The following is a 72,089-nucleotide window of genomic DNA, read 5'->3' as shown; positions in this document are numbered from 1 at the left end:
CCCATGAGTTTTCCCACAGATTGTCCTTGGGAGGAAGAGGAGAAATGGTGTGTGCAGATTGCTTGGAGATTGTTTTGCCTGCTCTTTCTAGACTTCATGTGAATGTTGCCTTACTGCGAAACACTCATACAACACAGGTTCTGGAGCCAGACAAGCCTCAGTACAAGGCCAGGTCTGCCACTTCCCAGCTGTATGACCATAGGCACATTGCATAAAAGACTTTACGGCTTTGTTTCTTTAAGAATGGGATACTAATATCTAACTTATAGTATTGTTATGAGGACTAAATAAAATAACATTTATAAAATATTTTATATTCAGAGGATGCTCTGTGAAAGTTTTTTGAACGAATTAGTAATATAATTAATTTTACTTTTCATATTCTTCTCAAAGGTATAATGACAACTTTAGACACTTATTTAGATCTTGTTATAAATGATTAGTTGATGCTCATTTTCTTCAAATACTTCTGTATTAGTTTGTTTTTGCACTGCTATAAAAAACTATCTGAAACTGGGTAATTTATAAAGAAAAAAGTTTAATTGACTCAGTTCCACATGTCTGGGGAAACCTCAGGAAACTTGCAATCATGACAGAAGGCAGCGGGGAAGCAGGAACACCCCACATGGCTGGAGCAGGAGGAAGAGAGTGAAGGGGGAGATGCAACACATTTTTAAACCAGATCTCATGAGAACTCACTATTATGAGAACAGCAAGGTACAAATCTGCCCCCGAGAGCTGATCACTTCCTTGCAGACCCCTCCTCCAACACTGGGGATTACAGTTTGTCATGAGATTTGGGCAAGGACACAAATCCAAACCACATCAACTTCCTATGGTTTTAAATGTTTATTTCAATTCAAACAAATAGTGTTTTCAACAAGAAATGACATTATTTCAAATGTTATTAGCATTAGTCTTGATAATGATTTCCTTCCTAACAGAAAGAATAATCTTTATTTGTTTATTTATTTATGTATTTATTTTAAAGGTAGGGTTTCATCATGTTGGTCAGGCTGGTCTTGAACTCCCAACTTCAGGTGATCCGCCCACCTTGGCCTCCAAAGTGCTTGGATTACAGGCGTGAGCCACCACGCCCGGCAAGAATAATCTTTAATTAACAAAAATAGAAGTATAATTAAGGACTCAGTTATGTGTGCTAATTAGCAGGCATATGTCACTGTACATAGACTGGTCACTTGTTACTGTCCCACTGCTCTTTAATACTGATGCCTCTGTTTGCTTGCTTGATCCTGTCATTAGGCAAGTCAAATTGTCCAAAAGTATATACCTTGACATTACTCTTCCACCCCTCCTAGACTTCCTTATTTTAGATCATAGCTGCTCATGTGATGACTTTTTGTAGTGCTGTCTACTACCTGGATCTATGGGTTTGTATTAGGCAGACCTGGGCTCTCTCCCTAGGCCTGTCACTTATATTGTGTCCTTAGGTAAGTGTATTAGTCCATTTTCATACTGCTGTAAATAACTGTCCAAGACTGGGTAATTTGTAAAAGAAAGAGGTTTAATTGACTTACGTTTCAGCAGGGCTGGGGAGGTCTTGGAAAACTTACAATCATGGTGGAAGGAGAAGCAAGGCACCTTCTTCACAGGGTGGCAGGAAGGAGAAGTGCTGAACAAAGGGAAAAGAGTGCCTTAAAAAACTATCAGATCTCCTGAGAACTCACTCACTATCATGAGACCAGCATGAGGGAACCACCTTCATAATTCAATTACCTCCTGGTCTCTCCCTTTACACATGGGGATTATGGGGATTACAATTCAAGATGGAATTTTGGTGGGGACATAAAGCCTAACCATATCAGTAAGTTACACATCCTATCTAGGCTTAGATTCTTTACCCATAAGAAGAAAATAATAATAGTTTTTACTTTTAGTTGTGATTTTAAGGATTTGTTTATGTAATGCTATTAAAACAGCACAAAGCTTGCCACATTTTAAGTACTCAATTGCAACTATTTTATTATCATTATAATTTAGAAGGTCATAGTAAATATGTTTATTACAATATAAATGAACAAGATCAAACATGGGACAAATTCTGAGGTTTGCAACAAATGAATTAATTTCTTATGAATTGAAATGATGCAAAGTTCCATATAAAAGTTTAATCTACATCTAATTTGTGCAGAAATCATTCAATTGCTTTTTCAAAAGATGTAAATAAGAAACACATATGGAGCAACAATGTTTTAATTGTCCAGATAAAGGGAGATGCATTACATGATAGAAATGGCTAATCTATTATCCTGAGTCTTTTTCTTCAATACAACTAAGTGAAGAGGATGAACACAGGGAATCTTTGAACTTGAGATTAGCATGTAAAACACATAACAGAAGTGGTGTGGCAAAGAGATAAATAGATTTGTTACAAGAAAAGCTTGAAAAAAACGAAATTTGTTTACAAGGGAGGGAATATGTATGTGAGAATTTATGTAACATAAAAGGAAATTATTAAGATTTCTGGAAACACTGGAACTGAAAGATGTACCTTATTTCCCTTTTCTCCTCCCAATCTGCCAATCAGTTGCATTTTTAAAAATTACTGTTGGTTCCTATCATTACTGATGAATTTCACAGTGTTGGTTCAGTGGGAAGCAGACGCTGAGACACATTTTTGTGTTTGGGAGGAGCTATTTGGTCAACACCCATAGCAGAAGGGGAATAAAGCAGGGCTGGGGAATGGGGTTGGATAAATCAAGCTGTTACACAAATCTAACAGCCTCAAATCACCACAGAGGGAGCTCTTGAGCTAAAACAGCCCATCAGAATTCCCGTTCCTTGAGCTAAAATGTCTGGGCCTTTATAACCCTGCTTCAATTTGTCACTGCATGGTAACCACCCCTAGAAGTGTATGACCTTGGATGCAGCAGCTCTCTGCAATTGACACAATCCCTGCGGAAGCTAACAGGTAAAGGTTGCCCACTGAGTACTGGCAGCAGATGGAGCAAAAAGTTCTTGCAGTTGGATCTGAATGGATCTCTGTATCAACCAAAATGGCCCATTAAAGTCCTACACTCAGAACACCTCCACAGCCATGCATTGGAGGTTTACACCTACTTTATCTCTGATATTTGAGGAAAAGTGAATGACTCTCAAACGTTATTAATGACAGTATCTTTACCTGACAAATGCCCAATTTTCTTGTACCTTTTGGAAATGCTTTCCCACAGATCTTCTTTAACAAAGTCTTAGCTGTGCCAGTCAAGGCTGCTAACCATATCAGTCTCTCTATGACATTCTCAAAGGCACCTTAGACTCCCACACCCATCTATCACCTTCTCCTTATCTACAATACCAATTCTCAGCCTGGTAGCATTCCTTCTTCCACATTCTACCTGCTTTGAGTTTACAAAGTTTAACCTTCATAGTTGTTTTTTTACTAAAAAACAAAAATAAAAGAAAAAACCTTTCTTCCTAAAGCTCTATTATATATTTTACACATGATTGGCCACTGCTTTCTCATACATGAAACTTAATTTTTTTCCAGTTTCTCTTTCCCTTTCCTCTCTAATCAGCTATATGTTGCAAATAACAACACATTCACTTTCACTGTCTTTTGTTTTCTCTTCTCTTAACAAATAACCTGGATCCTATGAAACAAAAGTCACTGTAGGTGGCTGATCAAAAAAGCAAAAATTCTTTACCCTTTGCACTCTGTGGATTGATACTGAAGGAACTATATATGCTCACTTATCTAAGAAAACTAATCATTTCATGTATATGCTCGTTCTCTTGTGAATGTTTTCTACTATGTAGTGATTATTTCATTCTGTTCTAATGGATTCCATCTAGCTCACCCTTTCTCTTCAGTCTTCTCAAGTTATCTCTTGCTTACTGATCCACAGCGAATAAAGGTAGTAGATATGATGCCGTAACTTAATTTATAATTTAAATTTATTTTTCAGTGCTTTCTACCTCCTTAGAGGAAGTGTTTTTTATTAGTCTGTTCTCACACTGCTATGAAGGAATACCTGAGACTGGGCACTTTATAAAGGAATGAGATTTAATTGACTCACAGTTCTGCATTGCTGGGGAGGCCCCAGGAAAGTTACAATCATGACAGAAGGCAAAGAAGAAGCAGGTACCTTCTTCACAGGGCAGCAGGACAGAGTGAGTGCCAGCAGAAGATATGCCAGATGCTTATAAAACCATCAGATCTCATGAGAACTCACTCACTGTCATGAGAACAGCATGGAGGAGATCACCCCCATGATCCAAATACCTCTACCTCATCCAGCCCCTGATACCTAGGGATTATGGAGATTACAATTTGAGGTGAGATTTGGGTGGGGACACAGAGCTAAACCATATCATGTATTTTATTTAATCTTACATTGTCTTTTGAACAGGTTCTCAGACTTGAACTAAGCAAATATGATCAAGAAACAAAGAATTCGCAGGTTGTTTAATTTTCTCCCCCTGCAGATTGACGTCAAAAAAATATTTTTATGACAAGGTTTCTTTATTCACTTCTTATATCCCCCAAATACAATATAATTTATTTTTAAAACTATAGGCAATACTTTACAGTCCCAGATATTTTCAGCACCATAGTGGCATTAAGTAACTGGTGCTGAGGACCCCAGTGTTTCCGTTTGATACCAAGATTATATAAGAAATTACACAGCCTGCATGTCCAACTTAATTAACATTTACTGGTGATATAATGTATTTACATGCATCAACATTGATTGGTTCAAATACCCTCATAATCAAGAATAAAGTCTAATTATAGCTAAAATTTGAAAATTTTCAAATATTTGGTTTTGAAAGATTTAGTTTGCCATTAAGCAATCTTCTACTCCTCAAGCAGCATAACTTGCTCATTTGTACTTCGCATTACTAAACTCAGAAGTGATGAGGATCACTATGACAAAATGAAAGATCATTTTAGTATTGTTTGGAGCAGGTGAAGAGTATCCTTAAAATGTCTTAAAAAATACAATGATCCTAGGCAAGATCAGTCTTATATTAAGATTATAAACCACAGTCTAAACCTTAGTGTTTCAGTACCTGTTGCCCTTGGTAGAAGCTACTTCAGTTCCTTAATTTCCATAACCTCCCATTAGTGCCAGTCCCAACCTAGTAGAACCCAATGGTTTTGCCATTGGTTTAACTTTTACATTTTAAAGATTTAAAAATCTAACATCTCAAAATACGAGAACATGCAGTATTTGTTTTTCTATTTCTGTGTTATTTTGCTTAGAATTATGGTCTTTACCTGCACCACATGTTTTTATAACTGTGTAGTGCTCCACAGTGTGTATTTACTACATATTCTTTATCTAATCCACCATTGATAGGTACCTGGGTCGTTCCATGTCAATGCTATTGTGAATAGTACTGGGATGAACACACAGGAGCACGTGTCTTTTTGGTAGAATGATTTATTTCCCTTTGAGTACATACCCAGTAATGGAATTGTTGTGTCAAATGGTAGTTCAATTCTTAGTTCTTTGAGAAATCTCCATTTTAACGTTCTGAAATGTTTTACCATATATTTGCCTGCTTCCTCTATTGTTCATGATAGAACCCTTTACATGTCCTACAATTTCCTGCACAGTCTGGCCCCTGCTTTCTTATCCAGTGTTTCACTCACCTCGCTTTTTACCCTAAAGCCTCCCTGATTTTCATTTGGTCACCTAAAAGCAGTAGAATATTAGGGCAAACAAAGATCAGGGATCACAAGATAATATTACACTGAACTGTTAAAAAATATTAAAATTTATTTTAATGTTCACCTACAAAATTATAAAAGATTTCATTGAGATTTCTAATAAGAATTCCTTCCTTGATACCCCATCAGAGGTGAGCCCTCATAGAAAGTAGAGGAGTTCTTCTGAGAAGCATGTAGGCACTTACAAACCTGTACTTCTAGATGAGTTCATCCTTTGTAATAGTCAAGGTTTCAGAGATAAACAGAATCAAATGAATATCTTTATATATTTCTATATCTATCTACCTATCAATCATTTATTATAAGGAATTGGCTCAAGTTATTATGGAGCCTAAGAAGTCCCATGATCTTGAACTTGATTAAAGACATAAGTTAATATCTGAAATTATAAAATTCCTAGGAAAAAACATTGGTGAAAAGCTCCTTGACATTAGTCATAGCAATAATTTTTAGGATATGACATCAAAGGTATAGGCAAAAAAAAAGCAAACATAAACAAGTGGAGCTACATCAAACTAAAAAGCTTTTCCGTGGCAAAGGAAATGATAAAATGAAGAACAATTAACAGTATGGGACAAAATATTGGCAATATTTTCATATATCTGGTTAGGTGTTACTATCTAAGATATATTTTAAAAATGTACAACTCAGCAGTCAAACGAAAATAAATAATCCAATTTTAAGTGAGCAAAGGACCTGAATAGACAGTTTCCAAAGAAGACATACATATGGACAACAGGTACATGAAAAGGTGCTCAACATCTCTAATGATCAGGGAAATGCAAATCAAAATCACAATGAGTTTGACCTGTTAGAAGGACTACTTTCAAAAAGACAAGTAATAACAAGTGTCATTGAGGATGTTGAGAAAAGGAAAACCTGTACACTGTTGGTGAGAATGTAAATTAGTGCAAATAGTATGGAGTTTCTTCACAAGCTTAAACTTAGTTTTACGTATGACCCAGCAATCTCACTTCTGTGTATATATCCAAAGGAAATAAAATCAGTATGTTGAAGAGATACCTGCACTCTTGTTCCAGCATTATGCACAATCGCCAAGATGTGAAAACAACCTGAAGTGTTTGTTGACGGATGAACAAGTTAAATGTGTGTGTATGTGTGTGTGCCTGTGTGTGTGTACACAAATGACTGGGAATATTATTCAGCTATAAACAAGAAGGAAATCCTGCCATCTGCACCATCACGGATAGATGTGAAGGACATTTTGCTAAGTGAAATGTCAGAGAAAGACAAAGTATGATCCCATTTATATGTGGAATCTAAAAGATTCAGACTTGGAAACGATTAGTTGAATGGTGGTTGTCAAAGTCTGGGGGTGGGGGAAATGGGGAAATGTTGGTAAAAATGGGACAGATTTCCAGTCATAAGATGAATAAGCTTTGAAAATCTAACATACAGTATGGTGACTATACTTAATTATATAATATTATATACTTGTTTACTGGAAATTTGTTATGAGAGTAGCTCTTAGGTGTCCCTATATGGACACACAGACACACACACACACACACACACACCCCCCAAATAGTAAAATAACATAGTGATTGATAAGTTAATTTGTTTGTGGTAATCATTTCACAGTATATGTGTATGATAAATCACTACATTGTACATCTTGAATATAAACAATTTTTATTGGTCAATTATATCTCAATAAAGCTGAAAAAACATTTAAAAAGTGAAACAAATCTTGATTAGTTTGCTAGAAAATGATAATTTACTAGGAAATTTTTAACAAAACCTTTGCCTACTGGATAGATGGGTTGAAAACACAATCATAATTTTGTAAGTTTAAGCATTCAATTTTGTTATTTAAATTTGCTTCTTTTGTGGACTATTTTTTTAAGACTTATGAATACATTTTTTTTTAATTGCAGAAAAGGCCTGCGACTCCTGGTATTTGAAGGCACGCATAGGATAAATAGGCTTCACCTGTTTTCTTTGAGAGGTTAACAATATTTAATCCAGAACTTTTTGGAATACATACAGGTGTTGTTTTAAAAAGAGTTTAGCAGTCAAATGAATTTAGAAGACTCAAACTCATTGTGGTTTAAGCAAAGCTAAACATTATTGCAGGGCCTTTCAGAGTCTTTAATCTGCTAAATGCTTGTGACATTCCAAGTGGGGCTGTTAAGTAAAGGCTGCCTTCAAAACTTTCACACAGAGCCCTACAAGGTAAGGGCTCTAGGAAGGGGTGAGGAGGCAAAAGGACAAGGAGGCTGGATAGGGACCTGGATAGGGGCCTGCTTATGGGACTGTATTTCCCCAAAACACTGAACTATAGAATGCTTTTTGATGGAAATAGTAATAACATAACAGAACACACAGGCACAAGTGAAAAATGAAAAGCAACATTTCTCCCAAAGGGAAAGGGAAAATTCCCATGCCCTCATGGGTAGAGGAGAGGAATCAATGTTTTGAGCTCTTTTTAAGCATCACATTAACTTTTTTACAACCACTGGGCTTCAAACAATAGAGATTTGGGATACAAAGGGGTCCAACACTTGGCTTTCTAGGAGTGTGATCCAAGAATGTCAGGTCACCTGCAACACCTGTGCAGGTAACCCAGAGAGAGAGAGAGAGAGAGAGAGAGAGAGCCGCCTTTGCAGAAGGCCAGGATGTCCCTTGGAAGTGGTATGAGGAGTCATTACAGGGTCCACAAATCCATACGTGCTTCAAGCATCATCCATGACCCTCATACATGGTCTGTCTCATAGTAATTTGCACCACTCTATCTCAAACAGATAAATGCTGCTGTGATTGGTAAAGTACAATTAACGTAAACATCTTGCTGAATTCACAGTAACAGTCCCTCTTATCGATGGATAAGAGTACAGCTAATATTATGTGTAGGTCCTCAAGCTTCGAATTTTAAATGAGCAGTGTAAACATGGTTCATAAAATAGAAAATATCAAAAGATATAAAATAAAATGATCTATCATTTATATCTGTAAAATTATTTCCCTTCTTGACCTATACTAAGACTCTGGATAATCCTTGTTCTTAGTTTCTTCTGTAATCATTCAAGTTTTTTTCAGCATACACAAGACATTCAAACGTAGATTTTTACTTTTCCATTTCTTACAAAATAGATAGCATATTTTATATGCTATCCTACATTTTTTGAGAGGTCAGATATGACTGTACTACTGTATCTCCTCTCTGTTGAAAAGACTTCTTCACACTCATACAGCTCATAAACACTGTCAAAAGCTACCTGAACCTTGAACCACTCATAGAGCAGTTGGTCTTATGTCCCATACCTCACTTTTCCTCCCCACCTTCATGGATGCCCTTAGAATGCTTCTAGTGTCATATGGGACTGAGCCTTTATCATAGCTTTGTGATTGATCACATCCATCTGCCTGCAAGGTTAGACTGTCTCTTGCAGAACAGTCTTACCATCCGGAATCCCAGGACCTACAGAGGAGCTCCCCTCTTAATGTGTGGACTATTAGTTTTTAAAGCTATAATAGTCATCACAATTTGGCATCCAAATAAATTGCCTTAGAGTCAGAATTATAATCACTGCAGCATAAAGTATTAAGCTAAGATTTTCAACAATAAAAATCCATAATCTAGTCACAGTTAACAGTGCTATTTTTTGTGAGAGTGAAAATGTTTCTGTACCATTCAAATAATGTTTAAACATTTATACTTTTATTTTGTATTATACACATAATAATACAATAATACATGCATACTGTTTATGAATGAAAAATACATAAATACACAGGTATATTAACAGTATGGCAAATGTTTAAACTGACTGTAGTACATAATTAAAATAAAATTTAGATATTACTGCTCCCATTAGCTGTGTTTCCTCCCACTTCAGGATAGTGTTCAGGTTTTGCCTCCTGCCTGAAAGGCTCTCAGGTTTATCCTTTCATCCCTCATTTTCATTACTTAACTCTTGCTCATTCAATCTCAAGTCAAATGACACTTTCTTGGAAGAATTTATCTGATCTCCTCCAGAAGTTACTTATTATACTCTCCTGTGGCTGTTTTTACGTTATCTTCATAGTGCTTTAACTGTGTAAGCAGTATGTAATTTGTATTCACTTCTATGATTATTTGTTTAATGTCTTCCTCCCACTCCACTTTCAAACTAGGCTCTCAGCTTCAGGAAGGCAGGGTCCTTGTATCTCCAGTGCCCAGTAGCCTCTGTGGCAAACACAGTAGTAGACATACGTGAATGAATTAATTGCCCTTAAAAACTTTATTGTGAATGAGCAACAATTCAAGGACTGGTGTATGGGTATCATAAGTTGGATTAACCTTTTCATTTTTACAGATAATATAACTGCCACCAAAATTGCTGAAATTATAATCTCTAGATTCATACAGTTCAGAGACTGGGAACTAGGTATCCAGTTTCCCAACCCATAGTTATTAATACTGTCATGTTGTATCACTTTTTACACTATATTGATTCTTTGGATATATTCTCTATCTACAAATCACTTATCAACTTCTCCATTCCAGACATATGGAAAATGTTTTATCCCATGGTTTTATGGGGCATAAGCTTATACAAATTGGTGAGTGGAAAGAGCTCCTTTTAAAACAAAAAACCTACAAATATAAAATTTGATACAGTAAGTGGTTTTATATTCTGGATGTAATTACAACACCAAGAAGGCTAGAAATACTTATTTCTAGAATTATTATTCTACAGAGAAGTAACTAAAAATTATGGACACTATATCCCCCTTAAAAAAATTGGCTGGGCACAGTGACTCACTCCTGTAATCCCAGCACTTTGGCAGGCTGAGGCAAGCAGATCACTGAAGGTCAGTTGTTCAAGACCAGTCTGGCCAATGTGGTGAAACCTCTCTTTAGTAAACATACCAAAAAAAGAAAAAAAAATTAGCTAGATGTTGTGGTGGGCACCTGTAATCCCAGCTACTCAGGAGGCTGAGGCAGGAGAATTGCTTGTGCCTGGGAGGCAGAGGTTGCAGTCAACTGAGATCATGCCACTGCACTCCAGCCTGGGTGACAAAACGAAATTCCATCTCAAAAAAGAAAGAAAAAATCTACAATTAAACCTCTCTCTAGTTAGATGATTCCAACAATGATAAGAGTATTGCACAGTTTTGACAGGAGTGGTCATGTGATACAGCAAATTGGAGAGGAAAATGACAGTGATTTTTAATCATTTTGGTTAAATAACTTACTTTTGAAAATTTTGCAAGATGTATGATCACATTGTTGCGGCCCCTTCCAGGGCCTTGGAAGAAAACAGTAGAAATGAGGAGGTTGTGAAATGAAGCTCCATTAACATTAAAATAAACACTTCTGTGTTGATATATTTTGTGTAACAGCTCTTCAAATTTGCTCTCCTTGACCTGCTCCATTTGTTCGTATTATGTATTATGTATGTCCCGTAAATTGAATTTATCAAATTGCCAAGTTCCTAACACAATCTTACTAGCTGCCCTACTATTTTCTCCACCCCCATCTATTTATTTATTTTGGTTTACCTCCTTTGAGATTTTGTTCACTTTCAGAGGAGAAAAAAAGTAAAGCCTGAATGTTGAACATTTAAAAGCTTCTCCAGAGCGCCTTTTCACCTATGAGACAAGTTCAAAACATTTATTGCTCTTTCAGCTTAAAATGGCAAAGTAGGGTATTATCAGTGCTCAAATACTGCGTATATGTACACTCAAGGTATAACATGTAATCTAAAGGAGGCACAATTCCTTTCAGTGGGGAAGGGAATTGGAAGTTAGAAATAGCCAAATTGTCCAGCAGTCAGCAGGCAAACCTCTCATTTTCTAATGTTTTTCAGTCTTCAGCCTCTACATCCATACTTAACATATTTCTCTACCCACTTCTATGTTTTGCATTTCTGCCTGTTGCATTTTGACCATTGTAAAATATGAACTCTTGACTCATTTCTTCCCCTGTGTTCACTTTCATAAAACAAAGCGATAACGTGAAATTTGTAAATAAATAGACTTGAGATTAAGTATAAAATCCACCCGTTATTAACTGGGAAAACTTTAGCAAATTAACTAAACTTTCTGAGCCTCCACTTCTTCATCTGTAAATGGAGAAAATAATTCCTTCTTCAAAATGCAGTTTTGAGAATTAAACGAGTTTTTCCATGTCATGAAGGATTAGTACTCTCTACCAAGTAGGAACTCCATGTAATATTCTCTTATTTTCTTCAGTCCTTTTATGTCTTCTTAGTATTTATTGTTTAGTTCACTAAACACTTATTATATTCTTCCTTTAAAAATTATACTGTGGCCTGGGCGCCATGGCTCATGCTTGTAATTCCAGCACTTTGGGAGGCTGAGGCGGGCAGATTACAAGGTCTGGAGTTCGAGAGCAGCCTGGCCAACACATTGAAACCCCGGCTCTATTAAAAATACAAAAATTAGCCAGGCACGGTGGCGGGCACCTGTAATCCCAGCTACTTGGAGGCTGAGGCAGAAGAATTACTTGAACCCAGGAGGCAGAGGTTGCAGTGAGCTGAGATCACACCACTGTACCCCAGCCTAGGCAACAGAGCCAGACTCTGTCTCAAAAAAGAAAAAAAAAAAAATTATATTGTGGCCGGTGGCTAATGCCTGTAAACCGAGCACTTTGGGAGGCCGAGGTGGCCAGATTATGAGGTCAGGAGTTCGAGACTAGCCTGGCCAACATAGTGAAACCCCATCTCTACTAAAAATACAAAAATTAGTCAGGCATGGTGATGGGTACCTGCAGTCCCAGCTACTCGGGAGGCTGAAGCAGAAGAATCGCTTGAACCGAGGAGGTGGAGTTTGTGGTGAGCCGAGACTGCGCCATTGCACTCCAGCCTGGAGCAAGAGTCCATCTAAAAAAAAAAAAAATTAGATTGTGTATTCAGCTCTTTGACCTTGACTTTATACTCCATGTGCTCAAGAGCTACTTCCTTTCTTCTTTGTATCCTTCATAGTACCTAGCACAGTGGCTTGCCATGTATGAGGCAGTTATTAAATGTATGCAATTTTAACTAATTTAGATAGTCATTACTTTAATAGCAAAATTTGAAATGACAGTGGTCTAGTGTTAAAAGAAGGGATTATTAAGGCCATATATAACAATAATAATAACAATTTCAACTATTATTTCAAATTTATAGTAGGCCTGGGAAATAGAAGCTTCATTTTCAAACTTCAGAGGTAGTGCCCCATCCCCACTCACATGCCCAAAAAATACAGAAAAAAAAAAAAAGGAGGAGGAGAGGGAAGTAGGAGAGAGAGGGTTCTTTTTATTCTTCCTTGTATATGATCATTTGATCCTCACTTTCTGTCTTAGAGATGGACCTCTTTAGGAGTAGTTACTCTGTAAGAAATATTCCATATGATGTTAGTCCTCCTTAACATCATATAGAAGGCTAATATTGTTATATGTAAAGAGGCATTTTTCACATTAATCAAGGATTATATATTATCTTCTGATTTTCTGAAACATTTTTACTACAACTTTATATTTTGTATAAAATTTTGTGCTAACGCAAGTTGTACTTTAGATGAGTCTTTTATTATATAATTGAGTGAATTCTAACTCATGTATAATGATTTCTTTTTGCCAGCTCAATTTTCTAGTTATTATTGATTGCCCACATTTTATACATATTGCTCATAACAAAGAATGCTTGCTCTGATAATTATTGTGCTAGTGTTGGTAAAGATGGCAACACAATTAGCTTCAGAGAAAATTAATGCAATACCCTACCTCAATTCATTACAAACCCTATTGGATTACCTATGGAAATATGAAGGGTCAGTCAGGCTCTGCAGGCATAAGAATAATCTAACATCATAATTGCTTTTCTATTAGTTGTCATCACTACAGAAAAGTGGTTGAGAATTAAGTGCTCTCTTCATCAAAATGATTAGGCTATTAACTGTACAATCTCTTTTTAGAGACTGTTTTTATGATTATCTGATTATTCAAAGCTTTTTCTGCTTCTTGGACATTTTGGAGACTGTTTTTATGATTATCCGATAAATTCAAAGCTTTTTCTGCTTCTTTTAATTTAAAAGCCTTCTTCCACCAATACAAACTGAGCAAAGTAATTTCAACCTTCAACTTAATTAATTAAAAATAAACAGCTTTGTTGATTTTTTCTTGCATTTCAGATGCAGTGAAATGCATTTTTTTTTAACTGAATTCATTTATTAGTTCCAACAGTTTTTTGGTGGAGTCTGTAGGATTTTCTACACAGAAGATCATGTCACCTGGAAACAGAGACAATTTAACTTCTTTCCAATTTGGATGACTTTTTTTTTCTTGCCTAATTGCTCTGGGTAGGACTTCCAGCAGTACGGTAAAAACAAACGTCAAGAAGGGGCACTTAATCTTGACAAGGGTACCAAGAATAAACAATGGGGAAAAGACAGTCTATTCAATAAATGATGCTGAGAAAGTTGAATATCCACAAGCAAAAGAATGAAATTAGACACTTGGCTTACACCATATACAAAAATTAACTCAAAATAGATTAAAGGCTTAAATGTGAGGTATGAAACCATAAAATTCAAAGAAGAAAACAGGGAAAAAGCTCCTTGATGTTGGTATGGGCAATTATTTTTTAGATAAGACACCAGAAACACAGGCAACAAAAACAAAAATAACCAAGTGGAACTACACCACTCTAAAAAGGTTTTGTACAGCAGAGGAGATGATTTTAAAAATGGAAAGGCAACCTATGGAATAGGAGAAAATATTTGCAAACCATATATTTGATAAGGGTTACTACCTAAAGTATATAAGGAATTCATGTAACTCAATAGCAAAAAAAAAAAAAACAAACAAAAGAAAATCATGTCATAACCTGATTTAAAAACGGGCAAAGGATCTGAATAAATGTTTTCCTGAAGAAGACATATAAATAACCAACGGGTTATAAGAAAGCACTCAACATCACTGGTCATGAGAGAAATGTAACTTAAAACCATAATGAAATACCACCTCACACCTATTGGGATAGCTATTATCAAAAAGTCAAGAGATAAGTATCGGTGAGAGTGTAGAGAAAAGGAACCCTTGTATGCTGTAAGTGGGAATCTAAATTGGTACAGCCATTATGGAAAACAGTATGGAGGTTCCTCAAAAAATTAAAATAAAAAAACATACCATCCAGAAATCTCACTTTGGGGTATGTATCCAAAGGAAATGAAACCAGTATCTCAAAGAAATATCTATACCCCCATGTTCATTGTAGCATAATTCACAGTAGTTAAGACAAAGAAATTAATACTTTGTAAAAACAAAGTATTTTCCAGAAATCATTATAATTTTAATTTTCATAAATGTTGCGTTAATCACATTGTTGTTGCCACATGTCAATGATCTTTAAAAATATCATTAAATAGTAAAAATATCAATGTAATGCTTCCAGGAGACACACTATTGAAAAGTCATCTAAAATCCAAAAAATCATATTTAGTTTGAAAAAATTTAGGTAACTAGATTTTTATTATAATTACCTGTTTTTTATAAATAATTTATTGTATTATATACTTCCTCCATTCAAAGACATAATAGTGACTTGAGTCTTTCTCCTCTTTTCACATTATTTCAACACTGATATGTGTTCCACTTAAAAGAAAAACTGCTATTTCTGTATTAATTGAAAACGATTTTGCATTGGCTTTATCTGTGCACATAATCAAAATAAAATTATTTTCCTGTGGGCTTCAGTGCCTTTTCTACTGAGTGAATAAGCTCAAAGTCAGTTGCTATATTTGATAAGATTCCACGTTTGCTCTTGGTGTCTTCTGTCTTATGTTGGGTTAAAACAAAGCCTATTACACTTCCCACTTGTTCAGTGGTTCTTCTGAAGATAAATGCCATGCATATCTGTTTAACATATTACATCTGTAAGAGTGCTTTTTCCCCTTTCTTTTTTTTTTTTGTAGGATTATTTCTGTTTTGTGTGATATTAAACACAGGCTCTTGATTTATGTTTCCTGTGATGAGAAAGTTTTCAAGGTTTTAGAGTACAGGCTTAAATATTAAAATAATACTATAGTTCTTCTACATTCATCAAAAATCTCTATTATTAGATAAAATTGAATCACTGTGCTCTATAGTGCTGTCATAGAATATTGTTAACCCTTCATGAATGAGGCAGCTCAGATCTCAGGAAGTAGGTCACAGAAGCAGTTATATATTTAGTACTCCCTGTTCTTTTTAGTCTCCTCCTCCCTCTGTCCACATTTCATTCTTTTCCAATAGAGAATTGGGCAAGATAGGGGAAAGAATAGTCATATCTCTGCCTCAGCTTTAGTACTAAGTGGGTGACAAAATGAATTAGAAAAATCTATCCCTAATTCTACTTATTTATTACATTCCTGGTATCTCAGAATTTAGCTTGAAAATTTTAATCTGAGAATGTGTATCACGACATCCTAATTCTAAAGTCTAATATAGCCAGTGCAGCTGCTTTCACTGCCTATCTCCACACAATATGCACAGAAGACTGGAGATTTTTTGAGAAAACCTTCTTTGAAGGAAACTTATAGATAGGAGGAAGAAGTTGTGGAATTTCTCCTTCCTTTTGACTAGAGAAAGAAAGGTGTACCTTCTTTCTTCCCAAATGAAGCTGCTTGAAGGAGCCCCCCAAAATTACTCCAAGTAATTGGACTGACTGCAAGAAGATATACAGGCATTCTATTTTTGGACTAGATGCTTGTTACACTGTAATTTCCTAGTCCTTACTATGCTGCTACTGTTGATTAATGCCAAGAGACATTGTATTCCCCAGTATTTGGAATTTTAAGCCATCCAAGTTGCCGGTGGCTGACTATTGCCTAGGTAGTTTCAAATGTAGAAGAATGGCTGGAGTAATCTTTCTTTTGCAGAATAAAGCAAAGAAATCCAGCAACTAAAATGCTTATATTTGCTTTCTTTGGTGTTAAAGGAAGTGTGAGGTCTTAAGGGCTATGTAGTACAGTACCTGGAATGGTGGCTTCCTGAAACTCACCCAGGTGGGCTGGCCAATGAGGTGAGGAAATTTAGCAGAAACAAGGTAAAATTTTTCTGCCAGGTACAAGAGATGGAGCAGGGTACAAGTGGCCAGGTAGGAAATATATCAAAAAGTTAGAGAGGGGACAGTGCAAAACTCCCTGAAGGAAGGACAGGAAGGGGGACACTCCAAAAACACACAAATGGGCCTTAAAACAGAAAGTTAGCTTTTGGGTGACAGCCGTGTTGTAGGGCACCCAGAACCACATTGTAAAAATAAAACAAAACATTTGACACACAGCATATACTTTGTCCTTCTTCCTTCAAAGCCCTCTTCCTACTCATATTCCCAATCCTGCATGCAGGAGACAGGTGGGGAAGGAACAGAAAAGGTAATTGGAAAATAAAACTAAATCCACAACTTCTTTCCCCACAGGCAGGTCTATAAGCCACAAGGCAAGACTGAGAAGAGCAAGAAGGGAAGAGCAATGTGGCGCATTTGAAGGAGAATTTTTGTTTTAGAGTTCACTGGATGTAGCAACAGATTAGATAGGCGGTCTGGTCAAGATGCTGTGACATATATGCTTGACAACAGGTAAGCTAGGCATCACAAAGCATGTTTGTAGGCACTGGTGGGATAAAATTCCTCCATATACCATTCCAGGTTCAGCTAATCATAAACCAGTAACTCATTTTTGGCAGAAATGGTTTTATCCCCTCTCGTCCAACCCATGATGTTTGGTAATAGTCCTGGTTTTCATTTGGGGGTCCCTTTTGCTAAACTTCATTCCTGACTCTAAAAACAGAGCATATAGCTCAGGCTAAAATATTTCAGCATAAACTCATCTCCTGGAGACATTATTGGTTCAAAGAAGGGTGGCAACCAATTGCTGGTGGCTTGGGATCCTTGGGATCCCAGAGTTCAGGGAAGGTTGGCATGGCAGCTTTGGGAATCTCAGCATCAAGGACCAGTGGCCCCTTCTGAATCTTTCCTCCCCTAGTAATGGCTGTGGCACTAAAGACCCATTTTGGTCCTTGTAATTGCCCTCTGCTCAATGAAATATATGGCCTTTGGCCACTTAGGCATGCTTCTTGCCAACTTTTGGATGTGTGAGAGAGGTTGAGAAGATCTCATTCAGATATCTTAGGCAAGGGTTGGCCATGAGGATAGCAAATATAATTAAAGAAATAGTCTCTTTCAGGTAATCTCAGAACATCATCATCAGCTCAACTGATACAGAGCTCGAATATTAGAAGTCTTCAGAAGTTGCTTAATTTTTAAGGATGAAAATGCTGAGGGTGCTAATGGTCTTTGTTTTTTCATAGACATGGTGATAAAGATCTGTAAGAGACACAAGGACATTGGCATAACTCAGAATGTGATTAAATGTTGTACGTGAGAAATATGCAATGCAATTTTGTTTGTCAATTAAAAGATAAAATATATACAGGATTGCTTTGGGGATATTCCAATCACCAGCTAGAATGTTAAGCACATTTTGGATATTTCTATATGAATGCATTTTTATTATAATGTTATATAACTTGCTATTCTTTATGGTATAGTTGCAAAAAACAAGAAAATTCCATCCAATTGAAATGCTTTGGAAGCTTTAATAGAAATTGAAAGTTGGCTGAAATTATTAAAAGATGGCTAGGAAAATGAAAAGGATCCGTACAATTTGTTTTGTATTATTTCTCCTGAAATTAAACTTGGAGAACTAAATGCAAATCACTGGAACAGCTAATCCAAGTGGTTTTCATACCATTTGTCTCTCTCGTAGGGAGTTTGAACTTTTCAAGTGACTTGAAAACAACCATGGGACTCTATACTGACAAAACGTGTTTAACCCTCTATCCAAGTTCATGTCATATTAGGTAGTAAGTATTGGACATACATGAACATTTGTTGAAGTGTTGCGTCTCTGAAGGAAAATTATATATTCTTCAACCATATGTATTAATGTAGATTCCTATAGAAATATCTAGAGTAGCACTCCTGGCCGGTTTGGATTATGGATTAACCATCGAATGCTTTGATGTATAATACTTCAGTGAGAACCAAAGCTATGTCTGCCAGAGGGTTATGTGACAGATGTATTTATCCACATTAGGCTCCTCAGTATATAACACAGCTGCCTAGATGCATGACAATATCAACCATGAGGCTCATGATTGGTGCAGCCCAAGCAGACAACAAAGAGGTATGAAAACATTCTTCAGTGGCTACAGACATCTAGGACACCTGAGAAAAATATGTGGGTTTTATATTAAGTTTGGAAGGGGTGGTGTCCATAATTGATAACAAATATTTTAAATATTATTTTTATAATTAGTTATTCTGGGTATAATAAATGGAATTTGAAACCTATGCATGTCTTTAAACTCCTACAAGAGAAAATTATACCTATTTTTTTAATTTATATTCTTGCAGCTGATTGAGCCTATTTTTCAATCATAGTATTTTTGGCTAACTTTTCTGTCCTGTTTATGGTAAACTCCAGAGGGATGAGAAAAGTTTGAAATTCTATGTGAAGCGGTTTATTTTATGCTTTTATTTAGTCTTCTAGACACATTTTCCCAATAATAATGATTAACTACTTAACCATCTTTTTGTTATTTGGAGATTTTTCATGTTATGGTTAGTAATGACAATTGTTTTAAGATAGTCTTTGTGTTTACCAGTGAATGATTATAAATAAAGTGTAAAACAATTTTCCTATGTGGTAAAGCCACCCACTTTTCACCGTCTACCTGAATTGTCTTAGCTCTGCAGTTAGTATACCATTTTTTTAATTTTCTGAAAAAATTGTTACAGTTAGCTCTCTATAGCTTTCTGAAAATCTACTCTGAATGTGTTGTGATTAATGTCAGAGGAAAATGTTATACTAGATATAAAACAGAGAGCAAAGTAGTGGTTTCCAAACTGACCGATTTCAGAATTAACTGGGGAGTTTTGAGAAACAGATATTTCCTTTATCTTGCCCAGATATAATCAATCAGAATTTCTAGGCCTGGAGTGGAGTGTAGGAATCTCAAGAATTAAAAAAAAAAAAAAAAAAAAAAAGTCTTCCCACTCTAGGAAGCCATAGTTTTAAAAGGAATGATGACATCAAATGTGCTAAAGTAACAGAGAGATCTGTAGGTTTCCATTTCACTTTTTAAAAGGTCAGATTTCTAGACTCTTTGGGGAAAGAAACTGAATCCCAGGCTGATACAATTAGAAAACAAAGCTCATTAAGCTGGAAAAGAAACAAAATGACTACACAATAATCATTTAACTAAAGGATTTAAACCATAAATGTATAAGTGCCCTTAAAGAAGATACATTATCTAGATCTTTTCATCAGAAAAGTCAAAATTGTTCATCACAAAGATAATTATTTGCATTGATATGGTAACCTCTTTTGGTTTTCAAAATAGTGAAGATAGACAGGAGCATTTCTATCTTCCTCATTTTGAGATGCAGAGTTTGTCTCAAGGTTACAGATAATGGGAACTAAGGCACAGAAACCTATGTGTGCTGATCTGTTCTATTTGGTGCCATGTTTTACAGGCAGAGCTATGAAGTCAGGGGATTGTGTTGTTGGTCAAACCTCACACTCTTTTAGTGTGACAGGAAAATGTATAATGCATTTCTTGTAAATGTTGATAGTAAAGGTTTGCAACTTAAAAGGGGATTTTACATATTTTAAAAATACTTTGAGGTGAAACCCTCACTCTTCAAAAAATTATTTAAAATGGCAATGCTACTACCTAAATTTGTAGATTGCAAGGTAGGTTAAAGGGCATTTAGCCATATTCTCTCATTTTATAGGTGAAGACTCTAAGGCTCAGTGCTTTATGGTTTGCATAGTAACTAATAGCTAATCTCGACAATTTTTGGAAAAAGGACATCTTTTCTATTTTTCCATAATTATGGATTTGTTAAATATACAAAAACAAACTAATTGGTGATTTATGTTAGTTCAAATTGCTAATATTTTAACCTTAAATTTCACTTTTCATGCAAAAATGAACCATTTTATAATAATTTGAACTTAAGAAATTTTCTTTTCTAAATATCATACACTGAGATAAAGTTGATTATGTTACTTATGAAGGATTCTATCATTCCCAAAATTAAAATATTGTTTTATTTACCTGAACACTAATAATAATGGTGGTTTCAAAGGAGTAGTAAAAGAGAAATATTTTCTTTTTTTCTTTACAAACTGTTTACTGTTTTTACTTTGCTATTATGTTAATGAGCAGAAAATTATATAAACAATATTTTGAGGGAACTTTCTCCTGGTTGGTTTTAAATCACTGTGCTTCCTGAAACATCTTAATGTTTAAATTATTTCTGTAAAATATGGGCAGTTTATATACCATAAACATTGTGTTTACCTTCAAGATATGGAAGTACTTTCAACAATTACAAATCATTATTTTTTTTCTCATGTCTCTTGATGTTTCAGTTAATGATATGATCCCTAAGATCCCCTAACAAGCGTTTCTAAGTTCTACCAAGCTTCTCCCTCCTTTCCCAACTCAATGTTCTGCTCCTAATCTCTTCAGCTACTCCTCATTTTATTGAGTCATTGGCACATGACTCATCTATTACTGAGATTAGGCTGTGTCTACCCCAGAATTGTGACAAAGTTTACCATATCTGAATGGATGTATTAGTCAGTTGGGGCTATCATAACATAAACTGAGTGGCTTCGACAATGGAAATTCATCTTCTCATAGTTCTGGAGGTTAAAAGTTCTAAATCAAGTTCCAACAGGGTTGGCCTCTGGTGAGAGCTCTCTCTTTCTGGCTTGCAGGCATCTGCATTCCCACTATGTTCTCACATGGCCTTTTCTTGGTGGGTATGCAGGTACAGAGAGAGACAGAAAGCTCTCTCTTGTTTCCTTTTATAAAGAAACTAATCCTATTTGATCAGGACCCCACCATTATGACTTCACTTAACCTTAATGATTATCTTAGAGGCCTCATTTCTAAATATATCCATACTGAGGGTTATGGCCTCAACATATAAATTTTGGAGGAGGACACAAACATTCAGTCTCTAATACTGAAGAACAGGCAGTGGGGGGATTTAAAAGTTATTATCTGTATGAGTTTTTGAGCATAACTCTGGGAGGCCGTAGCACAGGGAAATAGCTCCTAAGAAAAGAGATAATTGAAACAGGTTTGTTTCACAGTCAATGGATGAAATCTCACCAATGCAGAGAATATCATCATAGAATATTATCTTTTTCTCAAATACTCCCTAGTCATGATTCATAAGTTTACGTTTGAAACTTTAGGATGAAGGACTAAGAAAAGTAAATAAGAACAACAAATATCTTATAGTTGGTCTTCCTTGGGAGAAAATGGTAGCGTAAGATGTGAACAGCCTCAAGATTTGTGGCTTCTAATCAGAAAGACAACTATGCTAGACCTTGTCAATTGATTAAAAAATGTTTTGGTATTCATAAATGAAGGTCATTAACACCCCAATATTGACATAAACAAACATTGGACATTAGCATCCTTGGTGTAGGCATTAGTAGGCAATGGAGTGCCTCTGGTAGGCATCATCAAAAGCATTCTGGTGCTCTTGATGAAAACCTAAAGTGTGATTTAACAGGTATTCATAGAGGAAAGGGAGGGAGGGTGGAGTCTATATAATGCTTGGAGAATCTTGTTTTTGTAAATATGTGAAACAACCTCTAAAATTTCTGCAGGGGTTAAAGTGAGATATCAATACTTATAGATAATATATTCAGGATACCTAGTATGTACTTAACATTTAATCTTTTTTTTTTCTTTTTTTTGAGACGGAGTTTCACTCATGTTACTCAGGCTGGAGTGCAATGGCGCAATCTTGGCTCACCGCAACCTCCGCCTCCTGGGTTCAGGCAATTCTTCTGCCTCAGCCTCCTGAGTAGCTGGGATTACAGGCACGCACCACCATGCCCAGCTAATTTTTTGTATTTTTAGTAGAGACGGGGTTTCACCATGTTGACCAGGATGGTCTCGATCTCTTGACCTCATGATCCACCCGCCTCGGCCTCCCAAAGTGCTGGGATTACAGGCTTGAGCCACCGCGCCCGGCCAACATTTAATCTTTTAGTAATCCTGTGAAGTCGTTACTAAAATTATTTTCTTATATTACTGATGAGAATGACAGAGATTTTTAGCACCGTGCCCTAGATCACTTAGCATGTGACAGGGCTGGCATTAGAAGCAAGACAGTTTGACTCTATTTTTTAGACTTGTGTTTTTTAAAACTGCTGGAATTCTTGTACTTTGTGTAAGTACTATTGTGATACTAGCTTTTACCCTGAGGCAAAGATGGATTTTGAAATTCAGGTTCATTTAATGGTGCACAATAAAGCTTGGGGAATTATTGCAATGAAAATATCTTTAGCCTGTGGGTAAGATATTACCTTTACTTTATTCATCTGGCCATAATATTGCAGGCTAGTTATAGAGATTAGAGAGTAACTTCCTTTCCTGCAGGTTGAAAGGTACGTTTATTCATTTATCAATTCACAACATTTATTTAAATGTGTAACTAACATATATCAGATGTACTGGGCACAAAAATGCAATCACAAACAAAAATGGATAGAAACTTTTCTGGAAAAATTCCTTTCTAGCAGGTAAGTAGCAGCTAAAGAGCTGTAAACAGTGGTTAATTGATTAGCCGTTTCAAAGAATGGTGTTTTAAGGTGATAAATATTCTGTGACCCAGTTAAAGAACTAGCAGAGAGTGACATAAAAACTAATTAACATATCCTGCAGAATCTGATAAGCCTCTACGTCGTTTCTTTTTCTTTTTTTTTTTTTCCCATTTATTTATTTTATTGCATTTTACGTTTTGGGGTACATGTGAAGAACATGCAAAATTGTTGCATAGGAACACACGTGGCAGTGTGATTTGCTGCCTTCCTCCCCATCACCTACATCTGGCATTTCTCCCCTTGCTATCTCTCCCCAGCTTCCCACCCCCCACCGTCCCTCCCCTATTTCCCCCCAACTGACCCCAGTGTGTAGTGCTCCCCTCCCTGTGTCCATGTGTTCTCATTGTTCAACACCCGCCTATGAGTGAGAACATGCGGTGTTTGATCTTCTGCTCTTCTGTCAGTTTGCTGAGAATGATGGTTTCCAGGTTCATCCATGTCCCTACAAAGGACCCAAACTCATCGTTTTTGATGGCTGCATAATATTCCATGGTGTATATGTGCCACATTTTCCCTATCCAGTCTATCGTCGATGGGCATTTGGGTTGGTTCCAGGTCTTTGCTATTGTAAACAGTGCTGCAATGAACATTCGTGTACACGTGTCCTTATAGTAGAACGATTTGTAATCCTTTGGATATATACCCAGTAATGGGATTGCTGGGTCAAATGGAATTTCTATTTCTAGGTCCTTGAGGAATCGCCACACTGTCTTCCACAATGGTTGCACTAATTTACACTCCCACCAACAGTGCAAAAGTGTTCCTATTTCTCCACATCCTCTCCAGCATCTCCAGATTTTTTAATGATCGCCATTTTAACTGGCGTGAGATGGTATCTCAGTGTAGTTTTGATTTGCATTTCTCTGATGACCAGTGATGATGAGCATTTTTTCATATGTTTGTTGGCCTCACGTATGTCTTCTTTTGAGAAGTGTCTGTTCATATCCTTTGCCCACTTTTGAATGGGGTTGTTAGTTTTTTTCTTGTAAATCTGCTTTAGTTCTTTGTAAATTATGGATATCAGCCCTTTGTCAGATGGGTAAACTGCAAAAATTTTTTCCCAATCTGTTGGTTGCCGATTCACTCTAATGATTGTTTCTCTTGCTGTGCAGAAGCTGTGGAGTTTGATTAGGTCCCATTTGTCTATTTTGGCTTTTGTTGTCAATGCGTTTGGCGTTTTGGTCATGAAGTCCTTGCCTACACCTACGTCCTGAATGGTTTTGCCTAGATTTTCTCTAGACTTAAAGAGAGCCAAATCAGGAACAAACTTCCATTCACAATTGCCACAAAGAGAATAAAATACCTAGGAATACAACTAACAAGGAATGTAAAGGACCTCTTCAAGGAGAACTACAAGCCACTGCTCAACGAAATAAGAGAGGACACAAACAGATGGAGAAACATCCCATGTTCATGGTTAGGAAGAATCAATATCGTGAAAATGGCCATACTGCCCAAAGTAATTTACAGATTCAATGCTATCCCCATCAAGCTACCAATGACCTTCTTTGCAGAACTGGAAAAAACCACCTTAAACTTCATATGGAACCAAAAGAGAGCCCGCATAGCCAAGTCAATTCTAAGCAAAAAGAACAAAGCGGGGGGCATCACACTACCAGACTTCAAACTATACTACAAGGCTACAGTAATCAAAACAGCATGGTACTGGTACCAAAACAGAGATATAGACCAATGGAACAGAACAGAGGTCTCGGAGGCAACACAACATATCTACAACCATCTGATCTTTGACAAACCAGACAAAAACAAGCAATGGGGAAAGGATTCCCTGTTCAATAAATGGTGTTGGGAAAGCTGGCTAGCCATGTGCAGAAAGCAGAAACTGGACCCCTTCCTGACACCTTACACTAAAATTAACTCCAGATGGATTAAAGACTTAAACATAAGACCTAACACCATAAAAACCCTAGAAGAAATTCTAGGTAAAACCTTTCTATTTATCTCTCTGTTTTGTGTCTCTATTGTCTTATCTTTTTGTCCATGTCCCAATACTGTTTTTTGTTTTTTTCTTCCACTTCCTTGCTCTTCAAAACGTTTAATCAAATAGAATGTAGCTAAATTATTTTTATTCTTTTTTCCATTGAACCGGAAAGCTTAGGTAAATATAGGTGTTTGGGGATTTTGTTGTCATTGTTGTTTGTTGCCTTTTTTTTTTTTTTCAATTCTAGAGGGACACATACGTTTTTCTGTGAAGAGGAGACCTCATCCTTAGTAGAAGAGTAACCGTCAAATGATTAGGCATTCAGCCAGCAGATGGAATGGGAAAAGGAACCGTAGTATTGGTGACCCATCAAAACAAGTGAAATAATCTGTTAGAGGAAAAGACAGCTTTAAATGTGTTCTATTTCTAGAGAAAACTGAAGCCAAATTTCCACATTAGCCATCATTGAGAAAATGCTTAACTTACACCTTTACTCCTCTTTTTCTCTTTTCCTTATATGTTTTCTGAAGATAAATAGAAAAGGTCAATTCTAAATTCCTCTTCCAAATGGAAGAGAAGTTTTAACTTTAAACGAAGATTGAAGCTTTGACTATCACACGGAACAGGACATAGTAATGACTAAATCATGGCTGACCTGTTAGCCTTCAAATAACCTAAGAACACTTGATAGTGTGTAAAGGTGATAATAAATTAATGGAGCTTGCCTGAACCTTCATTGTAGGGCAGAAGATTTGCTAGCCCAAAAGATCATATGAAAGTGTAAGAAAGACAAAAATAATTTTCTTTCCAAAAAAAAATCTACTTTATGGTTTTAACTCATGTGTTACTACAGTTACATTTGCTTATAGGTAATAATATCCTTTAGAGCATATCCTGAGAGAAGGTTTGCAGAGACAGCTTATGCACATATTTAACTGATAATTATAATGCTGGATTGTTTTTGACCAAGAGGGCCTAAATGTTTTCCTCAAGTTGGCTAAACTTTAGACAGGTTTCCTCTTTCTTCTGCACCTCCAACCTTACTCTCATCCAGAGCTTTAGAGAATCCTTATGGCCTAACCATGGAAGTCCTCCCTTACCTTCTTTTTCTTAGAATATTTACTTAAGAAAACCTGTAGTTATTAATTCTTTCTCTGCCCCTTTGAGATGCAAATCTTTTCTTGCCTGTTTCACAACCCAGGAATATTTTTTCTCAAAGATCTGAAAGCCATTCCTTTGAAATGTAGGTATTTGGGGTTTTTGTTGTCATTGTTGTTTGTTGCCTTTTGTTTTTTTCCAATTCTAGAAGGACACATAAGTTTTTCTGGGAAGAGGAGACCTCATCCTTAGTAGAAGGGCAACTGCCAAATGATTAGGCATCCAGACAGCAGACGGAATGGGAAAGGAAAGGAAGACAGAAGCCCTTTTGTGGGTAACCCCCCTTCTGGGTACCAAGGAAGGAGAGTTAAGCAGACCCCCTGGCACAATTAGTGTCTGAAGAATATCTTACTGCTCATTTATCTCCTTTATATATAATCCCTTCATAGATAATCATGTCTTTGTTTGTAGTAGGAGGAGTGTCTAGAGCAGACCCATTGCAAAGCATGAACTAGGGAAAAACAGCCACACCAGGACAAGAATCAATGGCCCAGGCCGTAGTACTCCTGCTTGAAAGGGCGTGTGCTACATGGCAGGTCAGCCCAGGTGGCAGTGTTCAGTATTGTAAAGATAGCTGCTGTATGGCAGTCTTGGAGCAAGAGTCATTTCTTCTGAAAGGGAATTGTATTATCTTGCATCCAGTTTTTGTGGAAAGCTGGCCTCAGGCTGGCAATCCCTCAGATATCTGAGGGCTTAAAACCCCTCTGGTATAATTGCATCTAGGTGGCTGTATACCTTGTCAGCTCTGTTGCTACTGTGCTGACTCAAAGCATCCTCCTATTGAAATTCTTAGAAGTAGCCTGCCCTTAGATAAGATATGTTCCACATTGTACCCTTCTTACTGCACACTGCCCGCCTCCTTAGGGGTGGACTGCTTGCTGCACACTGACCACCTCCTTGTCTTGGTGACCAATTAAAGGTGGATCCTTTGCTTATCATGCATTTGATTGTCTTGATCCTATCACAATCCATAAGATGACCTCACTCACTACCCTTCCCCCTGTCTTGTACCTAATAAATACAAATGTGCTTGGATGCTGGGGTCCTTGCCTGTCTCTGCTTATAGGTGGCGTTGGCTCCCTGAGCCCAGTTGCTCCTATCCAGTCCTTTGGTGTCCTGTCTCCTTATTTCTCAGATCCAGTGCCTCAGCACAGCAACAGGGGACACTCCATGACCCTAGTAAGGCTGGCTTCTACACCTTTCTTTGAGTCTCTGTGGCAGGGTAAGAGCCTAATGTCACTAGGCGTGTAGCTCCAAGTTCTAAAACTACTATCATGAAGGTATAAGAAAGCTTACTTTTCCTTTGAATAAAGCCAATTAGTAAACACAGACAGCCTATGTTACCGTCATCCCAGCTCTATAATACCCTCCCGCCACTGTACCATTTTTTTCTTCAGTGGAGTTGAGTTCAAGCTGAGCTCTGGCCTCACTCTTCTACTGCAATAACCTTAAATAAAGTCTTCCTTGCCTGTTTAACAATGTCTGGTACAATTTTTGCTTTGACATTTTCCAATTACCTTATCATCAATGGTGTATGAGAAATTCTGTTATTGTAATTTCTTGTCATAACTTGATATTTCAGTTGTCTATTTACTTTTTTTCATCATGATGGTTGTGCAGTTACAACTCATTTTAAATTTAATTCTCATTTTACTGATGTAAGATTCATCATCCACCTTTTCATATACTTAGCGGATCTGCATATTTTCATCTTCTGTGAAATGCTTGATCAAATTATTTGCTTGTTTCTGTTTTTTGTCTTGGAGATGTTTTAGACTTTCTCTATATATTCAACATACTAACCCTTTGTTGGCTATGTGTAGCACATCTCTTTCCCCAAGTACAGGCATATCTATCTGCTTAGTATATGAGTCCTGTGAAGAATAGAAAATAACCAATGTAGTTAATTCTATTTTATTTTATACAGAGTTTGTGATGTTTCATTTGAAATATCTTCCTTTACATTGCATCTACAATATATATATATAGACAGGGTCTCACTTTGTCACCCAGGTTGGAGGGCAGTGGTGTGATTACAGCTCACTGCTGCCTTGAATTCCTGGGCTCAAGTGATCCTCCTGTCTCAGCCTCCAGAGTAGCTGAGACTAAAGATGCTTGCCATTGTGCTTAGCTAATTTTTTTTAATTCTTTTTAGAGAAATGGGATCACACTATCTTGCCAGACTAGTCATTCCTTCCACCTCAACCTCCCAATGTTCTTGTAAGTGTGAGCCAGCCAATATTTTTAAAGTTTTGAGTTTTACATATGACTTTAATTCACTTAGGTAGAATATGAGGTACAGATGCAATATCATTTTTTCATGTAGCTATATATTTTTTCTGCCAATACTTTATATGCTTTATATGATTAGTTTAAAAATCAAATTAAACAGAAATACCTAAAAATTGGATGTGAAATGTCACAAATGAACCTAAGTATTTATCTGGTGACACTGATTTATTTTAAATCACTGTATTTATTTTAAAACATAGTAATTGATTATACATTCTTGTGGAATACAACATAAAGGCAAAGTAATGGAAAACATTTCAAAACGTTTTCAGTGATATAATAAATATCATTGCTATTATTATTTTGAAATGACGTATGTGTCTTTGACTATATATATGCCTGTATGTACTTATTCCATAGACATATACACATATGGAGTATATAATAAAATAAATGTTGTAATTATGTTAATAATATATCAATGGAATGTACAGAATCTGGAATATGGAACAAAAAAGCTAATTTGTTTTATCAGTAAACTATGGGTCAGAATAGAAAAGGATAAGAAACCTATAGATTAAAAGAGATTTAAGAGTATACAAACTAATGGTAATGTATAGATCCTGTTTGGATCTTAATTTAAGGAAACCAACTATTAGAAAAATGTTTTAAATACTGGGAAGGAAATATAAACTTAAATATTTGATGGTCTTATTGTTAACTTTTTTAAAGTGTGTGATGGTTAATACAGAGTGTCAACAGTGTCAACCTGATTGGATTGGAGGATGCAAAGTATTGTTCCTAGATGTGTCTCTGAGGGTGTTGCCAAAGGATATTAGCATCTGAGTCAGTGGACCGGGAGAGGCAGGTCCTACTTCATTCTGGGTGTGCATCACCTAATCCACTTTTAGCATTATAACAGGCTCAATGGAAAGAGGAAACTCACTGAGTCTTCCAGCCTCCATCTTCCTCCCATGCTGGATGCTTCCTGCCCTCGAACATCAGACTCCAAGGTTTTCAGCATTTGGACTCTTGGATTTACACCAGTGTTTGCCAGGGGCTCTCAGGCGTTCAGCCACAGACTGAAGGCTGCACTATCAGCTTCAATACTTTTGAGGTTTTGGGAGTCAGACAAGCTTCCTGGTTCCTCAGCTTGTAGATTGTCTATTGTGGGACTTCACCTTGTGCTCATGTGAGTCAATTCTCCTAATAAACTCTCCACATATTCATCTATCCTATTAGTTCTGTCCTTTTAGAGAACCCTGACTAATACAAAGCATAATGGTAAAAAATAATTATGTATTTTTTAAAATTTTACTTTAAGTTCTGGGATACATGTGCAGAATGTGCAGGTTTATTACATAGCTATACATGTGCCATGGTGGTTTGCTGCATCTATCAACCCATCACCTAGGTTTATGCCCTGCATGCATTAGGTATTTGTCTTAAAGCTCTCCCTCCCCTTGGTCCCTACACCTGACAGGCCCTGGTGTGGGATGTTCCCCTCCCTATGTCCGTGTGTTCTCATTGTTCAACTTCCACTTGTGAGTGAGAACATGCGGTGTTTGGTTTTCCGTTCCTGTGTTAGTTTGCTGAGAATAATGTCCAGATTCATCCATGTCCCTGTAAAGGACATGATCTCATTCTTTTTTTATGGCTGCATAGTATTTCATGGACCCAGCAATCCCATTACTGAGTATATATCCAAAGGATTATATATATTTCTACTATAAAGACACATGCACACATATGTTTATTGCAGCACTGTTTATAATAGCAAAGACTTGGAACCATCCAAATGCCCATCAATGATAGACTGGTAATTATGTGTTTAAAAATATTATTTATCTTTAGATATAAGTAATAAAATATTTACAGATGAAATTGTATGATGCCTGGAATTTGCTTCAAAATAATTCAGAGATTAAAGGAAAAGCAGGTGGGTTTAGAGATGAAATAAAATTAGCTAGGAGTTAATAATTGTTGAAGCTTGGCAATGAGTACATGGGGCTTCGTTATATTATTTGCTGCACTTTTGTATATGTGTGAAAATTATATAATAAAATGTTAAATAAAGGAAAATAAATATATTTTTAAAATTGTATGAAATACCAAAAACAGAATTAAAACTATACCAGAAACATAAATATGAACTTGAATCGGTAATATGGAATAAAAAATTGAGATACTTTCAGAGGAGACACATTAAGACGATTACAAAAAATAAAAGTTAGTGTCTTAATAAACCATCTCCCAAACAAAGTGTCTTATAACAACAATTATTTATTTTTGTTTATGCAACTATAAGTCATCTGAAACTTGGCTTTACTAGCTTGGCAAAAAAGTCTCAAGACTGACTTGACTAGCTTGGCAAAAAAGTCCAGGTCTGCTGACATGTCTACCTTCCTCTGTAGACTAACAGGCTTTCTGTGGTATGATCTTATTGTTGATGGCAGAAACACAAGATAGGAAGCCCAACCACGCCAGAGCATTTCATGCCTCTGCTTTTGTCACATCTACTAACCTCCCTTCCATTGGACACTGTAAGCTATACATCAGGATTCAATGACAATCAGTGAGGTGCACTCTACTTCCAGTGGAAAGAACAAGTTCACATGGAAAAGGGGGTGGTTACAGGGTAGCCTAAGGAAGTGGGTTAGATAGTTAAATATGTTTGCCACCTTCATCACATTTTCCTAAATTGCAGTTATGTAACATTTACTGACTTTCCTAGAAATCCCAAATGTCTCATCCAATTCTAGCATTAAGCTCAAACACCAATATATCAAGATTTACCTTATGTATATATGCAATTCCCTTTGATTCAGAGACCAATGAACTAAACAAAACAATAAAACAACTTATCTGTCCCCCAAACAACTAATATATGATAGTGGAATAGAGATAAAATAAATTGTACAAACTCCCCCATTCCTAAAGTTGAAGACTGTGGGTTACAGAGCATTCACTGGCTGATTAAAGTCTTCCTGGGTAAAGGTCAGGCCCTATGGGGTCTGCACAGGATAGTCCATGGAATCACATGCAGACACTCCTTCTTGATATGATCTGGGAGCTAAATAATGTTTTTAATGCTTGAAAGAATTTTAAAAACAAAGCAAAAACAAAGAAGGATATACAAACACTACATGTGGCCAGCAAGCCTAAAATATTTACTATCATCACAGAAAAATGTGCCAAACAGTGCCCTAGATTGAGCCTGACATCTGCTTCCTGGTAATGACTTCCATAGTTAACCATTGCTCTTGACTCCACAGCCCTGTAGAAGGTGTGTATATATTTTTTCCTTTTGGTGCCTGGGCAGCTTTCACAGTTTGCTCTCTGAGTATAGAAACTTGGAGGTTCACAGGGCTTTTATATCTCGAATTGTCTGTCTCCAGGCTGGCAGGACTTTAGGCTTGTTCTGCCATCTTAAAAACTCCACAGAGTTTCTATTATATCTACAAGGGCATCGGGTACCTCAGACTTCCATGAAGCCACACCTTTAGCCATTCTGTAATTGCCTTTGGTTGAGAGGGTCTACTAAGTGCTCATATTAACTCTTTCAAAAGAGTTCTTATAAAAGGATGTTAGAGTGACACTCTTGGTTTTGTCTTTTCCTGAGCACATGCCTTACTGGTCCTATCTCCATGGCCCCAATTCAAATTTGGTCCCTCTCCTGAAGTTAATTTGGCAAGAAATAGTTTTATCTTCTACCGCCCAAATGTTTGTCCTGACTATATTCTCTTCACATTGTTTTCTGACTGACCCGGTCCTTTCTGAGCTCAGCTTTTCCCTGTATACCTTATCAAATGCATCAGATAACAACAGCACAGTCTTTCAAAATCTCCTTCAAATTATGTCCCCAAACTATACAAGTCCATTAGGTAGATTTTTTCCCTTCCACATTATCACAGGTGGTAGATCCTAACCAAATATTTTCTCACTCCGTAACACAGTTTGCCATTTTTACAGCTGCTTTGTTTCTTCAATGCCTACCATCTGGTCCCAAATCCACTGCTACACATTTTAAGATTTTATTACAGCAGGACTGCATAGCTAGGTACCAATTTCTAAGTGAGTAACTATTGCATATCAATGCTGACTAAAAGATACCTGACACTGAATAGCTTAAAGTAGTACTGATATATTTTTGCTGCAGAATTTGTGAGTCAACTAAGATGAACAGATTTCAGCTGAGTTTGTCAACTGTTGCAGGCAGGTTTGGCTTGGTCAGTGAGCTCACCAAAACAAGTTCTTTTTAATGTAGGTAGAAAAAGTGATGGTCCAACTGTCTGGCACATGTCAAGCCTTTGACTGTGTTTCTTTTGCTAACTACTACTTTGTTCTAAGAAATTCACAGAACTGAGCCTAAAGTTCAAGGGAGGGAAATACACTGAAGCTAAAAGAGTTAAGTTATAACTCTAATTGTGTGACTATGGGGAAGAATAAAAAATTGGGACCAATAAGTTAATCTCCTACTGAAGGTAATTGATAAAAAATTCAAGTAATGAAACCCCATCTCAACACTTATAGTTGTTTCTGAATGATGAATTAGAACATCTGGAAGCGAAGTGGAAATCCATGTCATATTTAAAGAAAGCACATCAGACCTCGGGGGAAAAAGACACTCATGTATTTCTGAAGTTCTTACCCTATTATTCAGTAAAACAAATTAAACATTCAATTTAGAAAAATTAATTAAATATATGCAATGAAAGACAAAAATATAAAACAATAAAGATAAAAGTAGGCATGATTACATTAGAAAATACAAAGTGGAATTAATTATAAATATGTTCTTCGGCTAATTTTAGAAAAACAAAATAGGAAAACCCTGGAAAATCATGTTAAGCAAAGAAGAGAAAAAATGAAAATAAGTAAAAATTAGAAATACAGTTGTCCTTCCTTATCCATAGGGGATACATTCCAAGACCTGCAGTGGATGCCTGAAATGATAGATGGTACAGAAACCTATATGTATGTTTTTTCCGATACATACTTGCCTATGATAAAATTTAATTTATACATTAGGCATAGTAAGAGATTAATAATGATAACCAATATTAAAATAAACATAACAATATATTGCAATAAAAGTTATGTGAGTGTGGTCCCGCTTTCAAAATTTCTTTTTTTTCTTTGAGATGGAGACTTGCTCTGTCATTCAGGCTAGAGTGCAGTGGCCCATGTCAACTCACTGCAGCCTTTGCTTCCTGGGTTCAAGCCATTTTCCTGTCTCAGCCTCCTGAGTGGCTTGGATTATAGGTGTGTGCCACCATGCCTGGCTAATTTTTGTATTTTTAAGAGACAGAGTTTTGCTATGTTGGCCCGCCTGGTCTTGAACTCCTGTCCTCAGGTGATCCACCTGCTTCAGCCTCCCAAAGTGCTGGGATTACAGGTATGAGCCACTGCTCCCAGCCTCAAAATTTCTTATTATGCTGTACTTGCCCTTCTTGCAATGATGAGAGATGATGAAATACCTAAATGATGAGATTAAGTGAGTTGAAGGACATAGGCATTGTGATACAACATTAGGTTACTACTGACCTGAGGATATATCACAAGGAGGATCACCTGTTTTGGGTGATCTCAGGTCATCCAGTTATGAGGCTGACAATGGTTGGATATCAGGAGACTATTTTGATTTTTAATGGGTGGGTAGAATATGCAGCATGACATGCTGGACAAAGAACTGATTCACATCCAAAGGGATGATTCACATCCTGGGTGGAATGAAGGAGGACAGCATGAGATTTCATCATAGTACTCAGAGTGGCACACAACTTAAAATTTATGAGTTATATATTTCTGGAATTTTCCACTTAATATCTTCAGAATGTAGTCAACCATGGGTAACTGAGATGACAGAAAGCCAAGCAGCGGAAAATGAGAGGACTACTGTAAAAAAAAAATTCTGCAGCAATGTGCATATTTTCAAAATGTTTGACTTTATTAAAATTTGATCTGAATAATATAATGGCATTAATGCAATTATAATATAAATTGGATTTCAAAAATACAGTTTTATTAAGCTGGTTAACTAATAATTTTGAAATAATCATTATCCCTTCAAGAAAAAAAGAATGTGAAATGTTAAAAATTTGTGCTCAAATAAGTTGTCTTTTGATTCTAACTGTAACAAAACATCTAGCTTTTATTGAATGTTGACTGGGTCCCAACCATAGTGTCTGAACTTTGCATGGTTAACCTGTCATAGTTTATATATTTATGATAATTTTATTATCTCCCTATAGACATTCCGTGAAAAACTGAAGATTAGAAGATAAAAAATCTTCCCAAGGCCACCTAGCTTGTAAGTGGCACAGTCTGGCTTTGGATCCAGGTAGTTACAGTAAAGAGCTTCTATTTTAATCACAATGCCATTCCACAGCCTGATGCAGATACACCATTTTATATTTGTCTACTTCTAAATTTGGAAGAAATCACATAAAAGGAAAGTGTGAAGGAGGAAGATATACTAAACGGCAAGTTTATAAAAAGTAAAATGGTAATGAGGATAAAAAAATACAAAGGCTATCTAAGGTCTCTGGTTACCTTGTTAGGTGAAGTAAACTCAAACAACAAATTGCTATAGTAATTTGCAATAAAATTCTGGAGCAACTTTAATTAGAGAAAGGCATCCAAATTTTATAAGCAAAGTTAGGACAAAACTTGGAATTATTAAGTACACCAAATATGGAGAAAGAAGCTAAATACTTAGTTTTATGACAAAACAATGAAAACTTTAAATATTGTTTATATCATAAAATTGGACTGGGAAAGGGCTTTATAAATAAGGCCAGAAAAGCACAGGCAACAAATGCAAAAGTAGACAAATGTGATTACCTAAAGCTAAAAAACTTCTGCACAGCAAGGGGAACAATCTATGGAGTGGAGACAACCTACAGCATGGGAGAAAGTATTTACAAACTATCCATCTGACAAGGGGTTAATATCTAGAATATAAAAGAAATTCAAACAACTCAACAGCAAAACAAACAAAGAAACAAAAAAACAAATGCAAATATCCAATTAAAAATTAAGCAAAATACCTGAATAAATATTTTCCCAAAAGAAGATATACAAATGGCCAACAGATATGTGAAAAATGCTCAATATAGCTAATCATTAGGGAAATGCAAATCAAAGCCACAGTGAGTTACAACCTTAGACCTGTTAGAATGACTAATATAAAAAAGATTCTACTATAAAGCCACATGCACACGTATGTTCATTGCAACTCTGTGTACACTAGCAAAGACCTGGAACCAACCCAAATGCCGATCAATGATAGACTGGACAAAGAAAATGTGGTACATATACACCACGGGATACCACGCAGCCATAAAAAATGATGAGTTCATGCCCTTTGTAGGGACTTGGAAGAATCTGGGAACCATCATTCTCAGCAAACTGACACAAGAACAGAAAGCCAAACACCTTATGTTCTCACTCATAGGTGGGTGTTGAACAATGAGAACATATGGACTCAGGGAGTGGAGCATCACACACTGGGAGCAGTTGTGGGGGGCAAGGGAGAGACAGAGTGGGGGTGGGGAAGAAGGGGAGGGTAGAGAGGGATAATATGGAGAGAAGCGCCAGATATAGTATGCACCTAAAGTAAAAAACAAAACGCCAACAAACATATGAAAAAATGCTCATCATCACTGGTCATCAGAGAAATGCAAATCAAAACAACATTGAGATATCATCTCATGCCAGTTAGAATGGCAATCATTAAAAAATCTGGAGACAACAGATGCTGGAGGGGATGTGGAGAAATAGGAACACTTTTACACTGTTGGTGGGAATGTAAATTAGTTCAACCATTGTGGAAGACAGTGTGGCAATTCCTCAAGGACCTAGAAATAGAAATTCCATTTGACCCAGCAATCCCATTACTGGGTATATATCCAAAGGATTATAAATCGTTCTACTATAAGGACACATGCACACGAATGTTCATTGCAGCACTGTTTACAATAGCAAAGACCTGGAACCAATCCAAATGCCCATCGATGACAGACTGGACAGGGAAAATGTGGCATATATACACCATGGAATATTATGCAGCCATCAAAAATGATGAGTTTGTGTCCTTTGTAGGGACATAGATGAACCTGGAAACCATCATTCTCAGCAAACTGACAGAAGAGCAGAAGATCAAACACCTCATGTTCTTACTCATAGGTGGGTGTTGAACAAGGAGAACACATGGACACAGGGAGGGGAGCACTACACACTGGGGTCAGTTGGGGGGAAATAGGGGAGGGACGGTGGGGGGTGGGAAGCTGGGGAGAGATAGCAAGGGGAGAGACGCCAGATGCAGGTGATGGGGAGGAAGGCAGCAAATCACATTGCCATATGTGTACCTATGCAACAATGTTGCATGTTCTTCACATGTACCCCAAAACCTAAAAAGCAATAAAATAAATAAATGGGGAAAAATAAATAAAATAAAATAAAATAAAAATAAAAATTCTCATATATCAAACCATAAGAGGAAATAAATATTGTTCAAATTTAAAAAAATAAAATGAAAAACTAAATAAAAATTCTCATATATCAAACCATAAGAGGAAATAAATATTGTTCAAAAAAAGAAAAAAAAAAACGAAACAAACAAACAAATAAAAACCACATGTTGACAAGGAATGCCTTGTTAGTGGGAATGTAAGTAGGGCCATTATGGAAATAATGGAAGTTTGGAAAAGTATGGAAGTTCCTCAAGAAATTAAAAATAGAACTACCATATGATCCAGCATTCCCACTACACGGCATATATCCAAAGGAAATGAAATCAGTGTGTTGAAGAAATATCTCTTCTCCCATGTGTATTGCAGTGCTGTTCGTAATTACCAAGAAATGGTATCAGCCTCAATGCCCATGTACTGATGAATGAATAAAAAATTTGTGACCTCAATATTTACAATGAAATATTATTAACCATAAATAGAATAAAATCCTGTCATTTGCAACAACATGGGTAAACCAGGATGAGGGTTTAAGTGAACTAAGCCAGGCACAGAAAGACAAACACTACATGATGTCACTCATGTGGAATCTAAAAAATTTGATTTTATTGAAATAGAGATTAGAATAGCGGTTATCAGAAATTGGGGGTGGTGTGTAAGTGAGGTTGGGATGGGGCTTGAAGAGATTCATCAATTACTGGTCAACAAGTATGAAGTTAAAGTTACAGTTAAACAGGAAGAATATATTTCCTTGTTGTATTACACAGTAAGGTGAAAATAGCAAATAATATTGTTGTGTATATTTCAAGGTAGCCAAAAGAGAAGATTTTTAATGTTATAATCATAAAGAAATGATGAATTCTTAAAATAATAGACATGATAATTATCCTGATTTGATCATTATACAATGTCTAGATGCACTGAAACATCACAGTGTACCCCCAAAATATGTACAATTATATGTGCATTCTAAATAAAGATTAATTAATAAAAAATAAGTTGATGATATACCCGGGGTATAAAAATTCCATCAAGAGTACAATACCTCATTGACATACTAAAATCATGTCTTTAGGAAAAAAAAAATACAGTAAGTATATTTGGTATTCATATAAATTTTATAAAGCCCAGAATATAGAATAAGTAAAATGCAAAAAAAAAAAATATTTTAGAATTCTGGAACCAGAAATAGTGTTGATTAATAGCAGTTGAATTGTGGGTTAAGATAAAATAAAATTATTCTAGGTATCCTGTTTTTTCTCTATTTTAAAATTGTTTAGAAGATTAACTACTTTGAGTTTGTAAAAATTTATCGACACAATGTTCATATATTCACAAAATCAGAATGCTGAAAAATAATCATATGTTGACAAAAATGTTTCATTTGATTATGAGGACTTCACAGATGCTATAAAGACCATAGATGAACTCATTGGGACACAAAGAGTCCAGGCAAAAACAAAATGTGTGTTGGCTTATAATTATTGTAGAAAGATTAATATTTAATACTTGGTAAATATTTATTAAAAAGAATTATATATTTATGAAAAGAGCATAGTTCACTAGATGCTAAGTGCTTTCATATCCAAGAAAAGCCAACAAATTGCCTCATCATTTATAATAAAGCACTTCCATTTATCAAAAAAACATAATAGTATAGATTATTTGTTGTGACATATATAGATGCAAAAGCACAAAAACAGACTGAAATACACATACATAATTTATTATAGTGGTTGTTTCCAATGAGGAGTTATTGGAATTGGGACAAATGATGGTATATTATTATTTATTATTTTTTATTCTAAAATTAGCTTTGGAGTATATATGTTATATGTGCCATAAACTTAGCACCTGTCAATGTGAATTCTGTATCACATATATTTTTGATTTTATTTTTATTTTATATTTTTAAAATCCCAATTAATAAATGTATTCCTTATAAGTCTACACACAAGCAAAGAGTGACAATCTCTTCTCATTGTTTCCCTCCAAAGCAGGAGAGTTGGAAGATGGCTTCACTTGGAATAGAAACACATTAAGTTGCATATCTGATTAAAAAACTGATGCAATAGTAGAAATGCATTGTAGGTTAGTGGGAAATGTCTCCAGGGCATACAGTTTAAAATTCAGAAAGAACCGGGCTAACATCAAGAAGCTGCTATTTAATTTCCTTTGGGGTCAAGCATGATACTAAAAGCTTTATTTCCCAAATGTATCAACTATATAATGGGAATCATAATAATACCTATCATATATTTATAATTAAGATGAAATAGACTAATATATGTGGTGAGCTTAGAAGAGTGAACACATAGTACTATTGCTTTCGTTACTATATTCTTGCTCTATATTGCTACCAAGATTCTTGAGGGTTTTTTTTTTACCACATGTTATCTGGCCCGTTTTTTTTTTTTTTTTTTTTTTGCCAATTTGACTTTTACTTTATCATGTAGATTTATATATCAGTAGTTCTGTTTTGAGAGCTTCATTATATTTCTTTTTAGGGGAATAATTGTATTTGCTTGTATAGTCATGTGCACAAAATGACATTTTGGCCAGTGACACTCTGCATATATGATAGTGGTCCCATAAGATTATAATACAACTAAAACATTCTTATCCTGTGATGTTGTAGCAGTCATAACACAATAGCACAATGCACTGTACACGTTTGTGATGATTTTGGTGTTAAACTTATCATAGTGCCAGTCATAGAAAAGTACAGCACCTACTATTATATATACTACCCAATACCTGATAATGATAACAAATCACTGTGTTACTGCTTTATGAATTTACTATACTATACTTTTAGTCATTATTTTTGGGTGTACTTCTACTCCTTCTACTAAAAAATGTTAACTGTAAAAACAGCGTCTTGCACAACATTAACTAGAATCGATAGGAACAAACTCCTTATCTTTTTGGCAATATCTGGGAAAAATGTTAATTTTTCACCACAAGGAGTGATGTTAACTGTAGATATTCCACAAATGCCTTTTAACAGATTGTTTCCTTCTATTCTTAGTTTCTTGGAAGTTTCTATTAATACCATGAATGTATGTTTTCAATAATTTTGCTGTGATTTTCTCCCTTTATTTTCTCTTTTAACTTGACAAGGTAGGATGCCTTGATTAATTTTCTTTTTTTATACTTTCATTATTTTATTTTATTTTCCATTCATTTATTTGATTGCATTTTAGATTTTGGGGTACATTTGAAGAACATGCAAGATTGTTGCATAGGTACACACGTGGCAGTGTGATTTTCTGCCTTCCTCCCCATCACCTACATCTGGCATCTCTCTCCTTGCTATCTATTTTCAAATGTTAAACTATCCCTTTACTCCTGGAAGAGTTCCACTTTAAATGATGATGCATTCTTTACTTTGTAAATCATGAGATTCCATTGGTAATATCTTATTAAGTATATCTGTTTTTAACCTGCTGAGGAATAGTCACTTGTAAATTTATCACTAGGTAATTTCAGAGTTTTTTTCAGAACTTTGTTGATTGCATAAAATGATTTGGTATAGGTTCCTTCCTTTAATATTTTTTGAAGGAGTTTGTATAGAATTGTTTTTTTTTTTCTGTAAAACACTTTTTAACTGGAATTTTATTTGTGGGAAATTGTTGATTATGTACTCAGTTTCTTTAGAAGATTTTCTGTTTCCTTGACTCCATTTTGGTAAGTTGTGATTTCCAAATAATTTTCCCAGAGCATCTAATTTGTTGACAATAAATTGTTTGAATTTTGCTTTTCCTTTTGAAAATCTGTAGAATCTGTAGTGATATTCTCTTTTTTATTCCTGATAATATGAATTTGTGTCTTCCTCAGATATGTCGGCGATTTATCATTTTTAGTCTTTTAGAAAAAGCCAAATTTTGTCTTTGTTTTCTCTATTTTTTTTCTCTTTTCCATTTGATTTCTTATCTTCATTATTTTCCTTCTTCTACTTATTTTGTTCTTCCTTCATTATCTTCTTGAAGTGGAAATGTAGATCATAGTAACCCTTTAATCTTTTCTAATATTAGCATTTAATGCTATAAATTTCCCTATAACTAGTGCTTGATGCATCTCACAAATTTTGACACATTGTATTTCATTATTAGTCACTTCAAACTATCCTTTCTTTTTTTATTCTGATTTTTTTTTCCCTTGGTCTACATGGCATCTGGAACCGAATTATTTAATTTCCAAATAATTCTGACTTTCTATATATCAGGTTTAATGTATTCCTAATTTAGTTTCATTGTTTTCAGACATTATACATTGTTAGATTTAATACTATAAAGGTTATTTTATTTATTAATTTACTTATTTATTTTAAGACAAGTTTCCCTTAGTTGCCCAGGCAGGAGTGCAGTGAAATGATCACTACTCATTGCAGCCTCGACCTCCTGGGCTTCAGCAATTCTCCCACCTTAGAGTCCTAAGTAGTTGGGCTAAAGTTGTGTCACAATGCCCAGCTAATTTTTTTTTTTTTTTTTTTTTTTTTTTTTTTTGTGGAGACGGAGTTTGCATTTTGAGGCTTTATGAAAACACACACTTTTATCATGACTAGTAGAGGATGTATAACTTGTGGTGCCAACTAATCAACTGCTGTATAGATTAGTACTGAATCTGCCCAGTTTACTTTCCCTAAGTAGGCAGGTGGTTCGTACATTAACTTCACCTGGTAGTGCTGTGACTCCCTGTTCATAGTTCAATATTTTTCGAAACAAGTGATTTTCATAATGACCTCAGAAGGTAATGTCAGGTGGATCTCCTGCTGAGATAACAAGTCACTGGCTCCATTGCAAGTTTACCAGTTTGCTCTCAGTAAACGGTTTTAAGTATGCACCATGGTTATATGAAGTTACATACAGATGCAGTGGGCTAACAGGGATTGCTGTTTCGCCTGCCTCATCACTTGCACTGCCAGCAAGTTTGTTTACTCTTTTGATCCCATGATTAATGAGAGAAAAATGTACCATATTTTGCCTAATGGTCTGTGATTTTATTAATTTGGTTTAGAAGTTTTCTTTATTTCTGTGAGTACATATGGGGAAGACAGCTGGGGGTAGAGAAAGGCAGACAAATATTCAGTCTCCCATTGCAAACCAGATGCTGTCTAGCTGGAAGTAAGAAATATATAAATTGCTCGGCTAATCCCTGCCAACAACCTAATGTCCACTAGTGAAAAGCAAATTGGTACCTTGTGTCAGTACTGACACTTTTATTTCCAAAATTATCTTTTGTTTACTCATATCAGGAGTTTTCAATATGTTTTCCAACAAGAAAAATCATCCCTGGTAAACCTGAGCAGTTTCACAAAATTCTCAGTAAGAAAGATATTATAATTTATAACCAGACAAGCCTATGTGCTTGAGGGTCTCTGGGATTTTAGATAGTGAAACATAGTAAATACTGGAATCTGATTCTTTCCTAACATTTAGTCAATTTAAATACAAGTTACTCTCAATCTACTGTGTAATTCCATGTTATCTTAATCAAAATATACTGACTCCAACAGGGGAGGGATAGAAATAAATTAACAGTTATTGAGAAATCAATGTATTTTTAACTTCAAGGCAGACAAAAGAATCTTTTCCAAAGACTGTGTTCCAACTGTACCTATATTGCATTACAAATATCCTTACAAAATCTTGAGATGAGAAGTATTAGCCACAGTTTAGAGAAGAAGAAATTAAGCTTCAAAGTTAATACCTAGCACTCTAGGACTTTCAGGTAATAATCCCAAAATCTAAAATACAAATTCAATTCTCTACAATGTTAATGATCATACTAACTCTTCCATTTCTAACTTTCTTCCATACTAACTCTACCATTCCTTTGCTGATCCAAGAACATTATTATTTCTGTCACTGTACTGAATTATTAGATAATGTTACATTTAATTGTATTTAAATGCAATGCAAGGAAATAATCTAAAGTAAAACTTTTTAAAAAATCAAATAAATATTTTTTCTCAAGAAGAAATATTCTTCCTATCTGCATAGCTAAGATACAATAAAAATTATTAAGATATTAATGACATTCTTCTACATAATTTATTTTTATTCAATGACAATTGATAAATTAACTCTTTTCCTCTCATTGCCTCCCCATTACTTCCAAAATTCCAACTTCTATAGTTACTTAGTAATAAGATTAGTTCTACATTTAATGTATTCAGTACTCATCACTGGTCATTTGTATAGTTTCTTTACACTTATGCTAATTGATTTAATTCCATTTTTAATTAAGCTTTAAATTTTAAGATAATTGCAGAATCACACGCTTTTTTTTTTTTTTTTTTTTTTTTTTTTTTGAGATGGAGTCTCCCTCTGTAATCCAGGCTGGAGTGCAGCAGCAGCATCTCAGCTCACTGCAACCTCCGCCTCCCAGGATCAAGCAATTCTCCTGCCTCAGCCTCCTGAGTAGCTGGGATTACAGACACACGTCACCATTCCTGGTTAATTTTTGTATTTTTAGTAGAGACAGGGTTTGCCATGCTGCCCAGGTTGGTCTCAAACTCCTGACGTAAGGTGATCCACCTGCCTTAGCCTCTCAAAGTGCTGGGATTACAGGAGTGAGCCACTGTGCCTGTCCTCACATGCATTTTTAAAAATAATGAAGAGTGATTGAACATAACCTTTTCCCAGTTTTCCCATATGGTAACATCTTACAGAACTACAGTAAAAAATTAGAACCAGGGTAATGAAATCAATACAGTCAATATATAGAAGATTTCCATCACCACCAGTGCCTCATATTGTCCTTCAGTAGCCAAAACAAATTCCCTGTTACTTCTTAACCATTGGCTACCAAAATGTACTCTTCATTTTATAAGTCATTTCAAGATATGGAAAACATTAAATACTCCTACTCCTGACTTCTTCTTAGGTTTTCTAAATTACAAGATGATGAAAGAGGTGAGCAGAACAAACCTGGGAGCTAATTGCAAAAATATAAACATTAAGATTTTTTATTTCAACAGTTTTTGGAGTACATGGGTAATTTCTTTAGTGATTTCTGAGATTTTGGTTCATGCATCATCTGAGCAGTGTACACTGTACTCAATATGTAGTCTTTTATCCCTCAAACTCCACCCAACCTTTCCCCCCAAGTTCCCAAAGTCCATTAGATCATTGTTATGCCTTTTTATCCTCATAGCTTAGCTCCCATTTATAAGTGAAAACATAATATATTTGGTTCTCCATTCCTGAGTTGTTTCACTTAGAATAATGGCCTCCAGCTCAAGCTATGTTGCTACAACATATATTATTTTATTCCTTTTTATGGCTGAGTAGTATTCCATAATATACATACACTACATTTTCTTTATCTACTCATTGGTGGATTGGCACTTGGGTTGGTTCCATATCTTTGCAATTTCGAACTGTGTTGCTGTAAACATGTGTGTGCATGTGTCTTTTTCATATAATGATTTCTTTTCTTTTGGGTAGATACCCAAAAGTTGATTACTGGATTGAATGGTAGCTCTAATTTTAATTCAAAAAAGACATTGTTAATTGAAGTTTTTATTGAAATAATTGTAGATTCCCATGCAATTATAAGAAATATTCCAGAGAAGTCTCTTGTGCACCCTGCTGTTTCCCCCAAATGTAGCATTTTATAAAAGTCTTCTACAATATAACATATCACAACCTGGACTTTGAGACAATCTACCAATCTTATTCAGATTTCTCCAATTTTACTTAAGTGTGTGTCATCTGTGTCTGTACACACAAACACACACACACACACACACACACACACACACACACACACACACAATTTTTTTATCCCAAAACTTGGGGGCTTGTTCAACTTTTTGAATAAGTAGGTACATTGTATGTCTTTCATAAATTTGGAAAATTTTTAGAAATTATTTCTTTTATTACTTTTTAAGCCCTGTTCTCTTTTCTTTCTGAGATTCTGATAACATCAATTTAGACTTTTGTTATTGTCCCACAGGTCCCTGAGACCCTGTTCATTTCTGTCTACTCTTTGTCTCTGGCTCAAACTGAATTTCTATTGTTCTATGTTCTAGTTCATTGATTTGTTCTTCTCCCATTTTGGTGTTGAGTTTACCCACTGAGTTTTTCATTTCACCTATTGTATTTTAAGATCTAAAATTTCCATTTGATTTTTCATTTTGCCTTGTATTTCATTCCTGAGACTTTTTATTACATTGTTGAGACTAATTCCTTCATTTGTTTCAAGCTTGTTGATAAATACTCAGTGACACATTTCATCATGGTTGCTTTAAAGTGTTAATTAGATAATTTTAACATCTTTGTCATCTTAGTAGTGGCATCTATTGATTCTGTTTTTCATTCAGTTTAAGATGTTTCTAGTTCTTGGTACAGTAACTATATTTTTAAATCAACACGGACATTTTGAGTATTATGTTATGAAACTCTAGATCTTATTTCAACCTCATATTTTAGGTGGCTTCCTCTGAAATTGCTCTTGCAGGACAATAGTGGGTTTTTACTGCCAGGTGTTAGAAGAAATCCAGATTTCCCATTTGGCCTCCACTGATACATGAGGGGGTGCTTCTGACTGCACAGTGGGAGCCAAGTTCTGCCTCCTCACTAGGTCTCCATGAATATCCTCCTGGCTGGGAGATCTAGCAATGCTTAGCTCTGCCCCTTCTTGGTATCTATTTACACTGCCAGGACAGGGTGTCTTTCTTACTGCTGAATGGTGGTAAAATTCCTGACTTTCCATTAGGACCCTCCAACACTGTAACCATAGAGAGAGGGATCGTTAGCTACCTTCAAATTATTTTCTGTCATAAGTCCCTTAATGCCCCAAATATAAATCTTCTCTATCTCAGTTATTCTCTGAGAGATTGTCCCCAAGTACATAATGTGAATTTCTATACGTAATTTCCAATGGTGCTTTGGGAGAGATTGGGATGCTATGGTTTTTAGTATTGTGTTCTTTGTTTAGCCTTTTTTTTTTTTCTGTTGGTATCCACTGAGTACCTGTCTTACACATGACTACCTGTCTTCTGTATTTACTACTTTCTCTAATATCTTTTGGATCTGTTCATTTCTTTTTGGCTTTTAAATGTTCTTCTTTATATCTTCTATTTATTTTACAGTCCATTCATTGTCTGTATTTCTTCTTATATTCTATTTGGTTTAGTCTTCATGTCTGAAATAATTTTTTTAACAAACTTTTTATTTTTGAACAAGTGTAGACTTGCAAAGAAATTCAGATGATAGTACAGTTTCTATAAGCCCCCTACCCATTTTCCCTATATTATTAATATCTTATATTAGTTTGTACATTTGTTGTATCTAATGGGCCCATATTAATACATTATTATTATTAAATAAAGTCTATACTTGATGTTCTTTCTGTTCCAGGATATATTATATTATATTATAATCACCTATCATACCTCCTTAAATTTTGCTCTTAGGTTTGACAGTTTGTCAGAATTTGTTTGTGATGACCTTGATATTTTGAGTCACGTTGGTCAGATATTTGGTGGAATATCCCTTCTTTGAGATCTGTCCAATACACATTGTAAGTTTTAAGTGGCGGAAGATGACAAAGGAAACGAGTCATTTTCTCTACCTCATATTGAGAGTACATACGTGAAACATGACATCACTGTAGATGTTAGCCTTGATCACCTGACTGAGGTGATCACTTTTACCTCACTTTTAAAAATTTTTTTCTGATTTGTTATTCTTTTACATTTCTATCATTTGAAATTTTTTCTTTCTGTTTGCTGATTTATTTTATTCTTTTAATCTGCTATAATTTTTCTCAACTTTTTACTTATTTTGAAATATTAAGCAACACATTTTATATGCTATGTTATTAAATGTTAATGGCATGCTTTCATAATATGTACAATTGCTACTCAGATTCCTATGCTCTTTTTTATTATAACAACTTTGTATGAGATTCAACTGCAAACTTTCTCCGTTAAACATTTGTAAGTGAAATTATCTTGTGCTTGTTGGAAAGAGGTGTTAGTAGGGATGTTGACTATAGTTTTACCACTTCAGAGCTCCCTAATCTATTGCTTTCACCAGCTAATCAAACATAAGTTCTCAATTTCTTTCATCAATGTTTCATATAGTTTTCAATGTCTAGATTCTCCTCCTTGGTTAAATTTATTCCTATGTACTTTATTATTATTTTTGTGTCATTGTAAATGGTGGCCGGGGAGGTGATATATTCCTAGAATTGAAGACTGTAGATGGTGTTAAGGTATCAAAAAAAAAAAAAAAAAAGGCCTCAACTTTCTAAGGTCTTCCCTTTGCCTCAGCCTTCTCTAGCCTTTATTTGAATCTCTCCTTTCCACTTTCCTTTGCCCCTACTGGCTGTAATATGCATAATTTGGATAGTACTCTTAGCAATGTCTCCTCAATATATGACTTAGACTTGAAAAGGTACTTTAGTTTCTTGGTTTCTAGTTTCAAACTGCCCAGAATTCCAGATAACCTTATCATTCTCAGACTTTCTGAAAGTTATTTGAACCTTCACCCAAATTGGTGGTAACCATGTCCACATTTGGCTTTTGCTGCCATCCTCTGAATGGACTTTGCAGTGGGTCTTTGGGGTTTTCTGGATTTTTCTGTCAGAAAGCGCTTTGCCTTCTCTCTACCTTTTCTAGTAGAGTGTCTGGTATTAAGTAGGTCATTTTGCTATTTCTAGTTTGTCTTAACCTACTTTTATTTTGGGGTTCTTGAAATTATCCTTTTACTGTGGCTATGCTTTGTAAAGAAGTTCAGAAGATTTGAGTTTGTATTTCTGACACAGCTACCTTCCCAGAATCCTTTTGTTTATATTTAATTGAAATCTTTCCCCTTGTCTAATTGGTATTCTGCTCACTTCTGCTCTATTGTCATTATTAATTTGACATAAAATTTAATAGTGATTTTAATTATCACCCATCACCTTTCTAACTATCACAGTATTACCAGTAATGTCATCTTTAATAAAATGAAATTCCTGAATCTTGTGACATAAAGAAAATAACCTATATAGTAACTGTTTCCTTCTTGAAGCATATATGTATGTGTGAGGATAATGAATAAGATGTGTGATAATCACCTTGAGCAATTAAAGGAAATATGCAAAGTAAATATAGAGGTAACAGTGTATTTATGTATTTGTTTATTTACACTTTATAGCTTCTTCCTAAAGAAATGTGAGGATATTACATTATAATTATTTTAATTAGATTGCACCTTTTTCTGTTGTTAAATTTGCTAAATTCCTGTGGAACTTGGATTACATAACAAGAGATTAAAATATACAGCCCCTTTTATACTTGATTGACTACTTCCCATTCCTTTCATTTTTTTTCTCATATTTTTCCCTTATGTCCTTTCCCTTTGCTCTTTATAACAATGTTTCTCTCTTTTTCATCCCTCTTTATTTTTCATCTCATTATAAAGGACTTGAATGATACATGATTACAGACACTTCAGTTCTGGTATACTATAAAGTTTAGGAGAATAACAAATGCGTTGGATGACAAAATATGACTTCAAATCTATCCTGATGTTTAAAATTTTTAAAATGAAGTTTAACAGTACTGCATGTGGGAAAGCAAACTGAAACATGAAGCCAACTGTATACAATTTAGGATGAGATTTTAAAGTCTATCAGCAGCAATATTTTAGTCAGCAGTGACTATAATTTTAGTTAACAATAAATGACCACTGAATGGCTAGATACCCTTAGCCTGCAATGATTACAAGGAAAAGTGAAGGGAAAAAGTACTTTTATCTAGAGTGAGATTGATACTCTTTTTTGATGATGCTGTAATTTAAGTAAGATGTTCCTATTTAAGCCTGCATTTTAACAGGGTTTTGTTCCTGCCAGACAGACGTGTTCCAGTTAGAAACATTAGAATGGGAAAAATATTCAGACTCTTTTGAAATGAATCAATGCCCAGGGTTGGAGTTTGAGAAAAAGACGATATGAGAGTTTTCCTCAAATATTGATAGTGTTATTACATGGTAGAATTACACTGAAAACCTAGTGAAGGAATTGGAAAGCATGGGTCAATACGAGAAAGATTTTATTTGAATATGAGACATACTTTTATAAAAATCAGATGAAAAGCAGAGTTGGCTGCTTCAGAAGTGATTAGATAAACCATATTCAGATGAATACTTGGCAAAGATTCTATAGATAATATTCTATAATCTCAAAAATGATTGGATCATATATCCTTTAGAATTTCTTCAAGTTTGAATACCTACAATTTTATGAATGATCCATTTCATTTCCAGAGACATAACAAGTGCCATTTCAACTTAAATTCAAATAAAATACTTAAAAAGAGAATATGTACAAAGTTAAAATTTGCAACTAATTCTAAAAAGTATTAAAAGTATTTAGTCCCTATTTACACTGTACTCTCATGAGAGAATTAAAACTAAAATAGAAATCCTAATAATAATAAAAAAAAATGCTATATGTAGTTTGAAATTTACAGGACTGAACTGTTACTATGTCATGGATTTTATTGCCAAGAAAATAAATCCTGAATTGGCATAAATTGATTTCAGTAGCATCATAAAATTTTACACTTCCAAAATATAACAAAATCACCAAAAATAACTTACAAAACAACTATAAGCCCTATACCTAAAGACAACACTAGCAAAGAGAATGACAATATGAAGCAAAGAATATAATCCAGTTGTAATAAACTATAAAAATTATTGATCTAGACTAAAAACAAATATAAAGAAACATCTGAAACAAAGAGGAAGGTGTTGCATAGATTAATTCTTGTCCTTCCTTCCCCCCAGTAGCTATAACGAAATGTTGGCAAAACTCTTCATGTGTTCAGTAGGAAAGAAAATTGAGTAGATATCGTTTATATTGCAGTTTCCTTTCCCAAAAGAGGAGTACAGAAAGTGATTATTGAAGAGGAAAGAGTGAAGGGAGATAACAAACAAGGGAGCAGAGGTTTTGAGGTGTTTTTTTTTTTTTAATTGAAGTGACGCTTCCAATGACAAACACTAAATTAGGCTCTGGTTCTAGAGCTAGGAGAGTACCCTCCTTTGAGAAAGTGGCTCCTCCTGCTAATGTAAAGAATGGTGGTAGGGCCATTTAGCAAGATTTCAGGAGCCCAGTTTTTCAAATTGCAGCCTCAATTTAGTGTGGTTTCTCCCCCTCCCCCAATTCCCTCATATAAAAGAGTGGATAGAGCAGAAAACATCCAGATCCTTTAAACTGTGTCTTTGAAGAAAAAAACAAAATTATCTCAGATAAGAACAAATTGCACAAAATGCATGGTAATAGCCGGGTATTCATTATAAAAATTACAAGACAACCTAAGTCAAAGGGAAGAAAAAAAATCAACTATGCAAGGACAAATATTTTCATACAGAGGAAAACGAAAAAGACTCACTCTAGAGAAGAAACCTCCCACAATCACTTAATCATACAATGCAACTAAATAACAACATAAAATCCATAAAAGAAGAACTCTGAAACAAGACAAGGTGATAAAACAGTTAGTTGTATGATATGATGAATAATGTCCAAGATCTGATCCCTGAAAATTGTGAATATATAACCTTATATGCCAAGAGATTTTGCAGATGTGATTAAAGTTCAGGAATTCCAGAAAAGGAAATTATCTTGGAAAATATTTATTTATTTTATGAACCCAGTGTAATCACAAAGGTCCTTATGAGGGAAAGATAAAGGAATGAGTTAGATACAGAGGAGGAGGGAGATCTGAAGATGCTATGCTGCTGTTTTTGAAGATGGAGGAGGAGAATACAAGAATTGCAGCAGACCTCTGGAAGTTGGAAATGCAAGGAACATTCTCTGCTATTAGCCCCAGAGGCAGCGCAGCACTGCTGACCCATTTCAAACCTCTGACCTACAGAACTGTAAGAAAATAAATTTGTCTTGTTTTAAACCATTAAATTTGTCATGATTTGTTACAGCAGAAAAAGGAGGCTAATGTAAGTGACATAAGAGCAAAAATTGCAGATCTAATAAACAAATTGAGAACCAAGTAAACAAACTTGTACAAATCAAATGAATGAATAGATTCACTCAAAGATGCTTTACTTTCGAGTAGGAGAAGTAGGAAATAATTCCAATGGATACTCGAAAAAACAACAAAAATTTGGCTGGGCACGGTGGCTCACTGTAATCCCAACAGTTTGGGAGGCCGAGGTGTGTGGATCACAAGGTCAGGAGTTTGAGACCAGCCTGGCCAAGATGGTGAAATCCCATCTTTACTAAAATTACCAAAAAAAAAAAAAAAAAAAAAAGCTGAATGCAGTGGTGGGCCCCTGTAATCCCAACTACTCAGGAGGCTGAGGCAGGAGAATCACTTGAACCTGGGAGGCGGAGGTTGCAGTGAGCCGCGATCGTGCCAGTGAACTCCAGTCTGGTGACAGAGCAAGGACAAAAGTTTAAACAAAAAGAAATAAAGATGGCAAGGAAAAATCAAAATGGGGATATGGTTTACATGAAGAAAATAACTGACTGATATATACAAAATATTGAAAGAAAGACAACATTGTTATTCAATGACCAAGGTCATGTAACTGAGCACAGTCTTGGCTGCTCACTGCTTGCAAAGCCAATAACAAGGATGAAGTGCAGCGTAAAGCTGTGGGGAAGCATCCAGGCTCACACTTCAAGAAACTGGTTCAAAAGTTTGGGCTGAGGGCAGGGGTTTAAAAAGGGGAAGGTTGATATGAGAAGCATGTGGGAGCTGTGCAGGGCTCAGGAGCTGTGTGTCTTGCTCTGATATCTATCTTGGGTTATGGCATATCTGGAGCATGGGCTGGCCCCAACTTGACAGTGGCCAGGCTGTGAATTATCCATCTTGAGGCCTCTTTAAGTCGGGGAGAATTCTGCAGCTAGGCCTTTATGCCTACTTCATTTTAAATTTGCCCCTGTAATTTCTTAACAAGCATATAGTTAGATAAATGTGCATAGGGTACAGGGGTACACAGTGGGAAAGGGAAGAGATTGGATTTTCAAAGTACATTTTAAGGCTATATCAGAAGACAATGGAAAAAAGGGAAAAAAGGTTTCTGCAGTTTGTCTCTAGGCTACATATTGAGACTGGGAAGAAAATAGGAAAGGAAAAGTTTTAAAATGCATTTTAAAGCTAAACTACTCATAACAGGCATAGATAAAAATTCTCAAACATGGAACATAAGTTCTTTTGAAAAATAATTAAGTGAAAATGAAATTCATGGTTTAACTTCTAGGAAAATGGGGAAGACCTCACTTCTATTCCTCCTTTTAAGTACGACTAAAACCACTGTAAATTATCTAAAATAAACACAAGAAGACTTGGAAAGACGGAGAGAAGGAAGACTGGTTAGGGATCTCAGGATCTAAAAACTGACATGGTAAGGTTTCCCAGGATGTTTTGTTTTGCCTCATATAACCCAGACTTAGAGCTAAAGGAGCCAGCAACCCAGAAATGCCGGCAGATGTATTACTGCACTGCCCTCTCTGCCAAAAAAGCCCCAACAAATGCTTGCTTTCCTTAGCTAAAGGACTAGGAATAGGGTAGCTTAGAAAGAAATAAAATTCTTAAATAATAACTGTTCTACTCCAGCCAAGCATCACAGAAAAAACAATGTGGCTCTACATCCTCATGACACTTATGAACCAAGAACCCACCCTATTCATTTTGGAGCTAAGTACCCTAAGACCCCAGACCTCATCAGTAGGTGCCAGAGATGACCAAGTGGAGAAGTAGAGAGCCAGGATCTCATCCCCATCAGTGGTTAGGAGCGTCACCACCCCTACCACCACCACCACCACCACTAGAGTAACAATGACAGCAGAAACTATGCAGGGAGACTATTAACTCCAGAAAAAAAAAAAAAAGAGTCTTACTTGAGATATTAATTTTAAAGAAAAAGAAAAAATGAGTGAAGGAAAAGCCTACATTGTCTGGGCAATGTAGGAGAGTTTGAAAGCGAGACATGAGGTGGAGAGTTGAAAACGAGACATGAGAAAGGAATCTTCTGGACAGATATGGGATGAAATACAAGTGAAGTGCAGGAAAAATGGAGGTGGAAGAGAGGATTTTAAGAAGATGTGGACTACAATTCATATTAATTGAGGAACACAAATAACGGCATTAAGAAATATTTCATTGCCTTGAAAAAAGGTTGAATTGATTACCCAGAAATCTAATTTTTACCATATAAAGGCCACAGAAAAAATATCAATAACACTCAAGAACTAAGGGTGCATTTTCCATTAGCATTTCCTGATTATATCTATAGAGAATGTACTTCAGAAAACCAAAATGACTAAAAAAAAAAAAAAAAAAGTAAGGGCTAGAAGTGGACACTAAATATACATTTTCCACACAACTATAACTAGATGGTAATAAGAGAGACAGTATAAGTATAGTATGTGATGTCTCTATTGTATTAAGTATTTAATAACTGATGATTCTTTGGGAGAAAAGAAGCCCTAATTTGTGTTTACTGATTGCTGTGGTGAAAATACTGTCAGCACAGCCAATGTCAAGCTACCAATTTAAAGAAGCTCCTGATGGTAAAAGATGAGACAATATGAGCATCTACAAAAATAATAACTGTAATAAACCAAAGCATGTTTAACTTCATTAACTCATTATGATACTAAAAAAAAAAAAAAGAACTGTTCTCACCATACACACACTTCACTGAATACCATTAGTGCAAGTGATAAGGAATTAGCCCATTTGGAAAACCTCTCTAAAGAAAAGAAACAAGCATTAATTCTACCTTTTCTATAAACAATACCTTAGAGAAATAAAAAGACAGGTAAGGAGAAGTAAACCTTTATAAAAATATGCCAGTATATATATGAAACAAAAATAATTTAATTAAAATGTAAACATTTTGCAACTTTAAGTGAAATCTGGATCCAAACACTAATCATTAATGGCTGCTGACATCACAGAAAGAGGCAACTTGATGTTAGGTTCCTTGTAAAGGAAGTACAAAATACCTCTTATCAAACAGTCCTGCAAATTCTCAATCTCATCACCAGTTTACAAGAAATACAGGACAAAGAAGAACACATTAAATGATGTCACTGGGATGCAAGCAGTGTATTAAGACTACTAGAAAACCACAAGACAAAAAACACTATTTTCTGTTTATTATTATTATTTGATTTCTTAAATTTTGGGGTACATGTGTAGGATGTGCAGGTTTATTACATAGGTAAACGTGCTATGGTGGTTTGCTGCGTCTATAACCTGTCAGCTAGGTATTAAGCCTACATGATTTATTAAAAATAGACTGTAAGTAGAAAAGTACAGAGTGATGACTATTATTCAAATAGTCTGAAATGATAAATTAACTAATCAAAATGTATGATACTTGTTTGGATCCCAAATGACCAAATATTCTGTAAAAATTAAAAAAAAAAAAAAACAATTGTAGAACAATCAGTTAAGATGTGTCTACTGCCTACATATCTTGTGATATTAGAAGTTATTTTGGTGGAGTGTGATAGGCTATTTTGGTTATGTTTTCAAAAGTAGCTATTTTGTTTTAGACATATATACTAATATATTTATAGATGAAACAATGTGCTCTGGAACTCGTTTCAAAACAATGAAATGGAGAGTGAATGTGTGAGGTTATGGAGAAGGAAATATTTGGCCATGTTTTGTTAACTGTCAAAGCTAGGTGATGGGTATGTAACAGTTAAAAAAAAATTCCCCTAAGTTTGAAATTCTTTGTAATAGAAAATGTTGAAAATATGACCTTGTGGCTATAAAGTGTAAAACTCCAGGACATCACAGTAGATAAAGTATTGTTTATATCTAATAATTCTGAAGAAAATTGAAAACAAGTGTTTCAGCATTAGACCATGTGCTTGTATGACCTCTCAAGGTTCTCTCTAGTCTTGGCTGTACTTCATTTCTTTAGAAAGCAACATATTTTTCAACAATTCTACAGTGCTTTTAAAGATTTTACTATCATGGAACTTTTTATGATGGTGACTTTGTTTTAAATGTGTCTTTATTTTCAATATATCACTGCACTAGAAATAACTACACTTAAGACAACCCACTTTAGGTCACTGAATATACTACTTCTGTCTCAGCTAATGGCTGGGAGATCAATATTATGGCACTAGACAAAAACAATAGATGATTCTAGCTTCCAGGTATTAATAAAGGGTTACTGAACTCATGAGCCTATTATTTAATAGTCACTTTTCATTTTTTCATGTTGAAAGGCAAACTTGCTATAAGATAGAATAGAATGAATTTCTGTCCTCAAGGCTGTGTGTTGCCATATTATTGATTTTATAGAACTTACGGCTATTCCAGAATGAATGTTTCTTAAATGTAAAAAAAAAAAAAAACAACATTCTTTCTATATTTTTTTAGGAAGAAATACTATAATTACTTTGGCTTTATATTTAAATGGCTTTATTAAGTATGGAAACAAAAAGTGAAATTTAAACAAAAGTGAAATGTTAAAAAAATTAAAAAGAACAGTTATGTATTAACTTAACAATAGAATGTTAGCAGTTCCTTTCAAAACCCTTGTGTAAACTTTGCATAAACCCATCACTCTCCCTAACCTCACAGAGGTAACCACTATGCTGAAATTTGCATTTATTCATTTTGTTTTCTTTATTATTTAGTCCAATATGTTCTCATAATATGTTGTCTAGTTTTTCATGCATTGAAACATATATTAATGAACCACACTGTATATTCTTCTACGACTTTCTCCTTTTTAAAGATTATGTTTTTGTTATTTATCCACATTAGTGAGTTTTGCTCAAGTTGATTCATTTCCATGTCATAAAATATCTGAACTTAAAATATACTCCATTTTATTTATCCTCTGTTTTGTTGATATAAATTTGGTTGTTTCTAGTTTTTCCTCTTCTAAACATTTCTATGAGCATTCTTGGTGTGTGAGTATGTATTCACAGATATGCCTGATATACATATATAATAATTTCTCTAAAATATATACTCAAATTTAGAATGACTGCATCAGAGAGTAACTTTTCAGTTTTACAAGACAATGCAAAACTCTGTCCAAGTGCCATAACCAATTTATGATTCCATCAGCAATAAGAGTTCTAATTTCTGCACATCTACATTAGCAGGTGATATCAACAAATCTATGCTAATTTGGGTGTCAGATAGTATGCCACTGTTGCTTTAGTTTACATTTGCCCAATTACTAATATTATTGAGCATCCTTTAATGATATTTGTGTAGGTTGTGTTCATCTTAACTTATCTATGTTTTTTTCACCAGTTTTCTACTTGGTTATTTAAATTTGTTAAAATTTTACTTTAAGTTATGGGATACATGTGCAGAATGTGTAGGTTTGTTATATAGGTATACATGGCCATGGTGGTTTGGTACATCTATCAACCCCGTCATCTAGGTTCTAAGCCCCACATGCATTAGGAATTTGTCCTAATGCTCTCCCTCCCCTTTCACTCCACCACCTAACAGGCCATGGTGTGTGATGTTCTCCTTCTTGTGTCCATGTGTTCTCACTGTTAAACTCCCACATATGAGTGAGAAAATGCAGTCTTTGGTTTTCTGTTCCTGTGTTAGTTTCCTGAGAATTATGTGTTCCAACCTCATCCATATCCCTGCAAAGGACTTGAACTCATTCTTTTTTTATGACTGCATAGTATTCCATGGTATATATGTGCCACATTTTCTATATCCAGTCTATCATTGATGGGCATTTGGGTTGGTTACAAGTCTTTGCTATTGTGAACAGTGCTTCAATAAACATACATGTACATGTGCCTTTACAATAGAACGATTTATATTCCTTTGGGTATACACACAGTAACGGGATTGCTGAGTCAAATAGTATTTCTGGTTTTAGATGTTTGGGGAATTGCCACACTGTCTTCCACAATGGTTGAACTAATTTACACTCCCCCTAAAAGTGTACAAGCATTCCTATTTCTCCACAGCCTCACCAGCATCTGTTGTTTCCTGGCTTTTTAATAATTGCCATTCTACCTGGCATGACATGGTATCTCAATGTGGTTTTGATTTGCATTTCTCTAATGACCAGTGATGATGAGCTTTTTTTTTTTTCTGTTTGTTGGTCCCATAAATGTCTTCTTGTGAGAAGTTTCTGTTCTCACTGATTTCAAAGAAACTTTTTATTTCTGCCTTAATTTCATTAATTACCCAGTAACCATTCAGGAGGAAGTTGTTCAGTTTCCATGTAGTTGTGTGATTTTAAGTGAGTTTCTTAATCTTGATTTCTAATTTGATTGCACTGTGGTCAGAAAGACTGTTTGTTATGATTTATGTTCCTTTGTATTTGCGGAGGAGTGTTTTACTTCCAATTATGTGTTGTATTTTAGAATATGTGCTATGCGGTGCTGAGAAGAATGTATATTCTGTCGATTTGGCGTGAAGCATTCCATAGATGTTTACTAGGTCTGCTTGGTCAGGAGCTGAATTCAAGTCCTAAATATCCTTGTTAATCTTCTGTCTCATTAATCTAATATTGACAGTGGGGTGTGAAAGTCACCCACTATTATTCTGTGGGAGTCTAAGTCTCTTTGTAGGTCTCTTATAATTTGTTTTATGAATCTGGGTGCTCCTGTATTGCATATATATTTGGGATAGTTAGCTCTTCTTGTTGAATTGATCCCTTTACCATTATATAATGCCTTTATTTGTGTTTTTTGGTCGTGGTTGGTTTAAAATCTCTTTTACCATAAACTTGCTTGTTTTTTTTTTTTCCTTTCCATTTGCTTGGTAAATCTTCCTCTATCTCTTTATTTTGAGCCTACGTGTGTCTTTGCACTTGAGATGGGTCTCTGGCATACAGCACATTGATGAGGCCAAGATGGTTGAATAGAAACAGCTGTGGTCTGCAGTTCCCAGAGAGACCAATGCAGAAGGTGGGTGATTTCTGCATTTTCAAATAAGGTGCCCAGTTCATCTAATTGGGACTGTTTAGGCAGTGAGTGCAGCCCACGGAGGGCAAATAAAAGCAAGGTCGGGCGTTGCCCCACCTGGGAAGTGCAAGGATATGGGACCTCCCTCCTTAAGCCAAGTGAAGCTGTGAGAGATTGTGCTACCTGGCCAGGTTACTATGCTTTTCTCATGGTTTCTGCAATCTGCAGATCAGGAGATTCCCTTGTGTGCCTACACACCGGTGCCCTGGGGTTCAAGCACAAAACTGGGTGACTGGGCAGACACCGAGCTAGTTGCAGGAGCATTTTTTCACACCCCAGTGGTACCTTTAACCTTAGAGAGAAAGAGCTGTTCACTTCCCTGGAAAGGGAGCTGAGGCCAGGGAGCCAAGAGGTCTCACTCAGTGGGTCCCACTCCCATGGAGCCCTGCAAGCTGAGAACGACTGGCTTGAAATTCTTGCTGCCAGCACAGCAGTCTGAAGTCGACCTGGGATGATTGAGCTTGGTCGAGGAAGAGGGTCTGCCATTACTGAGGCTTTTAGTAGGAGGGTTTCCCCAACGGTGCTAAGGAGGCTGGGAGGTCTCGGCTGGGCATTGCAAAGCTGCTGTGGCCAGAGTGTTCTCTTGATTCCTTCTCACTGGGCAGGGCACCTCTGAAGGAAAGGTAACAGTTCCAGTCAGGGACCTTCAGACAAAACCCCCATCTCTCTGGGACAGAGCACCTGGAGGAAGGGGTGGCTGTGGGCACAACTTCAGCAGATTTAATCCTTGCTGCCTGCCAGCTCTGAAGAGAGCACCTGATTCTGATAAGAGGGATTCTCCTAGCATAGCACACCATCTTTACTAAGGAACAGACTGCCTCCTCAAGTGCGTCCATGACCTCCATGACTCCTGACTGGGAGAAACCTCCCAATAGAGGTTGACAAACACCTCATACAGGAGAACTCCAGCTGGCATCAGGCTGGTGCCCATCTGGGGCAAAGCTTCCAGAAGAAGAAGCAGGAAGCAATCTTTGCTGTTCTGCAGGCTCTAATAGTGACACCCAGGTGAACAGGGTCTGTAGTGGACCTCCAGCAAACTGCAGCAGAGCTGCAGAGGAGAGGCCTGACAGAAGAAAAACTAACAGAAAGCAACAACATCGACATCAACATCAAATAAAAGACCCCCCACATAAATACCCTATCCAAAGGTCATCTGCCTCAAAGATCAAAGGTAGATAAATCCATGAAGATGAGGAAAAACCAGCACAAAAATGCTGAAAATTCCAAAAAGCAGAAAATTCCAAAAAGCAGAATGCCTCTTCTCCTCCAAATGATCACAACTCCTCTCTAGCAAGGGCACAAAAATGAGAAGAGAATAAGATTGAAGAATTGACAGAAGTAGGCTTCAGAAGGTGAGTAATAACAAACTCATCTAAGCTAAAGAAGCATGTTCTAATCCAACGCGAGGAAGCTAAGAACCTTGATAAAAGGTTATAGGAACTGATAATTGGAATAACCAGCACGAGAACTTTGTGAAGCAGACACATAGGTATCAATAGTTGAATCGATCAAGCAGAAGAAAAGATATCAGAGATTGAAGATCAACTTACTGAAATAAGGCATGCAGATAAGATTAAAGAAAAAGGAAAGAAAAAGAATGAACAAAACCTCCAAGAATTACGGGACTATGTGAAAAGACCAAACCTATGATTGATTGGTGTACCTGAAAGTGATGGGAAGCACGGAATCAAGGTGTAAAACAAACTTCAGGATGTTATCCAAGAGAACTTCCTCAACCTAGCAAGACAGGCCAACACTCAAATTCAAGAAATAAAGAAAACACCACAAAGATACTCCTCGAGAAGAGCAAACCTAAGACACATAATCATATTCTCCAAGGTTGAAATGAAGGAAAAATTGTTAAGGGCAGCTAGGGAGAAATGTCAGGTTACCTACAAAGGGAAGTCCATCAGACTAACAACAGATATCTCTTCAGAAACTCTATAAGCCAAAAGAGAGTGGGGGCCAATATTCAATCTTCTTAAAGAATTTTAAACCTAGAATTTTGTATTCATTCCAACTAAACTTCATAAGTGAAGAAGAAATAAAACCCTTTACAGACAAACAGATGCTGAAGGATTTTGTCATCACCAGGCCTGCCTTATAAGAGTTCCTGACAGAAACACTAAATATGGGCCACTGCAAAAACACACCAAAATATAAAGGCCAATGACACTATGAAGAAATTGCATCAACTAATGTGCAAAATAACCAGCTAGCATCATGATGACAGGATCAAATTCACACATAACAATATTAACCCTAAATGTAAACAGGCTAAATGCCCCTTTTAACTTTTTACTTTTAGTCTTTTCATAAAAAGACTGGGCACTATTTCACTATCAGTTCATGAGTTATAAATACTTTATCTCAGCTTGAGATTTATGCTTTCAATAACATCTTTTTACAAAGAGGATTTCTTAATTTTAAGTGGTTTATCAGTCTTTTCCTTTTTTCATTGTGTACTTTTTGTATTAGATTAAGAAACTTTCTTAACTGAAGGTCATACAGATATTATATACTGCCTTCTAAAAGTCTTAAAATATTGCTTATTATATTTGTGTTTAAATATTCTGGAAATTGATTTTGTTTAAGGTGTCAAATTTTCATACTTAGTTTTATTGTTTGTCTATATCACCATACCTATTAATATATCTTAGTGTCTTAATTACTGCACTTTTAAAATAAAATCTTTGCCCTTATAGGACAGTGCCGCAATTTGCTCTTATCCTTTCAGGAGTGTTCTGGAACTTCTTGGCTCTTACTATATCATAAAAAATTAAAACAAAAGACCAAAGAAATCTAAAACAAATCTAACTATGGTGACATTTTGATCAGTATTCTGTTGCCTTTATAGAACAATGTGAAAAGAATTGGTATCTAAACTATATTAACATGTCCATGAACATGGTATATTTTCCTTTTATTTAAGTGTTTTAAAATGTCTTCAATATATTTTCATTTTTTCACAAATTTCATGCATTTCTATAGTTACATTTATCATTTATTCCTAGGTACTTACATTTCTTTATAATTACAGATGGTTTATTTATTCTATTTTATTTTTTTGAGATGAAGTCTCACTCTTTCACCCAGGCTGTAGTGCAGTGGCATGATCTTGGCTCACTGTAACCTCTGCCTCCCAGGCTCAAGCAATTCTCCCGTCTCAGCCTTCTGAGCAGCCAGGATTACAGGCACACGCCACTGTATCTGGCCAGTTTACTTTATTTTAATCACTTGTTCTGTTCTATATATTCATTTTTGATTATGGTAATAGAATTAATTAAACAAATTTGGAATATAAAAACTTGAATTATGTTATGAGTTATAGTAATTATCCATGGATTTTTCAATTCTCTATAATGTTACTTTTCTCCCACATGCTGATTTTATTCTTTGTTTCTAATCCGTATATCTTTTATTTTCTTATTTATCTTTCCTCACTAGTACTTTCATCACAGTGTTTAAGAATAGCAATGAGAGTAAATGTCTTTGTCTTAGTTCTGTTCTTAGAGTATACTTTAACTCATTGCTGTTAAGTATAATAATTGCCATAGGTTTTACATCAATTCCCTTCTTTAAAGTATTCCCTTCTGTTGCTCATTTGCTAATAATAAGGCCTAAATGATATATTTTATATCATGTTTTTCTGGCATCTATTGAGATGAGTTTATGATATGTTTTTATTGCCAATATCTTGTTTAACGAGTTTTTCCTCTGCAATACTAAATGTGTATTTCATATATTTATTAGACTATTTGTTTCTTATATTGCTCCAACTCCTTCTGCTTTTAAGACTGGAATAGCAGTATCACAAATTATGTTGGGCAGTTTCTTCTTTCCTATTTTCTGGGCAATTTTGTATAAGCTTGGATTTACCTAATCTATAAATGTTATTTGGAGTACAAAGATAAAACTATTCGATTTTAGCATTTTGCTTATAAAAATATTTTAATTACTTGTCAATTATTTAAGTGGTTAAAAACATTTAACTTACCTATTATTGATGAAAATATTGTATATCAGTTTTAAATGTGAGCGGGGGCAAAGACAATATCTGACTCATATATACGATTCTAATGTTTTAATTTCTTTTTTTTTGGCTTAGTAATGAAGCTACTACATTTCATAGTCTTTCACATTTAACTTGCAAATAAAATATTCTAATTATAATGTGCATTTTCAAATATATTTCTCTTTTTCTGTCTCGTGAGATGTTATGTAATCAAAATTAATACTAAATTACATGAAACACTTCACAGTAGAACAAAATTAAATATAAAAATATGTTTTTTATAAAACTGTAAAATCATTGAGCAGGAAATTCATTTTGTTGAAGGTGAAACTGAGGCATGTAATACAAAGCAAAATAATATTTCAGCTGAAGATTACAGAGGTTAGTATATGTAACTTTGAGTGGAAAATCTGTAAGTTAAAACCGAAGGGAAAAGTCTTTGCCCTGTCAACATCTGCAGCATGATAACCAGGAAGCTATGGCACACTAGAACAGATATTACTGGTGTCTTTTCTGTGTCAGAGTACAGAGCCTTGACTTCAAACCTCTAGCACCTGCGTTTTTTTTTTTTTTCCCTATAGGTTTTCCTATAGTACATTTGAGCCTTTGCAATCCATTTGACAAGCTAGTAGTGCCTAGAGCTTAAGGCTTTCTTTCCTTCCTGAGGTCTTCAGCTAATGGTTGTTTGTGTGTAAATGCACAAGATCCTTCTTCTCTCTGATGGAGTATCTCTGAGATAAAACATTGAATAGGGGCCCCCACAATTCTCCAGTGGAATTAAGCTATGCTTCTGTGCTTGATAACTTGACTGATGCACCTACTTTATTGACTGCCTTCCCCTTCCTATCTCATTTTTTTACTCTCCTACCTGTGGTTCCTAGAATGTCTTTCAAATAAAACAATTAAACTTGAATGCTTTTTTGCTCCATCAGTTTATCGGGAAACACACAAAGGCAGGAGTTATCCTAGGACACAGAACTCAGGATGGATTTCTGTAATTGAATAACTTGCTGACAAAATGGCAATGCAAATTCCACTGCTGGTGGTAAGTTGGGTGATGATAACCTCTAGCATGTTTTTGCATCACAGTTACAAAAACATCCACCTACTCATTCTAAAAAATGGAGCCTTTCTATTGTTTTGTACTCAATTTTATCTTGACATCTATGGGTAAAGTCTGTCGTACACCTGTGTTTCTCAAGGAGCTAGCACACTTCATGCATTTATCATCATTCCAAAAATGTCAAAGGCATATCTTTTTTACTGCCTATCTTAAATACAATGGTACAATTCTGATGGGTCATTTTAGCCTCTATGTGTTGCCTATTACCTGCTTCCTAATATTCTCATATGGAGCTCACTTACTACTAAAAACTTCTTATCTTAGTGAATATTCTTGTCACTAAATTGGACACTACCACTTCTAAACAAATTTTACACACCCTCTCATTATTACCAACATTTTGTCATTCTGAAGGTTTTGTTTCAAATTTATACTCTACTGTTTTATTTTATAGTTTCTCATAATAACTTAAAATAATCCATCAGGAGTTAGCAGTAATGCCAAGAAAGATTAAGAATAATGAGTTTTTCTCTTTTTGACTGAAGTATAGTGTTTTAGATAATGAAATTATGGATGTTTATCCACTTAAAATAATATTTAAGATCATTTTATTATTAGGCAAATTCTCATATCCCTTGCTTCACTCTTATCTCCACTAAATTGATGGGATTAATCTTATCAGTTTTGTGGTTTTGTTTTAAAATTCATCTTTCTTGGATTAATAGCCACTGAATTCTGAGTTGTATGTTTCAGTTTCTTAGTGACGTTCAGATCAGGGAAGACTGGTAATGAAATTAAATAAATAATTTATCCTTTCTTTTATTTATTTGCATATTTATTTTTGCATGGTATGTAATAATCAAATCCTCAGCCAAATCCTGCAGATGTGGATAATTTTTCTACAGTTTATATTCCCACAGTCTAAAAGGCAGGGGACAATTTGTAAACAGATAATTGGAGTATAGTGTGTTAGATACTAAGGGAGAAAACTATCACATTGCTTACTGTCCCCATTAGAAGCTCTCTATCAATCCCAGAGATTGAAAATGGGATATATTAATAATTTATTTTCTGTGATAATACTTCTTCTCACACTCAGGGTTTCTGAATGTTTCATTCATTGCATTTCTCTTTCCTTCTACAATTTCTCTTTCTGGCACAACCACATGCTAATAAGCACAGGTTCACACACAAAACTGGAGAGGAGAGAGGCATTTTTTCTGAAGGTGTATTTAATGTCATGTCTTGTGAAATGGTTTCTAGAGCACATCTCTCTTCTTTTCCATCCTTTGAGGTCATTTGTGTTCATTCACCCTGCTTCTTCACCTGGCTTATTACCTATAGATACTGAGTATAGAAGTCTACTGGTAATGACATTAGTTTTAGAATCCTGACAACTAATTGGGAGTATAATAACCTTGGGTGAATTACATAATCATACTGAGCATTTATTCATGTGTAAAAGGAGCTAATGCCTATTATTCGGCACTGATACGAAATTAAGTGACTATGTAGAGATTAGCATCTTGTAAACAGTGGACACTATGGAGTTACCATGCTATTCTTTTTCTGCTATTTAATGGACTTACCAAAACAACTAAACAACTTTAAAATGTATATTGGGATTTGGAGTGCATACATTGGTTTACAACTCAGTTGGATTACTTTAGAAATAATAATAATGGTAGTAACGTAATAAAAATAAAACTGACTAGGGAAATATCAGAAAACTTCTCAACACATGAGGAAATAAAAATAAACGAACCACACGGTAACAATAAAAAATGACTGGGTTTCATAAGTTTGAAATATATGTAGTTCTCCTTCCTTCTGGAGAGGGTCAGCATATGACAAAGATTTTTAGCATTATTATGGATTAGTAACGTGCTATTATTACTAACTTAGGCCTTAGTCTTAACTTATCATACATGTTAAATGTGCTGTTGAGCACAAGAACATACAGCAGAAGCTCTGGGGAAATCTAAACAGACAGCAGCACAACCATTTGCCTTTAGGAGAATGCAGGGATAATTCAAAGAAAGCTCACTAGAAGAAGGAAAGCTTGGGGAGTCATTTGAAGATGGAGATGCAGGCAACTCTTCAAAGAAATACAGATAAATTATGCCATGTGAGAAAATATAGCCAAAAAAAAAAAAAAAAAAAACTAAGAGGAAAAAATGAAGGAAGACAGAAGAAAGACATGAAAGAGAAGATACACAAAGGGAACAAATGGTGAATTGATTTTTTCTGATTCTCTGCTCAAAGCTGATAAGTAAAATAATGTTGCCTTGAAATTTTGAAACAACTTTTGTACACCCAAACTTCTAATCCCTATGGAGTTTTACTAAAGCGGAAAAAAAAAAAAAAAAAAAAAAAGATAAGTATCATATCATTTACTGGTACTTTATTTCTATGGAAGCTATGAGAAAACAGTTGAAATTTGAGCAGATAAAGAATCTGAGACTCAAGAATTCGACAAATATTTGTTATTTCCCTACTCTTCATCTTATTATCATTTCTGGTGGTAGGAATGCACCTGATTAAGAGCTAATTCGTGTCTTCAAGCTCACCATCTTCTGAAGCAGACATTCCAGTAAACCCATTTATTAAATATCACATTATATGTCCAACATGGGAAGTGAGAACAATGTGATATAGAGAAGAGGAGATTATTTGTTCCATTGGAGCCCTTTGGAAACTTTCCTGAGGATATAAAACATAAATTTTGTTTTCATACATTTTATGGAATTGACTGCAAAATGTTTGTGAGAGTCTCAAGGCAGAGGAAACAACATGAGCAAAATTGCAATGAAAGAACCAGCATAGAACTCTTCTCATCTCCAGGAAATCACTGGCATGAAAAAATAGAGAACTGATGCTGCCAGATGGTTTTGTTATTACTAGAGCCTGAATTGGGAGACAGGGGTAAGTATTAGGATACAAAAGGCTTTTTATGCAGCCATAAGGAGATTGGACAGGAAGGAGATTCTGTAGACTAAGTGTCAAAAATAAAAATTCTATAGATAATGTCTTTCTCTTGTCCATATTGAATCAATATAAAAAGTTAGGGATTTCATTAAAAACACATATTTGCCTTTTTTTTTTTTAAACAAAACTTTCCGGCAGCATCAATTCTCTATTTTTCATGACAGTAATTTCCAGGAGATGAGACTTTTACTTGGGGTATATATTCTATGCAGTGCATTTGTGTCCAACCCTTACACAAAGTTTACATATGCACTTGCACCTGACTAACATTTGTTTTTATCTGACCTGAGTAGGCCCTTGACCTTGGTAGTGCTACTCTTGCTATTGGTTTCAACATGAAACTATTAATGGATTTTAAACTGTGCCATGACATCTTCCACTTGGTGATGATAAAGACTAGAGTCTTAAGAAGGTCAGAATAAGAAAAAGAAGCAGGAAGAACATTTAGAAGGTTGTAATCACCAATGAGAGGCCTAACTGCAACAGTTATCATATTGAGCAAGTTTCTGTCATTTGGTGAATGTGAGGAAAAGAGAGGAATCTGGGATGACCATCTGTTTTATGGATTGGATGACTAGGCTGATGATGAGACCTGTGACTAAGGTAGGAAACAAGGAGAGAATTGAAGGAGACAGGTAAATGTGTTCAATTTTGGACAAGATGAGGACCTGGTAATATTCCAGGGGTCAGGTAAGCAGCAAAGTGAATATATTAGAAGCTAAATCAGAAGCTCATTGGAAAGGCAAATGCTAGGAGTATGGTTTGGGGGATTATTATTATTTAGGTGGTATGTGAACCCAGGAAAACAGGTGATGTCTTGAAAATAACAGTACAGCAAGGAAAAATCCTAAAAAAATGAGAAATGAAAAACAGAAAGAAGTCAATGACAAGTCCATGAAAAAGTGATAAACAAGGCGTCAAAAGAGAATTTAAAAATGAGAAAAAGTAAAAAGTATCCCTTACCATATGAGTCCATTTGTTTACTGAGTTTATCCAGCAGGAGTTTGGATAACAAGGGATAGGTACCTTTAGTTTCAGAGAATCCCAGGGGGTAAGGAATTTTAGGCAGTGAGTGTTCACAGTGTCAAAGTCAATAGATTGACCCGATTAAACAAGAGTTGAAATGTATTCATATAAAAATTCTGATTTTTGTTTGAGTAGTTTCAGCGTAGTGGAGGCAAAAGCAAGTATCAAGGTATATAGCGTCAGTAAGATTAACTACTTTTAAGAAGCTTGACCCAGAAGAAAAGGGAAGCAATAGAGTACTATCAAGAGTTGGATGCAAGACATAGAAGAGGAGTTTACAATGGCTGAGGCTTGACTATTCTCTTCATGTATCTCTGATGATATACCTACAGAAATGTTTTGCATGTATTTGAAAATATGAAAACCAGAGTATTCTAAATATAGTCAGGGGAAAACCATTATCATTGTGGTTATTTTTTATCCAAGAAATTTTGTTTGTAATTCAAACACCCTTTGACCAAGATAGTATTCTCTCAACATATCTTTAATGTCAGAGAAGTCCCTGTCTCTAAAGGCAACATGTTATGTTCTAAAGCAATTTTAATTTACCTCATTTTCTTGTCTTCTTAATTCAAAATCTAGTTCTCACGCTTCCATGTGCAGTCTAGTGAACTTTCTCCCTCAGTCTGCAGGCTGGCATAGAAGGGTCTCGAAAAAAACAAAAAGCGGCTCCGGCTACCCTGGGGGACTAGGTGCTGGAGGGCTACCTGTATTTCCGGCGTGCCCCCCAGCTCGTACCCGTATTCCTACCCGGCGGCAACCAAGGGCAGCACCAGGGTTGGGGGGGAATTGCCTCCCCACCTCCTTGTCCTCTTCCCCCTTCTCGGTGGGCACAACCTCATTTTCCTTCCCGGCCTGCGGGCAGCTGACAGTCGCCGAATACTTCGACACCTACCAGCAGGCGCACTGCATGGCCCTCCTGGCGCAGGTGAGGTCGAGCTTCGGGCCCCACGCCCGCATGGCCCGCAGCTGCGACGTGCTGGTGCAGGTGAGCGGGCGCGTCGGCGCCGCGGCGCAGTGCTCGCTGGGGCGGCTCACGCTGCGGCGCCCCTGGCCCCCTCCCCTAATTCCCTGGTCGGCCCTGCGCCGAGGACACAACCGGCGGTGGCTCTTCCTCTCAGCAGCCGGCCCCTTGGGGCCCGGAGCAGGGCAGCCCCCAGAGGGCGCCCCACCGCCTCTGCGCTTCCCGCGCACCGTCGCCAAGTACTCGCCCGTGGCGTCCTGCCGCGTCACCGCCATAATTCCTGAAGGGGCCCGGCGCCTCGGCGGGGGAGCAGAGGTCCGGGACGTAAGACGGAGAGCGGGTGCCGCCGCTCGCGCGGCTTCAAGGCCCAGAGGAGAGAGAGTCATCGGCGATGGAGGTGCCCCGACGGCAGCAGTCCGAGGGCGATGACGGCGAGGCCCAGGCCGCGGTCCCGGCGAGCTGGGAGCAGCTGGCAGCTGGCCCCAGGCTGCCGCTGCGGGAGGCCCAGGGGGCTAGGCGGCTCCGCGGTCGATGCTAAGGAGCCTGAGGCAGACTCTGCCGGCGGGGAGGGCCCGAGACACAGCGACGGACGGGAGAGGTCGTCACCACGGAGCCGGGTAAGGAGCGGCTGCGCTTCCAGTCCTTAGAGCAGAAATATGGCCATTACCACTGCAAGGACTGCACATCCGATGGGAGAGTGCTTATGTGTGGTGTGAACAGGGAACTAACAAGGTTTACTCCAAAGAGTTTTGCAGAACTTGTCAGTAGTCCTACAACCCTTACCGAGTGGTGGATATCACTTGTCAAAACTGTTAACAAACTACATGTTCTTGCCTAGTAAAACTTCGCCACGTGGACCCTAAACGGATCCATCATCAAGATTTGCGCCGGAGATACAAAGGCAAACGCCTGTCCTGTGACAGCACTTTCTGCTTCAAATACATCATTTAAGTGACAGTGCTGCTGTGTGTGTGCTGATGGAGCAGATGAGTGAGCTTTTCCGTGCCTCTGCTCCTTTTCTATGCCCCTCCTCCTCTCCACCTCTCCTTTCTCAAAATACTTCGTGAAAGACACTGTATTCTGAAAAAGCCTTCAAATAAAGGTATTGCAACACACACACACACACACACACACACACACACACACAGAGAGAGAGAGAGTCCTAGTTCTGCTCTTGGGAGCAGGGTCCTAATTCTGCTCTTGGGAGCTACACAGGGTAAGACTATTTTGTCTTTCATAAAAAAATTATTTAGGTATTTCAAAAGTAAATTTCATGCCTCCTCTTCTGTTTAATTCTTTTTTCTAAGATACATGGAAGTTTCTACACTTAGCTTCTATTTGAGATTTTTTCAGTTCCCTTACTTAACTCTTATTTCTTCTTTCTCTTAATTCATTCTAGCTTATCAATGTATTTAAATGATGTATAATTGTACATGATACTCCATTTTTTTTGTGTGTGTGTACCAGAAAGTACAGTTGGTCTGCTATGTCTTACTTGTAGGGCAATTAAACTTTTATTTAAGCTCCAAAAATTAGCTAGCTACTTCAACCATCTCATACCATGAACACACTAAGAAACTTGGAGACAAGCGAAGTTTTCTATGACTTAATGCCAAGTATTTTTTCTACTTTCTGAAATTTGTGTTACTTTCAGCTTAAAAGTACTAAGGGTATATTTTCTTGGCTTCATATTAGCCAAAGGAATTTAGATTCTTTGTCATACTGAATCTTGCTTTTGTCACTATATTGTTAGTTCTCTATCTACTTTGTTATCTACTGAAAATATAAGTATCTTTTCAGAGTCTCGTCTAATGCACATAGTAAAAATGTTAGGCAGGTGATAATATGGCCACACAACTTTGTCGTGTTCCACTAGAGATTTATTAAAAGGTTGAAATCAATGTCTTATTTGACACTAGACATGGTTCCTAAGGCATTTGTGAATTCATGTAACAATATTACCCAATTCACATTTCATAAACATTTATTAACATACATGAACACTTTATTAAAGTGTCCAAGTGTTTTCTCAGGCTAGTGAAAAGCTATCAAAAGAGGAGATAAGAATTGTATAGTATGACTCATTTTGGATAAATCTTCTTGGGTTTTAAGGATTTCATCATTCTTTTCAAGTAATAGTGAATTGTATTTATATAGTGCTGGAACTTTTTAGGTGTAATGCCTTTTTCCAGAGTGAAAGCATTGTACAAAGCTCACAGGCATTGGAATTTAGCAAATGGATTTAAAATATGGCTGTGGTGTATATTAGCTCTGTGTCCAAGGTAAATATATAATATGAAAAGGATAATAGATGTTTCACAAGGTTATTATTAAGATTTAATGAGAATTTATCATTCTAATTAAAGCATTCCATCCAGGACCTATTCCACAGTGCGTATATGATAAATATTAAACTTCTTACCTCCAACACTGAGATACTTAGAGTAACTGCACCATGTAGTCCGAAGTCAGAACATATGTAGCGCCCATCTTGCAGAGAAACAATAGTCCAGAGAGTTTTATTCATTCAATAGCTATTGAATGCTTTCTAGGACTTTGCAATGTTAGGTATTGAATGTAAAAAATAATTATGAAATGTATGCATAGATAGATATCCTAGAAACATATAGTACATGTACCAAACATGGCCTTGAAGGCCAGATAGTTAGCTTTGAATGCTAATTGGCTATGAGTTGACATAGCGTTTTGACAACTCAGTGATTGTCTTTCTTATAGATATTTTGTATATATTTACAAAGAATCTCCTAAGTCACCTCTTTCTCCTCTTCTTCTACTCCTGCTTCTTTTTCTTCTTTTTTTTGTTGTATGGATAGTCTGTAATAAAACAGCTTCTTGTGTTCAACACCGAAAATAATTTAGGCAACTAAGTATGGCTGATAATTTGCCTAAGGACCAACTTTAATGAATCATTAAAGGTAATTTAAAACCAGCATATAAAATGCATGTGATTAGATACTTCTGAGGTATTAATGGTGTTCAAAATATGGAGTTAAAATTTCCTTTCTGGTTAAAAATTCTCTTTGTTGATTAACCATTTTTTTATAGCTAGATAGCCTTAACTTGGTCATAAATACAGAATTAATGAGGTTAGCATTAATAAACTTTTCATGTAATTTGAAGTTGTCAAATTATGACCTTCTAAGAATAAGTGGATTCCATTTAAATCCTATAGTTTGAGAGAATGATTAATATTGTATGACTGTGGAAACCTGTAAGGATAGATAATAATTTAGAATTCTATTTAATAAGTTTGACTAGAAAGATCAACTAGAAATATGTTTAGGTTTTTGTTAAGTTGATCAAAACATACTATGTTTTAACCTTGGAAGGTTTTTTTCACATTTGAAATGAGATTAAAAAATCTGCTGATACAAGGTTTCTCACTTTGAGAGGAGATTCTCTGAGTTTTCTAAATGAAGACCATATGTATATCTTGAAAATACCAAACACTAAAGTAAGACTTCTACCTTTGCAGAGTGAATTAGCTGGTGACCCTCTGCATGTCTGTAGGCTGGCGCGCGCTCGCTCTCTGTCTCGCGCGCGCTCTCCCTCTCTCCTCTCTCTCTCTCTCTCTCACACACACACGCACACACACACAAATGCATCACTAGATAGGATTTGGAAAAAAATCTGGGCTTTGGAAAATGATCAAAGGCAGATGAAAAACTGAGAATCATTAATTCTTGAAAAATGTCTACTGCTTAAAAAAAAAATAAGTGTGAGTCTTCACCCTTTTACCTGGGGTTGCCCAGTTCCTTACCTGTCTCCACTCTTAATTGGTAAAAATTGTTAATTTTTCATCATTGGGCTGGCTGCCAAAACCTGTAGCTCTGTTACCAGGGAGCATGAACTCAAT

The 72,089-nt window shown here is 35.9% G+C and overlaps 1 pseudogene; it reads left to right on the top strand.

The window, feature by feature from the left end:
- The first annotated feature begins 18,835 nt into the window (after nucleotides 1-18,835).
- Nucleotides 18,836-69,163, top strand: LOC116566049 (annotated as a pseudogene).
- Nucleotides 69,164-72,089: the final 2,926 nt, after the last annotated feature.

Source organism: Sapajus apella, unplaced genomic scaffold, assembly GCF_009761245.1.
Source record: "Sapajus apella isolate SASKATOON/1434 unplaced genomic scaffold, GSC_monkey_1.0 scaffold42, whole genome shotgun sequence".
NCBI classification, from domain to species: domain Eukaryota; kingdom Metazoa; phylum Chordata; class Mammalia; order Primates; family Cebidae; genus Sapajus; species Sapajus apella.
Note: the sequence above shows the minus strand (reverse complement) of the source record. Positions and strands in the feature narration are given on the sequence as shown.